The sequence below is a fragment of the Hyla sarda genome, chromosome 5 (assembly GCF_029499605.1).
Source record: "Hyla sarda isolate aHylSar1 chromosome 5, aHylSar1.hap1, whole genome shotgun sequence".
NCBI lineage: Eukaryota > Metazoa > Chordata > Amphibia > Anura > Hylidae > Hyla > Hyla sarda.
The window spans coordinates 109,262,711-109,334,799 of record NC_079193.1 but is presented as its reverse complement, the minus strand read 5'-3'; the positions used below and the strand labels follow the sequence as shown (position 1 = coordinate 109,334,799).

Here is a 72,089-nt window from a genome sequence, read left to right as displayed (position 1 = left end):
CAATAAGTTCAGCATGCTGTGTTATTGATTTAGCCTCCTCGTGTCTAATGTTTCCACTTACCAGGCTATGCAGGTCATTATACTATATACTCAATGAATAGTTCAAATACAATCTTTTTAGGTACATTTAGTTTTCTTAAAAAGAAAAGCTGTAATATAATCTCACCACATAAATGTAACAACTGACAGATTTAATTCTACTGGTTAAACTAAAGTGTAGTGGTGAAAGCTGCAATTTATGTCTATGTTGGTATTGGTAAATGCTTTTATGTACTAATGGAAATAACATCATGAATACATACAATGCATCCCACCTGTTCTTAAGCAATTTATTAAACAAATAACTGAAACATTTCAAGCAATAGACTACAGTAAAAATATATACTTGAATTACTGATAGCTGTGTACTGACCCCTTGCAGACTGACCACACTTGTCTCTATTCATATTGCTGATATCTGTTGTGACAGGTTCAGGGGAAAAGTGAAAGGAGTGTGTATTTTACCCTGGTTCCTGCCTTACATGTTTTACCCTGGTTCCTGCCAGACAGTTCAGATGGCTGTCTGTTCCTGTGAGTAACCAAGTGTACAATGTTTTGGTTGGGAGCTGTGCACTAGGCTCTGCTCAGTAAGCTGTAGATGTATAGTTAGTAGATAGCACAGGTTTTCTTTTATACTGTTTATGTGTTTTCTTGTATTTGGAGAAAACAAAACTGATTGCGGACAGTTGTAGCATACTTGGCTGGAATGAACTGTATTTGTGTGCCAATTTGCCAGTCTATCCGAGGAGACAGCAATCCTGTGAGCTAATCCCTTACATTGTGCCCTGACCACTGTCTGATTACTGACTATGGCCTATTTCCTGTATGCTGCCTATATCAGTGTTTGTTACTCATATTGGATTCTGATCTGATTTGTTTCATTTTAGTTAATTGAAAAAAAGGAGGGGAGAGTGAAACCTTATTCCATTTAAATGGAGAGTGCCTCCTTATGTTTTTAGATAACTCTGTTAGCAATAGTTGCTTCTTCTGTTAACACATTGAAATATTTTATCATATCTGGATATTTTCCTACCCTTGGTGATGGAAAATATAGATTTTTATTAAAGACAGGAGACGAGCATTATTCTAAATTCTTTCTTTACTGAATTGATAGCAGCAAACAAAGAGTTAACAAGAAAAAAGTTGAAGCAGTACATTAAGTCCAGTATTTAATCAGTAATGGTACAGTCCAGGTGAATATAAGGACCCCTCATGTGAAGCCCCTCCTCTTTCTTTGATGAAGTGGGAGATGAGAATAATATAAAGCTGAAGGTCTTGTGTTGAAAACAGAATAAATGGAACTGGAACCAATTGCAGGTCAACTTAAGGATGAGTGATCCATTATATAAGAAGGAATTACCGGAAACACAGAGTTGTAATTTGTTTAGGCTGAAAGAAACAAACAAAAATCGCAAATATATTGGGTTGGTACATGGGAGGGATAATGCTCTTTTCCTGTCTTTAATAAAATCTATATTTTCCATTACCAAGGGTAGGAAAATCTCCAATTTTATAACAAGACAGGAGACTCTTTTAAAGCTTTAAAACTTTAAATGCTTGTTTAAAGCTTATACATTAATGAAAATATATACAATCATAAATCTAAAGTGAAAATAAAGACATAGAGACGTGTGGGTCTAAAATAAGATGTTTTCAATGTGAATTCTGATAATCAATAAGCAGCTTTCAATGTATCTGCCAAACAGCCTCCTGCTTATCTAACTTTAGTGGACATGGCACTTCTAGTTAAATGGGCCCCACAAACGGAAGTCTTGATACCTACTAGAGACATGACTTATCTGATCCACCTAGCTAAAGTTGGAGAAGGTATCGGCAAATGAGGTCTGCGAAAGGAGATAAGTAATTGAGAAGTCGAGCGACTCCTAAGAGTTTCTGTTTTTATTTTGTAAGACTTCAAGCAAGGAACATATAAATTTTCTTGATGAGGAAAAGCTGGGTAAAAAAACATTCAAAGGTTTGTCTTAGTTTGTTTAAAAATATAACTCTTTGATGGTAAAATTGTCTGTGAGAAATATCTACAGCTCTAACGTTTGAGACTCTTAAAAGAAATGAGACATGATAACATTGTGAGTTTATAAGATAATTTTAATCGTATGGAATCATTATCTCCCCATTAATTGATCAAATTTAAGAGTACCGTGACATCCCAAGTAGATTAATATCTAGGAGCAGGGGGTCTTCTATATTTAATACCATTCAATAACTTGCACATTAAAAGGGTGTTTTCCTAACTGTAAAGTGTTCACTGGTGCATGGTAAAGATAGATGGATTAAAGATTAACATTAATAGTATGATAGCTTTACCAGCATCAAAAGAATCTGAAAGGAAATTGATGACTTGAGTTATAGATGCATGTATGGGATTCAAATCCCGTTGTATGCACCAATTAGACCAAATTTTCCAGGCTTATCCATAAGCTGACCTGTACTTGGAGCCCACGCTTCTGAGAGGATATATCTAGCTGATTGTGAAAGATCAAAATCAGATTCTGATGACCTGAGATGAACCAGGCTACTAGAGACAATTGTTCTGACAAAATCAGAGGATGTGGATTCCCTGACAGATCTATTAGGATGGATTTATGAATTGGCATGATGCAAGGAAAATCTATAGACATTCCCAGAATCTGAGGGAACCAAGATTGGGTCGCCATATAGGGTTATCAGGAAAATCATCGATTTCTGTAATTTGGTAATAGGAGAATTCTGGGAATTAATGCAAATTGTGGAAATGCATAAAGGGTCTCTGATTGCCAAAGTTGAAGTAATGCATCTGTGCCGAGAGATTCTGGGTCAGGACACCAACTATAGAATCGTGGAAGTTGGCGATTCAGACTGGATGTGCACAAGTCTAGATGAAGAGTACCCCAGAGAGAATTGAGTTGATTGAAAGCAAGAGGATATAGTCTCCAATTGCTGTTGTCAATTAGGAAACAAGAGTTCCAGTCCGTTATGGAGTTGGACAAACCTGGGAGGTATTCTGCTTTCAAAATAATGTTTTGATTCAGACAAAAGTGGCAACAATATTTTGTGATGTTGGCTAACATTTTCGATTTGGTACCTACTAGTCGATTGATGTACAGTACCATAGGAATGTTGTCCATCTGCAGTAGAATACAACAATGTGACATGTCTTTGGCGAAATTCTTGAGGGCAAAAGAACCCACTAAAAGTTCTAAACAGTTGATATGAAGAAGGGATTCTTCTTCGGATCATTTTCCTCTTGTGGAAAGTGTACTGCAGTGAGCACCCCAACCCAGATGACTGGCATTCGATTCTATGATTATATCTAGAACTGAACTGAAGTTGGCTTTGCCATTCCAAGCCTAAATATGATGAAGTCACCATAGAAGCTCTTCTTTGGTATCTAAAGTAAGGGACATCTCATCTGAATAACCCAAGCCATTTCTCAAATGTTGAGCCTTGAAGTGCCCTGTAGTGAAGAGGTGCTGGGATGATTGCTTGAATGGAAGTAGAAAGTAACCCTACAATACAATGGCTCATTTATTGTTTGTTCAAAAGGGATGGTATTGAACTCAAAATTATTTATAATTTCTTGTGGGAACACTTAGTATTGACCAGGAATCCTAACAATTCCACTTCTTTTGAGGGTTCGAGAACTATTAGAATTCCGAAACTGGCAAGTAAGGTTAGTGTCCAATGTAAGTGAAGATGAATGAGATTTAAAGAATTGTTCATGATGAGAATATCATCCAGATATATTATAAGATGAACTCCTCGAGCCCTCAAAATAGCTATTGCTGGTTTCAATAATTTTGTAAAGCACCAAGGGGCTGAGGATTGACTGAATGATAGGCTGGTGAATTGCCACTTTGACCTTCCCATAAAAACGGGAAGTACGGTAGAGACATATGGTGCATAAGCATCATGAGATAGGTAGCTTTGAGACCTATCTTGGCCAGCCAGTCGTTTTGTAATAATAGATCTCCTAAAATATGTATTCCCTCCATCTTAAAATGATTGTAAAGAACAAAATTGTTTAAAATGTTAAATTTATTTACTGGTCTATGACCTGTGTCTTTCTTTTTCACCAAGAATAGATTGCTCAGGAAAACTGGAATATTGAAGGATATTGGAATTAGGGCACCTTTGGAACATAGTTCCTTGATTTGTATTTGAATGAGGTTGTGATCTGATTTTGAAAATATCAATGGTTGAAGTACTTGAGTTTGAACAATGGGACAAATAAATTCTATTTGATATCCTTGAACCATGTTCAAAATCCAAGTGTCTGAAGATATCGTTGACCTGACATGGAAAAAATGTGCTATTATCCCTCCTACGGTGTCATACACTGTGCTCCGGCCGCTAGTACCGGCTGTGAGCGCATGGTCCCTGAATCCCCTGCCGGCGGGGCTTGGATTCGCATCGCGGGATGTGCCCGCTTGCGAGTCCCAGCCGTTCACTCACCATGCTCCGCTGCCGCCTCTTCCTCTGTGTCTCAGCTCCGGTGCACGTCCCCTTCTCCTAGAGCACTCGCGTGCCAGAGCGCTGAAATTTAAATGGCCACTACGCCCTTAATTAGTTGTTGCACCTGACACCACATTATAAGTCACTGCACCTCCCACACTTTCCAGCCAGATCTTCAGTGCCATTTGCCTGAAATGAAGCGTTCCATATTGTCTGTTTGCCTTGCCCGTATTCTGACCCTTCTGCTATGTTATTTGAATCCGCCTGCCTTGACCTTCTGCTAAGTCCGACTACGCCTCTGCTTAGACTCCGCTCCCCGATACGGCCCATGTCATCAGCCACACAGGTCAGTGGATCCACATCAAGCATCGTTACCATGGGTATTTGAGAAGAATATGGGAGGAACACTTACCTGTAGGGGGTCTCGATTGTTGGAAGCCTCTATGGCCCCTAGCCCTCCATGGACGCCCTATGCGTGAAAAGAAGGGGGGGTTGGTTGAATAGAAAGCTGTGATAAAGAGAAGTTATCTGGTCTAGGTGAGGGAAGACCTCTGTATGGATGTCTGACTTATTTTTTTTATCTCTTCAATGTATGAGTCCATAAACAGATCATTTTCAGCAGCGGGGTAGAGTCTGAAGATGCCAAATGGATTAATTGCGGATCCAGTTTCATTAGAGGGGATCACTTCTGCTCCATACATATAGAGGCATTGCATAAAGCACATTGTGCCCAACCCAATGCACTCAAATTTTAATTTGTTCCTGGCCCCTGACCGCAGGTGTTTAATCTCATCCATGTCAAAGTATGGATTCCTTGAACTACCCAGAATGACAGTAACAGAGAATTCGTCACCCAATATATCCTCTCCTTCCTCAGAAATGTCCTCATATTGTGATTCATCATTGTGAAATATCAGCCTCATTAGGGGAGGAATGAACAGGTGAAGTAGGGAAGGAGGTAGGCTTTTTCTTTGGAAGAGGCCTTAGATGCCCGCTTATGGTATACTTCCTCTGGGGCCGAGGGTCTATAAGGGCCTAGTACGGAAGGAGGTAGGCTTTCTCTGGGAAGAGGCCTTAGCTGCCTGCTTATGGTATACTTCCTCTGGGGCCAAGGGTCTATGAGGTAGGAGGATATTCGCATTTTCGTGAATATTTGCTCTCCAGTCTTATACAGTAAATAGTATAGGAGCCTTCTTTAGACCCCAAGCTGGAGGCAGGGAGGAATGAGATCACTGGGATGTGTTCTGTGTGAAAAAAATTAACGAATATTCGTAATTACAAATATATAGCTCTATATTCGCCATATTCGTGAATATGCGAAATTCACGATAAATATTCAAATTGCGAATATTCGCGCTCTAAACTAGTAACTTTATCTGCCAAGATAAACATGTATCTATTATATGCAAAAATTTTGCTTCAAAGATATAATGTGCTGTCGTACCAGCTATGTAGTTTATTCTGTATTGTGTACATGCAGGGGTTTCTACATTGATTGTACCATATGCGCAGTTAATGTGCAATTTAGGGAACATGTCCATTCGGTGAAGTCTGGTAAGGGCTGCCCAAGGCTCATTCCACATGTTAGAAATGAACATCATGGATATACTAGCTGCTGTTTTCTTTCTTGGCTTGGAAAGGGTTAATGCCAGAGAGGGTACAGACAGGCATAAAACACTCTTACAACATGAAGCTAAGATTATCCTAGAAACTAATGCTCAGGGTAACCTGGGCTTGAATGATTGGTTAGATCTCAGTATTTTCTTATAATACCTTCTGTACATAATTGAGTTATCTATCTTGTTTTCTATACACTGTGTTTGTTTTTAATGTGTTTTTAATTCACTTGTAGTTACGCCCTTCACACCACACGTCACAATGGGAGGTGTATTTACCTGCCGTGACTATGGAATGAAGGCTGTCTGAATAAACGCCCTGAAGGGCCATGAAACAATTGTCACTACACCTGTGTGTTACTGCGATGGCATCCCGCGATTGTACAGTCTGCATCCACCGAAAATAAAGAAGCTTGTTTCACCTAAAATGTTAGTGCCTCCTTACCTTTTCCTCTCTACTGTTTGATGCTGCTGTGTTCCTAAGGATTGAGCACCTCGGATAGTGGGAACGGGCACCTGCTAGCCCGCAGTATCTTGCAAGACTGCTCATTGTCTGAGACTGAGGAGTATTCACTGATACAATTAGACGTCTGTGCCAGTGCTATCTCTTAGACTGTACATTCAATAAAGCATGCCTAGCTGAGCCAAACAGCCTGCTGCCAGTATTTTGAATACCTACAATGGTTTGAAATAAGATCATGAATGAGTTGCACATGAAAAGGTAATAATACAATTTACAAAGTGTCGTGAGAGCGGAATTAATCACAAAGTGGTAACTTCAGCTCAGTAAACACTTGCATCTAGGCTAAAATTATATGGATATGACAAAATAACCTAGTGCCACTTCAATATTGTCTTTTACCTTAAAATAATAATTCATGTTGATAATCTATCATTTGTGATTTTCTGGCCTGTGGATGAAAATGATATGCCAGCTATAATCTGTTTGCAATTTCACACTTACGTGAGATCTTGTTAGTATGCTCTGTGCCTGCTTCTTCTGAGATTCCGAGAGTAACTCTTGTATTAATGCAAACTCTGAATGGAATCAAGCTATTTCATTTTACTTTCATATTAATAATTTCACTGGTTAATGTTGCAGAGGATTTTAAGCTGGTGCATTTGGCGATGAAGTTTGCATATCAACAAGAGCTTTTTGAGTTGTCTTGCTCAAACTGCCAGTACATCTAGCTTAAATGGCCTCCTCTTTTAGAAACTTTTCTATTATACTTGACAAAATACACTTTGCATTAAAAGCAAATGTACTTTGCTGACACAAGACATTTCAGGAAAAATAAATAAAAATTCCAATATTGAATGTTCATGGTAAGAGTATTTCAAGAGCATTGTTTAGAATGAAAATGTAATTTAAATATATTTTTGATCTTTTTCATTTTAATGGAGAATGATGCTGCAAGGCAAAATGCAAATGTATTGGTAGCAGACCAAGCGTATCAGTCTCAATATGTTAACAGCCTCCCGGGAGATGAAAAAAAACTTTTACAGCAGGCAACTTACCTCCCCAAAAATGAAATGTCTTATTTTAATGGACACAATAGTAAAGCATTTTGATACTTAAGCAAAACACATTTGTTTCTAGTTCAATAGGGATATGAAAGGGAAAGCTATTAAATACATTTGAGAATGGACAAAAAAGTATATATTCGTATTGCTATATACCAGCAAGGTACAGTAACCCCCCGACATGCGATGGCCCCGACATATGATCAAATCGACATACGATGGCCTCTCAGAGGCCATCACATGTCGATGTCAGCATCGACATACGATGCTTTTATATGTTGGGGCCATCGCATTAACTGCTATCCGACAGCGCAAAATGCTTAAGCTAATGTCGGATAGCAGTTTAAGCATCCCGGACAGGTTCACTTACCTATCCCCACTGCTCCGGGTCCACTTCGCGATCCTCCGGCGTCTTCTGCATCTTCTCCGGCGTCCCGGCCTCCCTTTCCGGCGTCGTTATTACGTCGCTGCGCACGCCGTCCTGGCGCAGCAACGTAATAACGTCACCAAAAAGCGAGGCCCGGACATCGGAGAAGATGCGGAAGAAGCTGGAGGATCCCGAAGAAGATGCCGGAGCAGCAGGATAGCATCGGGAGCCCCTGGGACAGCATCGGGAGCAGTGAGGACGCGGTCCGGAGCGGCGGGGACAAGTGAGTATTAAATGCACTTTTTACATTGCACAGATCCCTCAACATACGATTGATTTGACAAACGGTGGGTCGTTTGGGGCGAATTACCATCGCATGTTGATGGACCACTGTACAACGAGAATCTCCTTGGCAGCCAAAATCAATAAGCAAATATAGTTCGGAAAAGAACTGGGGTACCTTTTAAAATATAGCTTTTAATACGTGCTCATTAAAAGATCGCTAGATTAACTATAAGTACACACAAAAATTATAAGAAAATAGAGTAAAATTCACAATTACTCATAGGACCAAATATTTCAAGATATGCCTACTGATCATCATAATTGTACTGCTGCATCCAGCAGTATACAATAATGCTGCATCCAGCAGCAGACAATATTTTATTTCAACATCAGTATATAGGATAAAACTGTCCCTGTCCCAACGCGTTTCCGTGTGTGGGACAAATAAGTATGTGACCCTCACACTTCATCAGGGGACCATCAAGCAACAGAGGTGCATAATAATTTGCACCCTAAACCTTAGTTTTGAAACATCTGTATGTCACAATAAGCTGAAACAGGACTTATTAATATATAAAGTCCAAAAAACACTCTCATATATTCCCCCCTTCAGGGTTAATGACAAAAGCGATCATGGCAAGTAAAATATCATCTTCTCTGTACGCCCACAGTGTGCTGAGGGGATCGGATAGTAAGACTTGCAAAAAAGAAAGGAAAACACCACCACTGTAAAGAAAATCTTCTGTTTAGCAAAACTTATCACATTGCAGGGTTTCAGAAAAGCATAGTGTACAGCAGAGGTTAATACTCACGATCCCTTATGGCATGTGTGGCATAGGAGATGAGATCTAGGTAACAGATAAAGACACAACCCATTGAGTAACTATAGTTTCACCAAGCCAGGATTTAAATCATCCAATTCGACAATCTAGTTGTATAGGTATGAAGGTAAACGATTGCGCATACTTACAAATGTCCTAGTGTAGTATATTTTACTCTGCAGTGGCAGAGTGTGCCGGTCTGGTGTCCGGCAGGCACACTCAATGTGCGCGCCAGCATCTCTGTGCACTGCACTGCACAGCCTGTTGCCGTCATAAGGGTCCGGTCCCTATGACGCAATTACTAGCCTAACTACCCCTTTCTGTCGGGTTTAGAGTGTGGAATGACGCAGGAGTCAGCAGCGCTTTATTTTCTTAAAGTAACAATCACTCTGATTATGGTAATAGGAACGCAAAAATAAAAATAATAAAGAAAGGGGAAAGCCTCCACTCTCACATAGATTATCAAAAGTTAGTATGACAAAATTCCACATAACTAAACTGTTAATGAATGGTAGTAGTCATTAGCAAACGTCTTGAAGCAAGGTAATCTAGGTGAAATTATAGAACATATCACAGAACTGAAGCACTTATATCTGTATAGGGGCCAATAGATGATGGTAACGATTAGCAACCATGAGTTGTCCCAGTTCTAGGGCAGTGGCAACAATCAGCAGCCACGGGACTTGTGACCAAAGAAGTGTATTGATATACCTCAGACATAAAACATCAACTGCTAATGATTAATAATCATCCATAACAACCATCAAAGATATAGTATTAGTGGTTCATAGTTGTCCATAGCAACCATCATTGATGTAGTGTGTTAATACTAAATATATCATATATCCAAGCCCGTGACACATAGATAAAAATAAAGACTGCTATGCGGTGGTAACCCAAAGCAACCAAAATGTATCCCAAGCCTTGAACACACAATCACATGTGCCAGCTACTACATGGTTTTAAAACCAAGACAGCCACAAAAGGAAAAAGTATGGATAGGGGTAACCCATAGTAACCACCATATAAAGAGAGGGTAGTGGACACAGAGGCCGCGAATCTGGATTACCCTATGTTGGTCAGGGAGGGGAGTAATCAACAGGGGCCTAGGGAGATCTATCTTCCCCTAGATGATACCTACACTATGAACCCTGAACCTAGACGGCATGGACGTCCTTAAAAGGATGGTACAGTAGGGCGGGAACCTCCTAGTGCACCCTATTGAACCCTGCTATGGGTGGCTGTAGAATAAAAGATCCACTGGGATCTCCCCTGGCTACCTAGCCTACCACCCATAGGATGATTCATGGTCTCGATATCCACATAGATGCCTAAGCGTGGGGTGCTATGAAAAGGATGCAAAATTGAACTGTTCATTTAGACCCTGAGGCGCCATTGTTTGTAGCCAAAAAATCCATTTGCACTCCCGCTGCAAAAGCACCTTATCCCAATCTCCCCCTCTAGTAGGGGGTTTAATAAGATCTATGCCCACGAAACTGATCTGTTGAGTCTGGCCCTGATGGTACGTGTTCATGTGGATAGCAATCGGAGTGTCCCTATTGTTGCAGATATCACCGACATGCTCTAAGATCCTTCGGCGAAACTCGCGGTAGGTTTTCCCTACATATCTTTTGCCACATGGGCGGATGCTAAATAAATAACTCCACGTGAGCTACAGTTGATGAAATGTCTGATGGGTATGTGTCTATCAGAAATTTGGTAATCAATCACCTAGTTTTGGAAATATATTTACATGCCCTACAGTGGCCGCATTTAAAGCAGCCCTGTATAGAGTTGGCTCCAAGGCACCTATAGAGTGCCTCAGGGCCTAAATGAACAGCTCAATTTTGCGTCCTTTTTATAGCACCCCATGCTTAGGCATCTATGTGGATATCAAGACCGTGAATCATCCTACGGGTGGTAGGCTAGGTAGCCAGGGGAGATCCCAGTGGATCTTTTATTCTAGAGCCACCCACAGCAGGGTTCAATAGGGTGCACTAGGAGGTTCCCGCCCTACGGTACCATCCTTTGCCGTCATAATCCGATATACTGTATTTTTACAAATATCATACAACCTATTGGACATTAATGCCTCTATAAGTTGTTTACTATTAGAAGCCTTTTCTATATTGGTTCTAAACTTCTTGCCTTTTAAACTGCTAGTGAATATTGGGTTATATTATGTATTAGTTAAGTATTACTGAACTGCCATCTTTATCCCTTTACATGACTGACTAAATTCTGGCAACATGACAACATTTTTCTCTCCCCAGGCAGTACAGTCTTGGCAGCCTCAAGCTTGTCTCCTCAATTCCTACTGCCAAATTCTCTCTCTTGTCCTTAATGGCGGCTCCATGCTCCAATTACTACTGGTACTTCGACAACTATTCCTCTATCTCATCCACTAGACCTCAGTGCTTTTTGACTATGATTGATGGGGCACATTAGCTCAACTGTGAATCCAAGCTATAAAAGGCAGAAATAGGCCAATTGCTCTGCATTATGTGGAGGAAGCCTCTAGAGAAGCAGTTGGCAAATTGAGGTATTTTGAGTTCTTTATCAAAATCTCAAACTACACAGCAAACTGAAATTATTAGGCTTATTTGCTGAAATTGTCAAAACTCTTTGCCTTCTTATCTCTGCTTCTATAATAAAAAGGTTTATTCTGCACACTTGTGATCCTTGTGATTTTAACAGCTATTGCATAAGTAAATCCATGAAATCATCTAAAAAATCTAATTAATGTACAACATTTTGAGTATCCTCTAGTAAAACAGTCTGACAATATACGGTCACAGTTAAAAAGGAACAAAACAAGTTTTTAAGAGAACATCTGTTTTTTTTTATTTTTATAAAGTGATGCAATATTAAAAAAGTTATGCAAATTATATGACCCAAAGTAAAAGTAAATCCTAATGCAGAGAACACATCAAGTATTAATATAATTCTTAATTACTTTTTGTAAAAAGAATTTAAAATATTTTCTACAATATATTGTACTGAGCTTAACTGATGTTAATAGGGGTATTCCCATCTGGACATTATATATGCATGTATGTGCATAGAATTCACATGCCAGAGGTTAGTAAGCCAAAAACAGCCAAACAGCCTATTTCACTGAATGTTACTTAACCCCTAGCCTGCTGAGTAGGCATGGAGCAGCAGATCGCCGAACGGACAACGAAGAGGCAGGTGAGGACCCTCTCTTCATCCAGTAAGCTGATCGGGACATTGCTGATAGTTTGACTTTCATTTTAGACTCCGCAATCAACTTTGATCGCAGTTTCTAAAGGGCATCGGCCAGATTGGCATTAGCATTAGCCGTGGGTCCTGCCTTCCCATAGCAATTGGGACCCACCGGATTTAACCCATTCTCCGCTGGTGAGAATGGTTTAAAACCCATGAACAGGAGCAGGGCGTACATGTACACCCTTGGTCCTTAACCCCTTAAGGACCAAGCCCATTTTCACCTTAAGGACCATCTGGCCACTGTCACTTTAAGCATTAATAACTCTGGGATGCTTTTACTTTTCAGTCTGATTCCGAGATAGTTTTTTTGTGACATATTCAACTTTATGTTAGTGGAAATTTTTCGTTGATAGTTGCATCATTTCTTGGTGAAAATTCTAAAATTTTATGAAAAAATTTAAAATTTAGCATTTTTCAAAATTTGAACCTCTCTGCTTGTAAGGAAAATAGACATTCCAAATAAATTATATATTGATTCACATATACAATATGTCTACTTTATGTTTGCATCATAAAGTTGACATGTTTTTACTTTTGGAAGACATCAGTTCAGCATCAATGTTCAAATTTTAAAAAAATATTTCTAAATCCGAATTTTTCAGGGACCAGTTCAGTTTTGAGGTGGATTTGAAGGGCTTTCATATTAGAAATACCCCATTAATTACCCCATTATAAAAACTGACCCCCCCCCCAAAGTATTCAAAATGACATTCAGAAAGTTTGTTAACCCTTTAGGTGTTTCACAGGAATAGCAGCAAAGTGAAGGAGAAAATTCTAAATCTTCATTTTTTACACTTGCATGTTCTTGTAGACCCAGGTTTTGAATTTTTACAAGGGGTAACAGGAGAAAAAGCCCACCAAAATTTGTAACCCAATTTCTCTCGAGTAAGGAAATACCTCATATGTGTATGTCAAGTGTTCGGTGAGCGCAGTAGAAGGCTCACAAGGGAAGGAGCGACAATGGGATTTTGGAGAGTGAATTTTGCTGAAATGGTTTTTCGAGGGCATGTCACATTTAGGAAGCCCCTATTGTGCCAAAACAGCAAAAAAAAAAACAAAAAAAAAACATGGCATACTATTTTGTTAACTACACCCCTCAAGGCACATAACAAGGGGTCCAGTGAGCCTTAACACCCCACAGGTGTTTGGCAACTTTTCATTAAAGTCGGATGTGTAAATTAAAAAAATAAATCCCAAATTTTCCATTTTTACAAAGGGTAATGGGAGAAAATGCCCCCCAAAATCTGTAACCCCACCTCTTCTGAGTACGGAAATACCCCATGTTAGGACACAAAATGCTCTGCGGGCAAACTACAATGCTCAGAAGAGAACGAGTCACATTTGGCTTTTGAAAAGCAAACTTTGCTGAAATGGTTTTTGGGGGGCATGTCGCATTTAGAAAGCCCCTATGGTGCCAGAACAGCAGAAAAAAAAGCACATGGCCGACTATTTAAGGATAGGGGATAAGATGCCTGATCGCAGAGGTCCCGCCACTGGGGACCCCCGTGATCTTGCAAGCAGCACCCTGTTACAATCAGTCCCTGGAGCATGTTCGCTCCGGGTCTGATTACTTGCAATCACGGGGCCGAAGAATTGTGATTTCATGGCCCCGCCCCATGTTATGTCATGCCCCCTCCCATAGGCTTGCATTGAGGGGGTGGAGCATGACATCACACAGGGGCAGGGCCGTGATGTCACAATGCTCCGGCCCCGTGATCACAAGTAATCAGACCCGGAGCGAACATGCTCCAGGGACTGATTGTAACGGGGTGCTGCTTTCAAGATCACGGGAGTCCCCAGAGGCGGGACCCCCACGATCAGGGATAAGATGTCTTAGAGCCGAAGTACCCCTTTAACACCCCACAGGTGTTTGACGACTTTTTGTTAAAGTCGGATGTGTAAATGAAAACATTTTTTTTTCACTAAAATGCTTGTTTTTCCCCAAATTTTACATTTTTACAAGGGGTAATAGGAGAAAATGCCACCCAAAATGTGTAACCTGTTTCCCATGCCCCATCTGTGGACGTGTAGTGCTCTGCTGGTGCACTACAATGTTCAGAAGAGGAGGAGCGCCGTTGAGCTTTTGGAGAGAGAATTAGTTTGGAATGGAAGTCAGGGGCCATGTGCATTTAAAGCCCCCCGTGGTGCCAGAACAGTGGACCCCACCACATGTGACCCCATTTTGTAAACTACACCCATCACAGAATTGAATAAGGGGTGCAGTGAGCATTTCTACCCCACTGGCGTTTGACAGATCTTTGGAACAGTGGGCTGTGCAAGTGAAAAATAATATTTTTCATTTTCACGGACCACTGTTCCAAAAATCTGTCAGACACCTGTGGGGCATAAATGCTCACTGCACCCCTTATTACATTACATGAGGGGTGTAGTTTACAAAATGGGGTCACGTGGGGTTGTCCATTGTTCTGGCTCTATGGGGGCTTTGTAAATACACGTGGCCTTCAATTCTGAACAAATTTTCTCTCCAAAAGCCCAATAGCGCTCCTTCTCTTCTGAGCTTTGTAGTTCGCCAGCAGAGCACTTTACGTCCACATATGGGGTATTTCCCATATGGGGTTACAAATTTTGTGGGGATTTTTTCCTATTTTCCCTTGTGAAAATGAAAAATTTAGGGTAATACCTGCATTTTAGCGAAAAAAAATGTTTTCCTTCATTTTTCCATCCAACTTTAACGAAAATTCGTCAAACACCTGTGGGGTGTTAAGGCGCACTAAACCCCTTGTTACATTCTGTGAGGGGTGTAGTTTCCAAAATGGGGTCACACTTGGGTATTTATTTTTTTGCGTTTATGTCAGAACCGCTGTAAAATCAGCCAACCCTGTGCAAATCACCAATTTGGGCCTCAACTGTACATAGTGCGCTCTCATAAGCCTTGTTTTGCATCTGCAGAGCATTTTACGCCCACATATGGGGTATTTCAATACACAGGAGAAATTTTGAGGTCTTTTTTTCCTATTACCTCTAGTGAAAATATAAAGTATGGGGCAACATCCTTTATATGTAGTGTACATTTTTCACACTAACAGGCTGGTGTAGACCCCAACTTTTCCTTTTCATAAGGGGTAAAAGGAAAAAAGACCCCCAAAATTTGTAACCCAATCGCCCCCAAGTACGGAAATACCTCAAATGTGGCCCTAAACTGTTTCCTTGAAATACAACAGGGCTCTGAAGGGAGAGAGCGCCATGCGCATTTGAGGACTAAATTAGGGATTGCATATGGGTGGACATAGGGGTATTCTACGCCGGTGATTCCCAAACAAGGTGCCTCCAGCTGTTGCTAAATTTTCAGCATGCCTGGAAAGTCAGTGGCTGTCCATAAATGCTGGGAATTGTTTTTTGCAACAGCTGGAGGCTCCATTTTCATTTTTATTGGTGGGGGGGGCAGTGTAAGGGGGTGTATATGTAATGTTTTACCCTTCATTATGTGTCAGTGTAGTGTAGTGTTTTCAGGGTACATTCGCACTGGCGGGGGTTTACGGCGAGTTTCCAGCTAGGAGCTAGGATTTGACGCAGCTCAAACTTGAAGCAGGAAACTCACTGTAAACCCACCCGTGTCAATGTACCCTGTACGTTCACATGGGGGGGACAAACCTACAGCTGTTTCAAAATTACAACTCCCAGCATGTACTGACAGACCATGCATGCTGGGAGTTGTACTTTTGCAACAGCTGGAGGCACACTGGTTGGAAAACCTTCAGTTAGGTTCTGTTACCTAACTCAATATTTTCCAACCAGTGTGCCTCCAGCTGTTGCAAAACTACAACTCCCAGCATGTACTGATCGCTGAAGGGCATGCTGGAAAATGTAGTTTTGCAATAGCTGGAAGTACACAACTACAACTCCCAGCATGCCGAGACAGCTGTTTGGGCATGCTGGAATTTGCAGTTTTGCAACATCTGGAGGGCTACAGTTTTAGAGAACACTGCAAAGTGATCTCCAAACTATGGTCCTCCAGCTGTTGCAAAACTACAAATCTCAGCATGCCCAGACAGTAAATAATATTATAGCCATCTTTCGACCACAAGCTGCAAGCAGGGAGGGATGATCACTGTTTTTTTTACACAGTACACATCATTGTGATGTGTACTGTAAAAAAAATAAAAAAAGAATATTCGTCATTACAAATAAATATTGCTAGATTCTAAATATTCGCGAAATTGTGAAGTGCCGATATTCATAATAAAATTCGTAATTCGAATATTCACGCTCAACACTACTAAAGAGATGCCTTTTTTCCTTTTTTATTTTTTTTCCTTTTTGTATTAATGTAGATCCTATGATTTGAATATAGCCTGTGTTACACTGATCCTTGTTTCAATATGGCATCTTCTTGTGATATACTTTTCTACTGTTATTAACATAGATACCTAGGTTTAAGGAAAATTAGTCTTGATGAGTGCATATATGGAAGTCTATTCAGACTCATATGCACTATGCACTATGCAGTGCGTCTTTGGTCAGGTGCGCCTCGGGTATCGGCGGGCACATATGATATGCGCTGGCCGATTCACTGATGTGCGGTGACTCATGTAGACGCACTACGCATGCGCAGGCAGTTGGCACTTGCGCGGATCATACTGTTTTGATCCCGGGCATCTATGATGCTCCTGTATCAGCTGACCTATAGTGGTCAGCTGATCGGAACTACACGGTGTGGAGCCACGCAGCCGCAGTTTGGTTGTTTACAAGCGAAGCTGTCACATACGGACGCAAGATTCTTCATGCGATCTATGTGATGAAGATGCAATCGGTGACATGGATCAGTGTAAGTGAAGTCCCGGTGAACACATCTGAAGCGTATATATGTTTTAGATGGCTATTTTCTCATATTTCTTATATTTATATCTTTTGTGTATTTGTATCACTATGGCAACACAGTTTAGCCAATAGGATGTGGCCATTGATTGTAATGATATATGTATAACACCTGTTATGTAACCAATCACAGCATGTTGTGATTCCTATATATATGCACATTGTCACTTTGTTTGATATGTGTTACGCCGAGCGCTCCGGGTCCCCGCTCCTCCCCGGAGCGCTCGCTTCACTCTCCCCGCGGCAGCGCTCCGGTCACGTCCTCTGACCCGGGGCGCTGCGATTCCGCTGCCAGCCGGGATGCGATTCGCGATGCGGGTAGCGCCCGCTCGCGATGCGCACCCCGGCTCCCCTACCTGACTCGCTCTCCGTCTGTTCTGTCCCGGCGCGCGCGGCCCCGCTCCCTAGGGCGCGCGCGCGCCGGGTCTCTGCGATTTAAAGGGCCACTGCGCCGCTGATTGGCGCAGTGGTTCCAATTAGTGTGTTCACCTGTGCACTTCCCTATATCACCTCACTTCCCCTGCACTCCCTTGCCGGATCTTGTTGCCTTAGTGCCAGTGAAAGCGTTCCTTGTGTGTTCCTTGCCTGTGTTTCCAGACCTTCTGCCGTTGCCCCTGACTACGATCCTTGCTGCCTGCCCCGACCTTCTGCTACGTCCGACCTTGCTTTTGCCTACTCCCTTGTACCGCGCCTATCTTCAGCAGCCAGAGAGGTGAGCCGTTGCTAGTGGATACGACCTGGTCACTACCGCCGCAGCAAGACCATCCCGCTTTGCGGCGGGCTCTGGTGAAAACCAGTAGTGGCTTAGAACCGGTCCACTAGCACGGTCCACGCCAATCCCTCTCTGGCACAGAGGATCCACTACCTGCCAGCCGGCATCGTGACAGTAGATCCGGCCATGGATCCCGCTGAAGTTCCTCTGCCAGTTGTCGCTGACCTCACCACGGTGGTCGCCCAGCAGTCACAACAGATAGCGCAACAAGGCCAACAGCTGTCTCAACTGACCGTTATGCTACAACAGTTACTACCACAGCTTCAGCAGTCATCTCCTCCGCCAGCTCCTGCACCTCCTCCGCAGCGAGTGGCCGCTCCTGGGATACGCTTATCCTTGCCGGATAAATTTGATGGGGACTCTAAGTTTTGCCGTGGCTTTCTTTCCCAATGTTCCCTGCATCTGGAGATGATGTCGGACCTGTTTCCCACTGAAAGGTCTAAGGTGGCTTTCGTAGTCAGCCTTCTGTCCGGAAAAGCCCTGTCATGGGCCACACCGCTCTGGGACCGCAATGACCCCGTCACTGCCTCTGTACACTCCTTCTTCTCGGAAATCCGAAGTGTCTTTGAGGAACCTGCCCGAGCCTCTTCTGCTGAGACTGCCCTGTTGAACCTGGTCCAGGGTAATTCTTCCGTTGGCGAGTATGCCGTACAATTCCGTACTCTTGCTTCAGAATTGTCCTGGAATAATGAGGCCCTCTGCGCGACCTTCAAAAAAGGCCTATCCAGCAACATTAAAGATGTTCTGGCCGCACGAGAAATTCCTGCTAATCTACATGAACTTATTCACCTAGCCACTCGCATTGACATGCGTTTTTCCGAAAGGCGTCAGGAACTCCGCCAAGATATGGACTCTGTTCGCACGAGGCGTTTCTTCTCCTCGGCTCCTCTCTCCTCTGGTCCCCTGCAATCTGTTCCTGTGCCTCCCGCCGTGGAGGCTATGCAGGTCGACCGGTCTCGCCTGACACCTCAAGAGAGGACACGACGCCGTATGGAGAACCTCTGCCTGTACTGTGCTAGTACCGAACACTTCCTGAGAGATTGTCCTATCCGTCCTCCCCGCCTGGAAAGACGTACGCTGACTCCGCACAAAGGTGAGACAGTCCTTGATGTCTACTCTGCTTCTCCACGTCTTACTGTGCCTGTGCGGATGTCTGCCTCTGCCTTCTCCTTCTCTACAGTGGCCTTCTTGGACTCTGGATCTGCAGGAAATTTTATTTTGGCCTCTCTCGTCAACAGGTTCAACATCCCGGTGACCAGTCTCGCCAGACCCCTCTACATCAATTGTGTAAATAATGAAAGATTGGACTGTACCATACGTTTCCGCACGGAGCCCCTTCTTATGAGCATCGGATCTCATCATGAGAGGATTGAACTTTTGGTCCTCCCCAATTGCACCTCGGAAATTCTCCTTGGACTTCCCTGGCTTCAACTTCATTCCCCTACCCTGGATTGGTCCACTGGGGAGATCAAGAGTTGGGGGTCCTCTTGTTCCAAGAACTGTCTAAAACCGGTTCCCAGTAACCCTTGCCGTAACTCTGTGGTTCCTCCAGTAACCGGTCTCCCTAAGGCCTATAAGGACTTCGCGGATGTTTTCTGCAAAAAACAAGCTGAGACTCTACCTCCTCACAGGCCTTATGATTGCCCTATCGACCTCCTCCCGGGCACTACTCCACCCCGGGGCAGAATTTATCCTCTCTCTGCCCCAGAGACTCTTGCCATGTCCGAATACGTCCAGGAGAATCTAAAAAAGGGCTTTATCCGTAAATCCTCCTCTCCTGCCGGAGCCGGATTTTTCTTTGTGTCCAAAAAAGATGGCTCCCTACGTCCTTGCATTGACTACCGCGGTCTTAATAAAATCACGGTTAAGAACCGCTACCCCTTACCCCTCATCTCTGAACTCTTTGATCGCCTCCAAGGTGCCCACATCTTCACTAAATTGGACTTAAGAGGCGCCTATAACCTCATCCGCATCAGAGAGGGGGACGAGTGGAAAACGGCATTTAACACCAGCGATGGACACTTTGAGTATCTGGTCATGCCCTTTGGACTGTGCAACGCCCCTGCCGTCTTCCAAGACTTTGTCAATGAAATTTTTCGTGATCTGTTATACTCCTGTGTTGTTGTATATCTGGACGATATCCTAATTTTTTCTGCCAATCTAGAAGAACACCGCCAGCATGTCCGTATGGTTCTTCAGAGACTTCGTGACAACCAACTCTATGCCAAAATTGAGAAATGTCTGTTTGAATGCCAATCTCTTCCTTTTCTAGGATATTTGGTCTCTGGCCAGGGACTACAGATGGATCCAGACAAACTCTCTGCCGTCTTAGATTGGCCACGCCCCTCCGGACTCCGTGCTATCCAACGCTTTTTGGGGTTCGCCAATTATTACAGGCAATTTATTCCACATTTTTCTACCATTGTGGCTCCTATCGTGGCTTTAACCAAAAAAAATGCTGATCCCAAGTCCTGGCCTCCTCAAGCAGAAGACGCCTTTAAACGACTCAAGTCTGCCTTTTCTTCGGCTCCCGTCCTCTCCAGACCTGACCCTTCCAAACCCTTCCTATTGGAGGTTGATGCCTCCTCAGTGGGAGCTGGAGCTGTTCTTCTACAAAAAAATTCTTCCGGGCATGCTGTCACTTGTGGTTTTTTCTCTAGGACCTTCTCTCCAGCGGAGAGGAACTACTCCATCGGGGATCGAGAGCTTCTAGCCATTAAATTAGCACTTGAGGAATGGAGGCATCTGCTGGAGGGATCAAGTTCTCCTGTTATTATCTACACCGACCACAAGAACCTCTCCTACCTCCAGTCTGCCCAACGGCTGAATCCTCGCCAGGCCCGGTGGTCTCTGTTCTTTGCCCGATTTAATTTTGAGATTCACTTTCGTCCTGCCGATAAGAACATTAGGGCCGATGCTCTCTCTCGTTCCTCGGATGCCTCAGAAGTTGAACTCTCTCCGCAACACATCATTCCACCTGACTGCCTGATCTCCACTTCTCCTGCCTCCATCAGGCAGACTCCTCCAGGAAAGACCTTTGTTTCTCCTCGCCAACGCCTCGGAATCCTCAAATGGGGTCACTCCTCCCATCTCGCAGGTCATGCGGGTATCAAGAAATCTGTGCAACTCATCTCCCGCTTCTATTGGTGGCCGACTCTGGAGACGGATGTTGTGGACTTTGTGCGAGCCTGCACTATCTGTGCCCGGGATAAGACTCCTCGCCAGAAGCCCGCTGGTTTTCTTCATCCTCTGCCTGTCCCCGAACAGCCTTGGTCTCTGATTGGTATGGATTTTATTACTGATTTACCCCCTTCCCGTGGCAACACTGTTATTTGGGTGGTCGTTGATCGATTCTCCAAAATGGCACATTTCATCCCTCTTCCTGGTCTTCCTTCTGCGCCTCAGTTGGCTAAACAATTTTTTGTACACATTTTTCGTCTTCACGGGTTGCCTACGCAGATTGTCTCGGATAGAGGCGTCCAATTCGTGTCTAAATTCTGGAGGGCTCTCTGTAAACAACTCAAGATTAAATTAAATTTTTCTTCTGCATATCATCCCCAGTCCAATGGACAAGTAGAAAGGATTAACCAGATCTTGGGTGTTTATTTGCGACATTTTGTTTCCTCCCGCCAGGATGACTGGGCAGATCTCCTCCCATGGGCCGAATTCTCGTATAACTTCAGGGTCTCTGAGTCTTCCTCCAAATCCCCATTTTTCGTGGTGTACGGCCGTCACCCTCTTCCCCCCCTCCCTACTCCCTTGCCCTCTGGTCTGCCCGCTGTGGATGAAATTTCTCGTGACCTTTCCATCATATGGAGAGAGACCCAAAATTCTCTCTTACAGGCTTCATCACGCATGAAGAAGTTTGCGGATAAGAAAAGAAGAGCTCCCCCCGTTTTTTCCCCTGGAGACAAGGTATGGCTCTCCGCTAAATATGTCCGCTTCCGTGTCCCTAGCTACAAGTTGGGACCACGCTATCTTGGTCCTTTCAAAATTTTGTGTCAAATTAATCCTGTCTCTTATAAACTTCTTCTTCCTCCCTCTCTTCGTATCCCTAATGCCTTTCACGTCTCTCTTCTCAAACCACTCATCCTCAACCGTTTTTCTCCCAAATCTGTTCCTCCCACTCCTGTTTCCGGCTCCTCGGACATCTTCTCGGTCAAAGAAATTTTAGCTGCCAAAAAGGTCAGAGGGAAAAATTTTTTTTTAGTGGACTGGGAGGGTTGTGGTCCTGAAGAGAGATCCTGGGAACCTGAGGACAACATCCTAGACAAAAGTCTGCTCCTCAGGTTCTCAGGCTCTAAGAAGAGGGGGAGACCCAAGGGGGGGGTACTGTTACGCCGAGCGCTCCGGGTCCCCGCTCCTCCCCGGAGCGCTCGCTTCACTCTCCCCGCGGCAGCGCTCCGGTCACGTCCTCTGACCCGGGGCGCTGCGATTCCGCTGCCAGCCGGGATGCGATTCGCCATGCGGGTAGCGCCCGCTCGCGATGCGCACCCCGGCTCCCCTACCTGACTCGCTCTCCGTCTGTTCTGTCCCGGCGCGCGCGGCCCCGCTCCCTAGGGCGCGCGCGCGCCGGGTCTCTGCGATTTAAAGGGCCACTGCGCCGCTGATTGGCGCAGTGGTTCCAATTAGTGTGTTCACCTGTGCACTTCCCTATATCACCTCACTTCCCCTGCACTCCCTTGCCGGATCTTGTTGCCTTAGTGCCAGTGAAAGCGTTCCTTGTGTGTTCCTTGCCTGTGTTTCCAGACCTTCTGCCGTTGCCCCTGACTACGATCCTTGCTGCCTGCCCCGACCTTCTGCTACGTCCGACCTTGCTTTTGCCTACTCCCTTGTACCGCGCCTATCTTCAGCAGCCAGAGAGGTGAGCCGTTGCTAGTGGATACGACCTGGTCACTACCGCCGCAGCAAGACCATCCCGCTTTGCGGCGGGCTCTGGTGAAAACCAGTAGTGGCTTAGAACCGGTCCACTAGCACGGTCCACGCCAATCCCTCTCTGGCACAGAGGATCCACTACCTGCCAGCCGGCATCGTGACAATATGCTTGAAAAAGGCAGTTTATTGCCGAAACGTTGCACATGGATGGCAAATAAAGTCTTGTTCCATCTACCAGCCTGAGTCCTCAGCTATTTGGTGCTGTATCCACCCTGAACTTCTACTAAAGAGATGTACGCGTACGTCATGACACCCTGGTACTTAAGGACCCGTGACGTACGCGTACATCATGGAGAATTCCGGCCCCCTGCTGGGGATCGGACCGGGATGCCTGCTGAAATCATTCAGCAGGCATCCCGTGCAAATGCCCAGGGGTTCATCAGACCCCCCCATGTCGGTGATCGTGGCATATCGCAAGTGTCTAGTTTTTATCTGTCTGTGCTTTTTTTTTTTAGACCAGGGTGTAAATATCACATTAATAGGCAGGCATCATACTGTTTATCTTGGAGAAGCAAATATTAACAAGCTATTAAAATATACAAACATTTTGAAATTAGTCACAACATCTAAACTGGCAGTTGTATCTGTCCTGTTTAATTCAGATGGCACAAGTATTATTAATGGAGTATATATGAAATAATGATTTGTTTAGTTTGTGCTAAATGAAGATTTATTTGTGATTGAATTCAATATTTATGGAGAGCTTCCAAGCATATAATGAAAAAATATTTTCAGAGAGAGCTTGGATTATCTTTAATCCATATTTCACACATTATGCTGCTAATTTAAAGGGGAAACCCAGTTACACTGATGATCTACTATATTATACATGCAAGTTAAATTAAAGATGTCCAGTGAAAGACAACTTTTCTCCTATTTGCAGGAATGGGGGGAAAGTGTCTGATTGCAGGGCGTCTGACCACTGGGATTCCCTGTGATCTCCTGAATGAGAGATGAATGTGTACTGTAGATTGCACACACTCCATTCATATTTATAGAAGCACCTAAGAGACAGGAGGGGATATGTTGTCATTCACTGGACAACTTGGGTGTTTTCTTAGAATATTGCTTTGGATTTTTAGTGAGGCTTCAGGCATACCACATACCATACTTGGTGCAGTGCTGTTTGGCATTCCTTGCTGCTCCGGCGCCGTGTTCATGAGGAGGCACGGCCCAGGGACTGGTTTGAGAGGCATTGGGGCAGCTCTTCCAGTGGGTCATTCCACCTTTCGGCACTGGTGTGGGGGCGGTGGTGGTCGCCACTAAGTGCTGCACCATTTTATGGTAGGGATGCTTGGGACCCGCTACTTACAGGTGGCCGTGACATCGCTAGTGGGCTTGCACTTCATGATCATAAATAGTGTTGAGCAGCATAGGCCATATTCGAATTCGCGAATATTCGCGAATATATGGACGAATATTCGTCATATATTCGCGAATATTCGCATATTCGTTATGGTCTCGTTTTATTTTCGCATGTGCGTAAATTCGCGTATGCGAAAATTAACATATGTGAAAATTAGCATATAGAAAATTAGCATGCTCGGAAATTCGCATATGCGAAAATTGCATATGCGAATTTTCGCATATGCGAATTTTCGCACGCCAGTCTCACACAGTAGTATTAGAGCCTTCTTTACACCACACAAGCTGGAAGCAGAGAGGGATGATCACTGTGATGTGTAATGTGAAGAAAAAAAATAAAAAAAACGAATATTCGTAATTACGAATATATAGCGCTATATTCGCGAAATTCGCGAATTCGCGAATATGCGATATTCGCGAATAATATTCGAATTGCGAATATTCGCGAGCAACACTAATCATAAAGTCCACTAACGACCTGTTAGTTTAATAAATGTTGCTGAGAAGCATTAGATCTAGTTGCATGTTATGGATGTGCAACCAAGTCTGTTTTTTCTCCAGTTGAATTCCCATTTGTGCTTAAAGGGGTACTCCGGTGAAAACCTTTTTCTTTTAAATCAACTGGTGGCAGAAAGTTAAACATATTTGTAAATCACTTCTATTAAAAAATCTTAATCCTTCCAGTACTTATTAGCTGCTGAATGCTACTGAGGAAATTCCTTTCTTTTTGGAACACTGATGACATCACGAGCACAGTGCTCTCTGCTGACATCTCTGTCCATTTTAGCAACCATGCATAGAAGATGCATAGAAAATGCATAGAAGATATGTATATGTATATTATTATTATTATTATTATAATAACATCAGCAGAGAGAACTGTGCTCGTGATGTCATCAGAGAGCATTCCAAAAGAAAAGAATTTCCTCTGTCGTATTCAACAGCTAATAAGTACAGGAAGGATTAAGATTTTTTAATAGAAATAATTTACAAATATGTTTAACTTTCTGCCACCAGTTGATTTAAAAGAAAAAAGGTTTTCACCGGAGTACCCCTTTAACCTGCATGGAGACAAATAGAGTTTCTGAGGCTTTCCATGTGCTGCTGTATTGTGTTACCATATGGCAGCATATTATTAAGTAATTTGTTCTTAAAATTATGTTTCTAGGGGACCATATTAGATTTACAAATCTATTCACATGCCTTTATAATTAAAGACATTTTCATTGGATTTCCTTTTCTTTGTGTATACAGAAATAACCGTCAGCTATCAGATTTTATCATTTGTACTTTACTTATACACCATTCAGAAAGAAAGCAAGTAAATATGTGCCAGAAATACATATTTTGATTCTATTATTACTTAAAATCCACCAGAAGAATATAGTGACAGTTGACAAAGTTGAAATGTACGGTAATTAAACTTTAAATAATCTTGTTGACACTTAGTGTGCCACTACTCCAGCAGATTCTGCGTATCACGTATGTGTTCAATGTCAGCTTACAAAAATGTATGTGTTACAAGAAGTCGACTTAGTACATTTAGACATGTATCAGAAAATACAGTAATCTACACATAGAACAATCTTTATCTACTCCCAATGAGGGAGATTTATCAAAACCTGTGTAGAGGAAAAGTTGCCCTGTTGCCCATAGCAACCAATCAAATTGCTTCTTTCATTTTGCACAGGCCTTGTCAAAAATGAAAGAAGCAATCTGATTGGTTGCTATGGGCAACTGCACTGCTTTTCATCTACACAGGTTTTGATAAATTTCCCCCAATGTGTTTATACTGCCTACATTGTCCTACACTGTTACTTAGACTAGTATACAAACAAATGCCACCAATGTCCATAGGTGATGTTATTCAGCTGAAGACATGGTGGCACAAACAAAGGAGAATAGAAAGAGGTCAAGCTGGGGGCCAGGTGAGAACTTTTATTCCCTGTAGGTAGGTATACCAATACACAGTCAGATCTTATATTTCCATTATAACTTAGTATGTTGTTAAAGAAAGTACAGCAAGTCTCCAAGTACCCAGTGAACAATACATCGTTCACTGTCAGACAATAATTTTAAATACCACATACTTTATTCTATGTATAAAAGACTTATTCTTTTTTTCTTTTGTCATCCAGCAACACAGGAGGCCCTCCTGCACTTTGTTCTTGTTGATCCCTGATGCTCTGATAAGATAAGCCCACCTGGCCTGCATCTTATTGGTCCAAGTGGACCACATGACCATGTACCTAGCGACGCATGGGGGCACCAAGCTCCGCTGTATGTTATGGCTGCACTGATCTCTGCCGGATCACTCGGGCTGCTTTGGTGAGCTGCTAGTATGAATGGGGGTTGGGCAGGGAAAAGTGATCCATAAGCTGTCCCTAGAAACACTCTCCCTGCCTACTTGCCCATCCGCCCTAAAGGATGGATTGACAATGGGCGCTGGTCTTTTCCTGCGCTAAAGTGCAATGGCGTCAAGGTCAACAAAACAAATGGAACTGTACATGTAAGAGACAAGTCAGGAACACCGGGAATACAATAACCAGAACAGATATCTAAATACAAACTAGGCAGGATAAAGCATATAAACAAAAAACGGGTCAGGAATATAGAACACTGTTCACATTGGTCACAGAACAAAAAACACTCTACACAAACAGATTCAAGTGCAGAGGATACAGATCAGTGTTAAAGTACATAGAACACAATAGATCAATGGTAATGTAGAGAGGACACTCAAGATCAGTAATAATCTACACTGTGATCAGTGCATGTACTAAAAACTCTATGGATTAGTAATGATGAAAACTGTTACGCCTAGCGCTCCGGGTCCCCGCTCCTCCCCGGAGCGCGTACGGCGTCTCTCTCTCCGCAGCGCCCCGGTCGGTCCCGCTGACCGGGAGCGCTGCACTGTCATGGCCGTCGGGGATGCGATTCGCACAGCGGGACGCGCCCGCTCGCGAATCGCATCCCAGGTCACTTACCCGTTCCCGTCCCCTGCTGTCATGTGCTGGCGCGCGCGGCTCCGCTCTCTAGGGCGCGCGCGCGCCAGCTCCCTGAGACTTAAAGGGCCAGTGCACCAATGATTGGTGCCTGGCCCAATTAGCTTAATTGGCTTCCACCTGCTCCCTGGCTATATCTGATCTCCTCCCTTGCACTCCCTTGCCGGATCTTGTTGCCCTTGTGCCTAGTGAAAGCGTTTTGTGTGTCCAAAGCCTGTGTACCAGAACTTCTGCTATCCACCCTGACTACGAACCTTGCCGCCTGCCCCCGACCTTCTGCTACGTCCGACCTTGCTTCTGTCTACTCCCTTGTACCGCGCCTATCTTCAGCAGTCAGAGAGGTTGAGCCGTTGCTAGTGGATACGACCTGGTCACTACCGCCGCAGCAAGACCATCCCGCTTTGCGGCGGGCTCTGGTGAAAACCAGTAGTGACTTAGAACCGGTCCACTAGCACGGTCCACGCCAATCCCTCTCTGGCACAGAGGATCCACCTCCTGCCAGCCGGCATCGTGACAAAAACATTAGACTTCCTCCTCCAAACATGGAGGGACATCAATACCAAAGCCACACAGACTCCTAGCCAGCAGGCAAACTCCACTGAGTGATCAGGGTACTGGCCTAGAAGGAAACAGAAATGCTAAATACAAGTAAAGACTGGTACAGAACAAGACTAACTCCTAGATAGACGGATAACACTAGGCTCAGGAATTCTATTCTACGTGTCGCAGGAACTAACAATCTCAAAACTGAACTGGCAAAATGCACAGTCTGAACACAAATAAAGGTATATATATATATAACGGTAAAGAACAAACATACACAATACTAAAACCCCACAAATGCACAAAATTTAAGCAGGCCAAAATCTATATAATAAACAGGACAGGTACCCATGGTTAAAACTCAGATAAATACTAATACAGACAAAAGTAAGGTGCATAATAAAACAGTCATGGTCAGAGTAAAGCTCTAAATCACCAGCACCAGTTCCAGCAGAGCTTGGGTTTACATAACCCCACCAGAGCTGCCATAAACAGAAACAGAAAACAGAAAATGACTAAAACACAGAAAAAGGACATTACAGCCGCATGAGAACAGGATGTTTACAACCTGCATTACATTCTACTATGTGTTTTGGTGACCTATTAGTCTGCCTCACTTGGAGTTTTCACTACCAGTTTATGTTGCACCCGGCAGTGTCCCCACCAGAGAATTTAACTGAATGTAACTGTTATCATTGTTTCTGTTATTTAAAATGTTGGGTGTATATTTGACTTTGTACTACCATTCAATAATGTATTTATTGTTCCTTTTTGCATTTCAAGTTATGGTAGCATTTTACTGTAATGTAACTCCTTCCGTCAATTAATGGGCATCCATGTTAGTATGTATTTAAGGTTTGCTGTGACATATTGTAACGCCGAGCACTCCGGGTCCCGCATCCATCCCGGAGCGCTCACGGCGTATCTCCTCCTGCAGCCCTCGGTCTGTCCCTCTGACCCGGAGCGCTGTCACAGTGTCGCCGGCGGGGATGCGATCCGCGTGGCGGCACAAGCCCGCCCGCGGGTCGCATCCCATTCCTCTTACCTCCCTCTGCCCTCTGTGTCCTCCCGGCGTGCGCGGCCCCGCTCTCTAGGGTGCGCGCGCTCCGGCTCTCTTAAATTTAAAGGGCCAGTGCACCATTAATTGGTGCCTGGCCCAATTACCGTGTTTCCTATAAAACATCTTGTTGCCTTAGTGCCCTGTGAAAGCGTTTAGTTTGTTCCCAAACCTGTGTACCCAGACCTTCTGCTGTTGCCCCTGACTACGACTCTTGCTGCCTGCCCTGACCTTCTGCTACGTCCGACCTTGCTCTTGCCTTGTCCCTGTGTACCGCGCCTGTCTCAGCTGTCAGTTGGGGTTGAGTCACTATCTGGTGGAACGACCTGGGGGTTACCTGCCTCTGCAAGTCCATCCCGCTTTGCGGCGGGCTCTGGTGAAAACCAGTAACCCCTTAGACTCCGTTCCCCTGGTACGGCCCACGCCATCACCCCACTGACACAGAGGATCCACCCCCAGTGACCTCGCTGCATACCAGTCCGGATCCTGACAGTAGATCCGGCCATGGATCCCTCTGAGGTCCCGCTGCCTAGTGTCGCTGACCTAACCACGGTGGTCGCCCAGCAATCACAACAAATCGCGCAACAAGGACAGCAGCTGACTCAACTGACCGTTATGCTGCAACAGCTTCTGCCGCAACTACAGCAATCATCTCCTCCGCCAGCTGCTGCATCTCCTCCGCAGCGAGTGGCTGCTCCCTGCTTCCGCCTGTCTCTACCGGACAAGTTTGATGGGGACTCTAAACAGTGCTGAGGATTCCTGTCCCAGTGTTCCCTACACCTGGAGATGATGTCGGACCAATTCCCTACTGAACGGTCTAAGGTGGCTTTCGTGGTCAGTCTCCTGTCTGGAAAGGCCTTGTCATGGGCCACACCGCCCTGGGACCGCAACGATCCTGCCACCGCTACTATCCAGTCCTTCTTCTCAGAAGTACGTAGTGTTTTTGAGGAGCCAGCCCGGGCCCCCTCAGCCAAGACTGCTTTGCTGAACCTCGTCCAAGGGAGTTCTTTTGTGGGCGAATACGCCATCCAGTTCCGTACCCTCGCCCGTACCCTGAGCTATCCTGGAACAATAGCTGGAACAACAGATGTCCTGGCCGCACGAGAAATTCCTGCAAATCTGTCTGAACTTATCCATTTGGCCACCCGCATCGACATGCGTTTCTCAGAAAGACGCCCGGAACTTCGACAGGAAAAGGATCTTGTTCATAACAGGCGATTTCTCTCCCTGGCTCCTCAAAGTCCTTTGCAATCTGTTCCTGTGCCTCGTGCCGAGGAGGCTATGCAAGTGGATCGGTCCCGCCTGACCCTACAAGAGAGGACTTGCCACCGTAACGAGAATCTGTTCCTGTACTGTGCTAGTACCGAACACGTCCTAAAAGACTGTCCTATCCGCCCTCCGCGTCAGGAGAAACGCACTCAATTACTTCACAAGGGTGAGACGACTCTTGGTGTGAATTCTGCCTCTCCACGCCTGACTGTACCTGTGCGGATTTCTCCTTCCACCAACTCCTCCTTCTCAGCAGTGGCCTTTTGGACTCAGGTTCTGCAGGAAACTTTATTTTGGCCTCTTTCGTTAAAAGGTTCAGCATCCCAGTAACCCGTCTCGTCAAACCGCTCTATATCTCTTCTGTTAATGAAGAAAAATTAGACTGCACTGTGCGCTACCGCACAGAACCCCTGCCCATGAGCATTGGACTGCACAATGAAAAAATTGAATTTTTCGTTCTGCCCAACTGCACCTCTGAAGTTCTTCTCGGCCTGCCGTGGCTCCAACGTCATGCTCCTATCCTTGACTAGACCACCCTTCTTTTCACAAACAATGCCTCACATCTGCTCCCACTTGTCAAACCCCTGAGGCTATACCTTTACCGGGCCTTCCCAAGGCTTCCCAGGACTTTTCTGATGTTTTCTGCAAAAAGCAAGCGGAGATCTTACCACCTCATAGGCCTTATGATTGTGCCATTGACCTCCTTCCTGGTACCACTCCGCCCTGTGGCAGGATTTACCCTCTGTCAGCCCCAGAGACTCAAGCCATGTCTGAGTATATCCAAGAGAACCTAAAGAGAGGTTTTATTCGGAAGTCCTCATCCCCTGCTGGAGCGGGGTTCTTCTTTGTTTCAAAAAAGGATGGATCCTTACGACCATGTATTGACTACCGCGGTTTAAATAAAATTACCATCAAAAACCGCTATCCCCTGCCTTTGATCTCTGAACTCTTTGACCGTGTTCGCGGAGCAAATATATTCACTAAATTGGACTTAAGGGGCCCGTATAATCTTATTCACATCCGGAAAGGTGATTTGTGGAAGACCACTTTCAATACCAGAGATGGACATTTTGAATATCTAGTTATGCCCTTTGGGCTCTGCAACGCCCCCGCAGTCTTCCAGGACTTCGTTAATAAGATCTTTCGGGACTTATTCGGGACTTATTGACATCTTGATTTTTTTCCTCTAACTTAGAGGAACACCGTCGTCATGTCCGTCAAGTGCTCCAAAGACTTCGTGAAAACCACCTGTATGCTAAATTTGAAAAATGTCTCTTTGAATGCAACAGTCTTCCCTTCCTGAGTTACCTAGTCTCTGGCCAAGGGCTTCAAATGGATCCAGACAAACTGTTAGCGGTTTTGGATTGGCCATGCCCTTCTGGACTCCGCGCTATCCAACACTTCCTGGGATTTGCCAACTATTACCCACAGTTTATTTCCCACTTCTCCACCATAGTGGCCCCTATTGTGGCCCTGACCAGGAAGAATGCTAATCCTAAGTCATGGCCTCCTCAAGCAGATGAGGCCTTCAATCGTCTCAAAACTGCCTTCGCCTCTGCACCAGTGCTGTCCAGACCTGATCCATTGAAGCAGTTCTTCCTGGAAGTTGACGCTTCCTCAGTCGGAGCCGGAGCCATACTTCTTAAAAAAACGCTACCGGATGTAACATTACTTGCGTTTTTTTCTCAAAAATGTTCTCTCCGGCATCTATTGGAGGGTTCCAAACACCCCATTGTCATTTACACTGACCACAAGAATATCTCGTACCTTCAGTCCGCTCAGCGTCTGAATCCTCGCCAGGCTAGATGGTCGTTGTTTTTTGCCCGCTTTAACTTCGAGATACATTTCCGTCCCGCTGACAAGAATGTCAGAGCTGACGCCCTTTCTCGTTCCTCTGATGCCTCCTAATCTAAAACCCCTCTGCAGCATATCGTACCGCCTGAGTGCCTGGTCTCCTCTGCTCCAGCCTCACTGGGACAAACCCCCCCTGGAAAGACTTTTGTTCCTCCACGCCTTTGCCTCAAGATCCTCAAACGGGGGCATTCCTCTCACCTGGCTGGTCATGCTGGCATTAAAAAGTCCATCCAGCTCATTTCCTGTCTGTATTGGTGGCCTACACTAGAGGGTGACTTTACTGATTTCGTTCGGGCCTGTAATATTTGTGCCCGGGATAAAACCCCTCTCCAGAAGCCTGCTGCACTCCTCCTTCCTTTGCCCGTCCCTGAGCAACCATGGTCCCAAATTGCCATGGATTTCATTACTGGTCTTCCCGTCTCCCATGGCAATACCGTCATCTGGGTGGTCGTTGATCGTTTTTCCAAAATGGCTCACTTCTTTACGCTTCCAGGTCTTCCTTCTGCGCCACAGTTGGCGAAGCAATTTTTTCTGCACATTTTTCGCCTTCACGGGCTTCCCTCGCATATCGTCTCGGATAGAGGCGTTCAAGTTGTGTCAAAATTTTGGAGAGCTCTCTGTAACCAATTAAAGATCAAATTACATTTCTCGTCCTCCTATCACCCCCAATCCAATGGACAAGTAGAGAGAGTAAACCAGATTCTTGGTGACTACTTGCGACATTTTGTCTCCTCCCGCCAAGACGATTGGGTCGACCTTCTGCCCTGGGCTGAATTCTGGTACAATTTAAAAAATTCGGAATCCTCCGCCAAATCCCCATTTTTTGTGGTGTACGGCCGTCACCCTCTGCCCCACCTCCCCATTCCCACTTCTTCTGGAGTTCCTGCCGTAGATGAAGTAACCCGGGACTTCTCTGTTATCTGGAAGGAGACTCAAAAGTCGCTCCTACTGGCCTCGTCTCGTATGAAGAGAAGAACTTCTCCTGTCTTCGCTCCTGGGGACAAAGTATGGCTCTCTGCCAAATATATCCGGTTTCGTGTTCCTAGCTACAAGCTGGGTCCACGTTACCTTGGACCATTTAAAGTCAAAAGTCAAATCAATTCTGTCTCCTACAAGCTTCATCTTTCTCCTTCTCTTCGTATTCCTAAATCCTTTTATGTTTCCCTCCTCAAACCTCTCGTTCTTAACCGCTTTTCCCCCAAGGTCACCGTTCCTGCTCCTGTCTCTGGCTCCTCTGAGGTCTTCACGGTAAAAGAAATCCAAGGTGGTCAGAGGTAAAAAAAAAAATTCTCGTTGACTGGGAGAATTGTGGCCCCGAAGAGAGGTCTTGGGAGCCCGAGGACAATATCCTCGACAAGGAGCTCATCCATAAGTTCCTAGGATCCAAAAAGAGGGGGAGACCAAAGGGGGGGGGGGTACTGTAACGCCGAGCGCTCCGGGTCCCGCATCCATCCCGGAGCGCTCACGGCGTATCTCCTCCTGCAGCCCCCCGGTCTGTCCCTGTGACCGGGAGCGCTGTCACAGTGCCGCCCGCGGGGATGCGATCCGTGTGGCGGCACAAGTCTGCCCGTGGGTCGCATCCCATTCCTCTTACCTCCCTCTGCCCTCTGTGTCCTCCCTGCGCGCGTGGCCCCGCTCTCTAGGGCACGAGCATGCCGGCTCTCTTAAATTTAAAGGGCCAGTGCACCATTAATTGGTGCCTGGCCCAATTACCGTGTTTCTTATAAAACATCACTTCCCCTTCCTGTCCTTGCCGGATCTTGTTGCATTAGTGCCCTGTGAAAGCGTTTAGTGTGTTCCTAAGCCTGTGTACCCAGACCTTCTGCTGTTGCCCCTGACTACGACTCTTGCTGCCTGCCCTGACCTTCTGCTACGTCTGACCTTGCTCTTGCCTTGTCCCTGTGTACCGCGCCTGTCTCAGCTGTCAGTTGGGGTTGAGTCGCTATCGGGTGGAACGACCTGGGGGTTACCTGCTGCTGCATGCCCATCCCGCTTTGTAGCGGGCTCTGGTGAAAACCAGTAACCCCTTAGACTCCGTTCCCCTGGTACGGCCCACGTCATCACCCCACTGACACAGAGGATCCACCTCCAGTGTCCTCGCTGCATACCATTCTGGATCCTGACACTTATGCAATCTGAAATGCATCATTGCACTTTTATTATTTAATAAAGAAGCTTTTCTGGAGTTCTGAACAAAGCTTAAGGATTTGGAATTTCTTTCCAGGGTAAGCAGCATCAGTTCAAGTTAGAGGTTGTTTTCTCTTATATATGATTATCGATTTGCAGGCTGCCTCATTATTTTTGGAGTATCGACCACACCTGGGTACCAGCTCTATGATAAGTACCAATAATATGTGCTGTGTTGGCCATATTCTCTCTAGGCTTAGGTGTCAACAATTGTTTCCTGGGGGGCGCTTACTGCTGTTCTGTGTGCATTAGCCGTTATGTAATTAGGATACCCTCTATGTTGTAATCTGTTCCTAAGCAACCCTGACTGCAGTTTATACGCCAAAACATCAGAACAGTTCTTCCTGAGGTGGAAATATACGGGAACATTTATTATTGTTGCTTTGGTAAGCGGGTTCTGTAGGCCTTTTTTTTCTTGCTTTTGGTTTTGCTTATGTGTGACATATTTATCATACATTGCACAAAAAAATTAAGGGAACACTAAGATAACACATCCTAGATCTGAATGAATGAACTAATAATATTAAACACTTTTGTCTTTACATAGTTGAATGTGCTGACAACAAAATCACACAAAAATTATCTATGGAAATCAAATTTATCAACCCATGGAGGTCTGGATATGGAGTCACACTCAAAATCAAAGTGGAAAAGGCTTTGATGTAATGTCCTTAATACAAGTCAAAATGAGGCTCAGTAGTGCGTTGGTTTCCACGTGCCAGTATGACCTCCCTACAATGCCTGGGCATGCTCCTGATGAGGTGGCAGATGGTCTCCTGAGCGATGTCCTCCCAGACCTGGACTAAAGCATCCGCCAACTCCTGGACAGTCTGTGGTGTTGGTGGATGGAGAGAGACATGATGTCCCACATGTGCTCAATCGGATTCAGGTCGTTGACTGGGAGAATTGTGGCCCCGAAGAGAGGTCTTGGGAGCCCGAGGACAATATCCTCGACAAGGAGCTCATCCATAAGTTCCTAGGATCCAAAAAGAGGGGGAGACCAAAGGGGGGGGGGGTACTGTAACGCCGAGCGCTCCGGGTCCCGCATCCATCCCGGAGCGCTCACGGCGTATCTCCTCCTGCAGCCCCCCGGTCTGTCCCTGTGACCGGGAGCGCTGTCACAGTGCCGCCCGCGGGGATGCGATCCGTGTGGCGGCACAAGTCTGCCCGTGGGTCGCATCCCATTCCTCTTACCTCCCTCTGCCCTCTGTGTCCTCCCTGCGCGCGTGGCCCCGCTCTCTAGGGCACGAGCATGCCGGCTCTCTTAAATTTAAAGGGCCAGTGCACCATTAATTGGTGCCTGGCCCAATTACCGTGTTTCTTATAAAACATCACTTCCCCTTCCTGTCCTTGCCGGATCTTGTTGCATTAGTGCCCTGTGAAAGCGTTTAGTGTGTTCCTAAGCCTGTGTACCCAGACCTTCTGCTGTTGCCCCTGACTACGACTCTTGCTGCCTGCCCTGACCTTCTGCTACGTCTGACCTTGCTCTTGCCTTGTCCCTGTGTACCGCGCCTGTCTCAGCTGTCAGTTGGGGTTGAGTCGCTATCGGGTGGAACGACCTGGGGGTTACCTGCTGCTGCATGCCCATCCCGCTTTGTAGCGGGCTCTGGTGAAAACCAGTAACCCCTTAGACTCCGTTCCCCTGGTACGGCCCACGTCATCACCCCACTGACACAGAGGATCCACCTCCAGTGTCCTCGCTGCATACCATTCTGGATCCTGACACTTATGCAATCTGAAATGCATCATTGCACTTTTATTATTTAATAAAGAAGCTTTTCTGGAGTTCTGAACAAAGCTTAAGGATTTGGAATTTCTTTCCAGGGTAAGCAGCATCAGTTCAAGTTAGAGGTTGTTTTCTCTTATATATGATTATCGATTTGCAGGCTGCCTCATTATTTTTGGAGTATCGACCACACCTGGGTACCAGCTCTATGATAAGTACCAATAATATGTGCTGTGTTGGCCATATTCTCTCTAGGCTTAGGTGTCAACAATTGTTTCCTGGGGGGCGCTTACTGCTGTTCTGTGTGCATTAGCCGTTATGTAATTAGGATACCCTCTATGTTGTAATCTGTTCCTAAGCAACCCTGACTGCAGTTTATACGCCAAAACATCAGAACAGTTCTTCCTGAGGTGGAAATATACGGGAACATTTATTATTGTTGCTTTGGTAAGCGGGTTCTGTAGGCCTTTTTTTTCTTGCTTTTGGTTTTGCTTATGTGTGACATATTTATCATACATTGCACAAAAAAATTAAGGGAACACTAAGATAACACATCCTAGATCTGAATGAATGAACTAATAATATTAAACACTTTTGTCTTTACATAGTTGAATGTGCTGACAACAAAATCACACAAAAATTATCTATGGAAATCAAATTTATCAACCCATGGAGGTCTGGATATGGAGTCACACTCAAAATCAAAGTGGAAAAGGCTTTGATGTAATGTCCTTAATACAAGTCAAAATGAGGCTCAGTAGTGCGTTGGTTTCCACGTGCCAGTATGACCTCCCTACAATGCCTGGGCATGCTCCTGATGAGGTGGCAGATGGTCTCCTGAGCGATGTCCTCCCAGACCTGGACTAAAGCATCCGCCAACTCCTGGACAGTCTGTGGTGTTGGTGGATGGAGAGAGACATGATGTCCCACATGTGCTCAATCGGATTCAGGTCTGGGGTACGGGTGGGCCAATCCATAGAATCAATGCCTTCCTCTTTCAGGAACTGCTGACACACTCCAGCTACATGAGGTCTAGCATTTTTTTGCATTAGAAGGAACTCAGGGCCAAAAGCACTGGCATTTAGTCTCACAAGGGGTCTGGGGATATCATATCAGCTCCTAATGGCAGTCAGGCTACCTCTGGCAAGCACATGGAGGGCTGTGCGGCCCCCAAAGAAATGCCACCCCACACCATTACTGACCCACCACCAAACTGGTCATGCTGGAGGATGTTACAGGCAGAAGGTTCTCCACAGCATCTCCAGACTCTGTCATGTCTGTCGCATGTGCTCAGTGGGAATCTGCTTTCATCGGTGAAGAGCACAAGGAGCCAGTGGTGAATTTGCCAATCTTGGTGTTTTCTGGCAAATGCCAAACGTCCTGCATGGTGTTGGGCTGTAAGCACAACCCCCATTTGTGGATTTTGGGCCCTCATACCACCCTCATGGAGTCTGTTTCTGACCGTTTGAGTGGACACATGCACATTTGTGGCCTGCTGGAGGTCATTTTGCAGGGCTCTGGCAGTGCTCCTCCTGCTCCTCCTTGCATAAAGACGGAGGTAGCTGTCCTTCTGCTGGGTTGATGCCCTCTTACGGCCTCCTCCACATCTCATGATGTACTGGCTTGTCTCCTGGTAGCGTCTCCATGCTCTGGACACTACGCTGATGTCACGTCTGGGCAGGGAAGGAGTGCACACTATTCTCGCCCACTCCCCTGTCCCTGCTTACTTACGTACCTACCCTAGACGACAGGTCCGTAACCACGGTGACAGTCCCTTCCTAAATAAGTGAGGGACAGTCAAAAAGCCGCGCGTCTCCGGTATCAGAAGAAAGAAGAGGAGGACGGGCAGTGTGCATCATAAAGATTTATAACATATAAAGGTCAGTGGGGCAGGACACTTGCGCTGGGGACCTGTGTGTCAATCACACAGCGGTCCCAGCGCTCACTTTACAGGGGGTCACTATTAGTCTGTGGTGGGGAAATACACATAACAATTATATACTACAGAAGCAACTCCACTCGCTCCCCTGTATAGACCTGTCACAATTCATAATCCCCGCCAGAAGACAGGAGCTCTGATTGGTGTATAGTGGTGAATAGCTTTCCACCAATCAGAGCTCCGGTCTCCCGGCGGCGGGGATTATGAATCGTGACATCTGTATACAGGAGGCGGCGGGGAGTGCAGTGTTGCCGCCGGCTTTTTAAGTTAATAAATGCAGATCGCAGCGGGTCTCTGGAGAATGACCTGCTGCGATCTGTCCTTCAGCCCAAGGACTACAACTCCCATCATGGACAGAGTCTGTCCATGATGGGAGTAGTATTCCTAACAGTCACAATACAGTTTCACAGCTGGGGGATGTGCAAGGGTCAATCCCTCAGCACTGCGGTACTACAACTACTCCCATCATGGGACACAAAATTTCCCATGATGGGATTAGTAGTCCAAGGGCAGACTGACGGATCTCAGGGGTCTCACTCTTGAGACCCCTTGCAACTTCTCTGCCCCTGCCCCGGCCCCCTAGTGATGACATCATTAGGGGGCGGAGCTTCACAGTCCAGGCCTGAAGCCAGGGTGGTAAGTATGGCTCTGTTCTCATTATGCGTTTTGCATAATGGGAACAGAGCCTTTTTGGCAGTGTGTTCCCAAACAGGGAGACTCCAGCTGTTGTTTACCTACAGCCCCCATGATGGGAGTTGTAGTTTAGCAACAATTGGTGGCTCCCTCTTTAGGAACACACTGCATTATGTGCGCTCTCCCCAGGGGAGAGCGCCAAAAATGTACTGACCCATTTTTCGTGTTTTTATTTTCTTGTCATTTCAGATAAGTGAATGCAGAGGACTACCTGAGATTCGGTGGACTGTGACGATGACCAGCATTTTTTAATGTCAATAAAAGGGTTAACGAGGGCTGTGGGGGAGTGTTTTTTTAAATACATTTTTTATTTCATGTGTTGTGTTTTTTATAATTGAAATTTCAGGCTTAGTAGTGGAAGCCGTCTTGTAGACGGAATCTATTACTAAGCTGGGCTTAGCGTTAGCCCCAAAAACAGCTAGCACTAACCTCCAATTATCACCCTGGTACTCACCGCCACAGGGGTGCCGGGAAGAGCCGGTACCAACAGGTCCGGAGCATCAAAAATAGCACTCCTTGGCCTAGGCAGTAACAGGCTGGGGTTATTTAGGCTGCGGAGGGCCAGTAACAATGGTCCTCGCCCATCCTGGTAATGTCAGGCTGTTGCTGATTGGTTGGTGTCCTATGTGTTGTTGTTTTTTTTGTAATAAAAAAAAGTGTGTGGTTCCCCATATTTTCAGTGTCAGTCAGATACCAACCAATCAGCAACAGCCTGACGTTACCAGGGTGGGCGAGGATCATTGTTACTGGCTCTCCCCAACCTAAATAACCCCAGCCAGGAGCGCTATTTTTGACACTTCAGGCCTATTGGTTCTGGCTCTTCCCGGCAACCCTGTGGCGGTGGGTAACGGGGTAATAATTGGCGGTTAGTGCTTGCTGTTTTTGTGGCTAACGCTAAGCCCGGCTTAGTAATAGATTTCGTCTACAAGACAGCTTCCACTACTAAGCCTGAAAAATTCAATTAAAAAAAAAACACGACACATTGAAAAAAAATGTATTAAAAAAAAAACACTCCCCACACAGCCCTCATTAAACCTTTTATTGACATTAAAAAAGCTAGTCATCATCGCAATACACTGAATCTGACGTAGTCCTCCCCATTCACGTATCTGAAATGAGAAAAAAAAAAGGTTAGGACGTCATTTGCGATCTCACCTGGTGAGTGCGGCCATACTGCAGTGTGTAACAGGGAGCCTCCAATTGTTCTTGTATGCCTACTGTATCCTGTAAATACAGTCATCTATAGATGGCTGTATATACAGGAGAGCGCACAAAAATTTTACTCAGAACTGCAGTGTGGGTTAACTCTTTCCTTGCTGGGCTCCTGTATAGTATACATGGATACACTATGCCCCCTGTATACTATACAGCGGGCGGAGGTAAGTAGTGATGCTCTGCACCCTGTATATGTATATGCTATACAACACTCCTTACCTCCTTACACTCCGTGGGGCGGGCGCTCTGCATCCGACCCATGGAGTAGTACCTGCAGTGAAAAAAATGCACACAGGGTACAAAAATGTTTGTTTCTGCACACCAGCAAAAATGCAAGAAAAAACACAAGGGGGGAGATTAATCAAAACCTATGTAGAGGAAGAGCGGTGCAGTTGCCCATAGCAACCTATCAGATTGCTCCTTTCATTTTTTTAAAGAAGCAATCTGATTGGTTGCCATGGGCAACTGCACTACTCTTCCTCTGTACAGTTTTTGATAAATCTCCCCCAAGAAAAATTACCAAAATGCAGGAAAAGCTGTGACCGTTTTTCAGGCGTTTTTGCTGGCGGACAAAAAAAAACCTCAGTGGAATCCTGAAAAACAATAGACCAAAAGCCCAGCGTCCAGGATACACCACTTTTCCTGTGAGGTGTAGAACAGGTCTACAAATAGAACTTTGTGGAGATTTAGACCATTGCACAAAATTTATCATGGGGCTTGCACAAGTTTGATAAATTTGGAGAAATTGCTCCAAATTTAGACCAACCAAAATGATCTACAAAAAACGTCTACCAACTACAACATTGACACATCTCCCCCATAGTGCCTTTGGCACTTTTCTCTGACACATTTGTGTTTAATGGTCTGGATTGCGATCAGCTCCTTCAAAATGTTCAGTTTTTCCCTCCTGCTCCTTCTGTAAATAGAATGAGCACCGAGATAGCCAGGTAAGTTACTAAGAACTATCACAAGCAGAGAATAACTGAAAAGGGCCTCCTAATATATGCCTGAGCTGCAACCAGGAGGACTCTAATTGTCTCAGCAAGCTTAAAGGGGTACTCCGGTGAAAACCTTTTTTCTTTTAAATCAACTGGTGGCAGAAAGTTAAACATATTTGTAAATTACTTCTATTAAACAATCTTAATCCTTCCAGTACTTATTATCTGCTGAATGCTACAGAGGAAATTCCTTTCTTTTTGGAACACTGATGACATCACGAGCACAGTACTCTCTGCTGACATCTCTGTCTATTTTAGCAATCATGCATAGCAGATGCATAGCAGATGTATGCTAAGGGCAGCATGGTGGCTCAGTGGTTAGCACTGCTGCCTTGCAGTGCTGGGGGCTTGGGCTCAAATCCCACTAAGGACAACAAGAAATAAAGCGTTATTATTTTTATAATAACGTCAGCAGAGAGAACTGTGGTCGTGATGTCATCAGAGAGCATTCCAAAAAGAAAAGAATTTCCTCTGTAGTATTCAGCAGCTAATAAGTACAGGAAGGATTAAGATTTTTTAATAGAAGTAACTTACAAATATGTTTAACTTTCTGCCACCAGTTGATTTAAAAGAAAAAAGGTTTTCACCGGAGTACCCCTTTAACCATACCCAAGAGCACAGAGGCATCATCCCAGCAAGAAAAACAAACAACAGGGCTAGAAATCATTAACCCTTATGGGTTCTGGCAGAACTAGTCATCACAGCTGACAGACACAGCAAACCTTTTTGCCACAGCTCGCATTGTTGTGCCATCCTGGATGAGCTGCACTACCTGAGCAACTTGTGTAGGTTGTAGATTACATCTCATGCTACCACTAGGGTGAAAGCATTCAAAAGTGACCAAAACATCAGCCAGGAAGCATAGGAACTGAGAAGTGGTCTGTGGTCACCATCTGCAGAAACGCTCCTTTATTGGGGGTGTTTTGCTAATTGCCTATAATTTCCACATGTTGTCTGTTTTATTTGCACAACAGCATGTGAAATTGATTGTCGAACAGTGTTGCTCCCCGAGTGGACAGTGTGATTTCACAGAAGTGTGGTTGACTTGGAGTTACATTGTGTTGTTTAAGAGTTCCCTTAATTTTTTTGAGCAGTGTATTATCACAGGGCGTTGATAAATTTGGCTCACATAAGCAAAAAAAAAAAAAAAAAAAAAAAACAACAACAAATCGCTTTTGAATACCATTTATTTAGCACACATAAGAAAAAAAACATAAAATTACTTCAGAACAACACCACCTCCTCTCCTCTGTGACTTTTCTGCTCTAAAATCGCAGCTGTGAAAAAAAATTAGCAAAATATAAATATTTTTAAAACCACTTTTGGACACAAGGTTTTTTTTTAATCTTTGCACTTTTGTTTTTTTTTCTCTCCTCACCTTCTAAAAATCATAACGCTTTCAATTTTCCACCTTTACATGTAAAGCCTTGTTTTTTGCACCACCAATTTTACTTTGTAATGACATTAATAATTTTACCACAAGATCTACAGCAAAACAAAAAAAATATATATATTTGTGGGACAAAATTGGGGAAAAAAAGCAATTTTGTAACTTTAGGACCTTCTGTTTCTGCCCAGTGCACTTTTCTGTAAAAATGTCACATTCTATGTATTTTGTAGGTCCATACAATTGAAATGATATCCAAGTAGATTTCTTTCACATTGCCTTTGTGTCACGGCAGTGTGACATCTGTCGGGGGACCCCGGGGAGAATAACGGGAGGAAAAATACATCATGCAATGTTTTTTCCTCCCGCTACCCCTGTCAAAAAATAACATTACCCGACAGACCCCATAATAGTGAATGGCATCTGTCAGGACCCATTGTTTCCTGTTGAGAACGGTCAAAAACAAGTTAAGGCACAAAAAAAAAGTGCTTGACGGATGTTTGTGGCAGTGTGAATAGGGCCTTATATAGGTTTGATTTTGTTTTGCTTTTTTAACAAAATTATAACTATTTATATGAAAATTAGCATGTTTAAAATTGTCCTCTTCTGACTCCTCTAACTTTTTTATTTTTCCGTATATGGGGATGTGTGATGGCTCATTTTTTAAAACAGCGAGACTCCAGCTGTTGCTAAATTACAACTTATATCTTTCCCAGACAGCCAAGGGCTGGGTCTGGAAATGATGGGGTTGTAGCTTAGCAACAGCTGGAGCCTCCCTGTTAGGAAAAGCTGGTTTATGGGCTTTTTCCCTAAGGGAGGGCACTATAAATGTACCAACCAATTTTCTGTGTATTTTTCTTATTATTTCAGTTCCTTTTATGCAGAGGACTTCTTCGGATTCAGAAGACTACGTCATTGCCCAGTGTTTGTTTTGTTTGCTTTTGTCTACTATTAATAAAATGGTTAATGAGAGCTTGTGGGGGAGTGTATTTTGAATTTACTTTACAGGCTTAGTAGTGGAAGCCGTCTTGGAGACGGAATCCATTACTAAACCATGACTTAGCGCTAGCCACAAAAACAGCTAGCACTAAGCCTCAATTATTACCCCTGTAATCACCGCCACAGAGATGCCGGGAAGAGCTGGAACCAACAGACCCGAAGGGTAAAAAAAAAAGGCACTCCTGGGCCTAGGCAGTAACAGGCTGGTGTTATTTAGGCTGGGGAGGGCCAGTAGCAATGGTCCTCATCCACCCTGGTAACGTCAGGATGTTGCTGTTTGGTTGGTGTCTGGCTGAGAATTAAAATACGAATAATGCCCCTGGTTTTTCCCCGGGTGGCCAGGGAGCGGAGCTGACCAGCTTCAAAGAATATGAAACTACACTGTTACTTCATATTTCCCGGCCTGAGCTGTAATTGGCTGAGACCGACCAGCCAATTACAGCTCAGGCTGGGAAATATGAAGTTACAGTGTAGTTTCATATTCCTTGCAGCTGGCCAGCTCTGCTCCCCGGCCACCTGCCTGCAACTACCAGCTGTTGCAACTACAACTCCCAGCATGTCCTCAGAGCATGCTGGGAGTTGTACTCCTGTAACAGCTAGTCGGCAGGTGGGAGATCTGGAGCGGGGGCTGCTGCGAGCGGCAGCAGCAAGGCAAAGATAGGCGGCGGTGAGGGGGACATTACACACACGACAAGAGAGCGGCTGGGGTGGGGGTGTTGGCAATTGACAGGAGGAGGGGTGTTGGCAATTGACAGAGGGGTGTTGGCAATAAGCTGGGGGCAGGGGGGGTGTGTTGGCAATACGCAGGGGGGGGGGGTTCACTCCCCGGCCACTGGTCCGCAACTACCAGCCATTGCAACTACATCTCCCAGCACGTCCTTACTGTTAGGTCATGCTGGGTTTTCTAGTCCTGTAACGGCTAACCAGCGGGTGAGAGATGTGGAGAGAGGGCTGCTGTGAGCCGCGGTGACGAAGCAAAGATAGTGGGCATGGGGGGGGGGGACGTGGCACACAGGAGGAGAGTGGGGGACATGATTTCATACTTCCCGCAGGAGCTGTGGTCTCTGTTCCCGGTGGGAAATTCTGCTCTCCAAAGCAAGTTTTGTAAGCCAGGTTAGGGCTTTTGTGTGACTGTCGCACTTGATAAATCCCTGACCACTGCAAAGTGAAAACTGAAATTTACTTAAGCTCTTTTGTAGATTTTTGCTTACAGCCAAAAGTCGAACAAAAAATTGCTTAGGTGCAGATGCGACATTTTGTGCGACTTTTGTAAGCAAAAAAAGAGCTCTAAATCCCTTGATAAATCTCCCCCATCGTCCCTTAGTTATCCCCCTTTATAAGGGGGTGAGTGACAACTCAGGAGACTGTTGGTGGCTGTCTTTCTTACACCGTAGTGTGCAGGATGCCCGCCTTGTCTTTGGAGATGAGTACATCCAAGAATGGCAATGATGATTCTATATGTAAACTGTGGCCTAATGGTGTTTGTATTCATGGCGCTTACAAACATGTTAAATTCAGTTATCGATATTGACCATATTACCAGCATATCAACTATAAATCATAACCACAAAAGGGTGTTCTCACCAAACCTTTCATGATCATCCACTAATACCTGCAAAGCCTCCTATTGGCCCAGGAGCAGAATTACATACGCAGGGGCGCAGGAGCTCCTCATCCCGGTGCCCTTGAGCTGGCGGAAGTAGCGTTTTTAAAGAGGAAGTAATTTCACATTAAGATAAAATCTAAAAGATGCATCACAAAATGATTGTATTCCTCTCAAGGTCAAATAAAATTTCACTGCAAGCAGTTCTTGTGCATGAGGTATCTAAGAGTACAATGCCTCTTTTCTGATTTTTATCAACAAAGTACCAGACTCCAGAGATAATCCCTCTAGTTTTTGCATGAGGTCTATAGTATCTCTGATATATGATGGATGAGTTCTCGATCAAAATATGTTCCTATATTGTGTAAGAGACTCCCTATGCCGGAGACAATTCTATTCTTTTTGCAAAGTCCGCAAGGAAATGCATTACCATCTATGACACAGCACATTTCCGAGCGGGCCTAGCGCCCACCTGATAGTCCCTGCCCATTTTTAGCCCATGTAAACCTGGCCTAAGGGTTCATTCCACTCAGGAGCCTTCATCTCATGGGCGGTAATGCTCAAGGGTCTTTGTAAGACTTCTGTAGTGCAGTATCATTTTTAACACCTTCTATATAATCAATCCCAATAAATTAATAATAATTTTGAGCAATTTGTCTCTATTGATTAAACATGTTGGTAAAGTATAGATTTTGCAATGCTAACAATAATGGGGGAGATTTATCAAAACTGTCCAGAGGAAAAGTTGCCCAGTTGCCCGTAGCAACCAATCAGATCGCTTCATTCATTTTTAACAAGTCGTCTGCAAAATGAAAGAAGTGATCTGATTGGTTGCTATGGGCAACTTGACAAATTTTCCTCTGCACAGGTTTTGATAAATCTCCCCCATTGTGTTTATTATTGTAGGTGGCCTTGTTCTAATGTGAAGACTAGGGACTAGATATTTGCTTCTGTGCTGCCTATGGCCTTTACAGGTATGGAAATTATAACTATTCTTGTGTAATAGTGACATTCACAAAATGCCTTTATGTTATCTATTTCAGCAATCTTAAAGTATTCATCTGTGCGAACTTCCATCTGTTTCATTCCAGACACAATTTATGGAGATATCAGAAAAATTGGAATAAAACCTTTGCGTCTCACACAGCAGAATATTTGCTTGCCAAGAAAACACAGAACTATTTATCACCAATTTAATGCAGGTTGTTGTGGGTTTTTTTTTTCCAAAGTTTCTAAATGCCAATTACAAAAAGTAGAGAATTCAGCTTCTCTGTGTTGAGGATAATTAGGATTGATGAATATTACCTGAAAATATCTTTCTAGGTCTCCAAGTCTTGCCGGGGAAAAAGGCAAACTTTTGGATAGCTATTTTACAATTTTATGTTTTCTAATAATACAGTTGAGAAAGCTTAATGTCACACAATAATCATTTGAATTTAAAATCATGTATTTTTTTCCTTTGACAAGCTTATCTAGATGTTGTGAAACGAAGTATATAAAAACATGTTACCTTTTCTAATGTGTGGGGCAAGAAATAAAAGCAGTTTGCTAGAATATATCAATATTTTGACACAGAAAACAAGGGAAATTAGTAAATTGCATTTGCCATAAAATATGTAAATATTTCTGTTTATGCAAGTATGTTCTGTGAGCTGCGACTAAAAGATAAAACAAAAAACAATAAAGTTAAAGGGGTATTCCATAAAAAAATTTGCTGGTATGAAAAAAAAAAAAATTCTAACCTACCCTGATCTAACTCCCATTTAGGGTCTATTCACACGTGCAGTATTCTGAGCAGATTTGATGCGCAGGATTTCAAGATGTGTTCAGTTTACAATAAAATCAGCAGCAGAAAATCCTGCGCATCAAATTTGCGCGTCAAATCTGCACAGAATACTATATGTGTGAATAGACCATTAAGCTCTTTCTTGTTTCCCGCTGCTCATCTTTTCTCCTTAATTCTAAGACTAGCTAAGTACCGGGCGTTGCCCGGTTTTTCCTTCCTAATCCTTGTTGGGGAGGAAAATCAACAAAGGAGGAAGCTTTTGACTTCACATCCCATCCTCATATATTGTTGTCACATCCCGTCCTCATATCTCAACCTCATATCCTATCCTCATATCTCATCATCATATCTCGACCTCATATCATGTCCTCATATCCCGACCTCCAATCTTGACCTCATATCCCAACCTCCTATCCCATCCTCTTATCTCGACCTCATATCCTGTCCTCATATTCGGACCTCATATCCCATTCTCATATCTCAACCTCCTATCTCGACCACATATCCTGTCCTCATACCCTGTCCTCATATCCCAACCTCCTATCCCATCCTCCTATCTCAACCTCATATCCCATCCTCATAGCTCGACCCCCTATCCCAACCTCCTATCCCGTCCTCATATTCCGTCCTCATATATCGACCTCATATCCCATCCTCATATCCCATCCTCATATCCCGACCTCCTATCCTGTCCTCCTATCTCGACCTCATATCCCGACCTTATATCCCCTCCTCATAGCCCGGCCCCATATCCCTACTCATTATCCCCTCACGTCTTTGTGAGATGGGGTGTGGCTTGCAAGCCGGACCGACACATTCACCAGGAGATGCAGAGCGGAGCTTGTGGAGTAGGGTACTGAAAGTCCCATACACTTGCATGGGACTTAAAGCAAAAACCCATCTTTTAAATAAGGGTGTAGGTAAGGGTTATTTTAACTATTATATATTTTTATTTGACATATAAATAATATGTGTACCAGGTATTCATGAAATATATGTTGCAATTATATTAAAGGGGTACTCCCGTGGAAAACTTTTTTTTTTTTAATCAACTGGAGCCAGAAAGATAAAGAGATTTGTAAATTAAAACTGAAAGCAAGGTGCAGCTCACAACACAAGGACCGAGGTAGTTAAAGCTATAGCCGGACCCCACCGGCAGTAAAGTGTAAATATAGACAAGATAATAGCTTATACCTCTAGGGCCTCATCACCCTTGGTGCATAATGATAGAAGTGGAAAATAAAAGTAGATATAACAGCGTTACTAATATATAACATTTTAATAGTTAATAAAATATGAACAAAATTTACACATTTGACTGGCACTGTTGAATGTTAATCCCACTGGGCCCTAGTGGGAAAAAACAGGTAATTAAAATAGATTCAGTAAATTGTCCAATAGTCCGGTACTCCGGTGTAAAAAATCCGGAAACAAAAAATGCAAGTCCCGTTTTGTAAAAATTAAGTACACTTGAAATGATAAAAAGTAAATCTCCTGATTTAAGATATAAATGGTGTTAAGATGTTAATTCTCACCATTAGTGGCTCAATGGTCCTCTGTTGATATGAAAGTCCCACTCTGTTCTTGTGTCCCGGTGGCAAGGGGGCACGGCGGTCTCGCTTTCCTCTCGCAGCCCCGATATCAGGGGGGCGCGATGTGATGCTCCGCACCGCAAGCTCCGATGGCAGGGGAGCGCGGTAGATTGTTCAGTGCTCCAGGCTGTGCTCGTTCACCGGCTGCCTCTAGATGGTGTGGTACTGACGCTCCGGCACGGTGTCAGTGGGCACGGGAGCGATGGTGAGTCTAGCAGCGATGGTGCATCCAGGAGCGGGAGTGAGTCTGGGGATGGTGTCCCACGTGGAGGCTTGAGCTACTGGAGGTAGTTGGAGGAGAAGTGCCGCCGGGCAGGGCGGAATAAAACTAGATTTAACTCCTCTGTTGCCGGGACTTGCAAGTTTGCAAGCGGACACTGATAGCAGTAATGTGAACAGTGTCAGACACCTAGACGCGTTTTGGGGTGCTGGGAATTATAGTCCTCCGACCCCTTCCTCTGTAGAAATGTGTATATAGTAAAACTTAGTAGTAACGCTGTTTTTATAATAGAGTCCCACCTTGTTGGTGATTACTAAAGCTATAGAAAAAACCCTGTTTTTGGATCATGATGGATGTCTCCTAGATCTGACAAATATATGGAGCGGAGCAACTCTTCCAAATCATTCAGGGAAATCGAATGGAACCCTGTTCACACCCCGTTTCCCTGAATGACCGGGTCAACCATACCGTTCGCAATGCAACAAAATGGCAACAATGTCTGGGAATATTGATTGCAGGTAACGTGTCCATAATGTTACATTCATGCATTAGGTAACTTATTGGGTACATTCAGAAACTTCTAATTATTACAACCTAATAGATGGAATATGATAATAAATAGAAATATGAATTGAATATAAAACAGAAATATGTATATATACATGTGTATATATAAATACACATATATTAATGTCAATGAATGCATAAAAGAATGATAAACAGCTAATGGAAAAATAAAAGAATGAAAATAATGATACTAAAATTATACAAATAAAAATAAATGTAAAAATTGTGTATGTGCAAGAGACAGTAACAGTAGATTAAATACAATAAATTACAAAAAAACGGAACATCTGGAGCAGATGTTCCATTTTTTGTAATTTATTGTATTTAATCTACTGTTACTGTCTCTTGCACATACACAATTTATTTTATTTTTATATTTTTACATTTATTTTTATTTGTATAATTTTAGTATCATTATTATTTTCATTCTTTTATTTTTCCAGTTTTACATTAGCTGTTTATCATTATTTTATGCATTCATTGACATTAATATATATGTGTATTTATATATACACATGTATATATACATATTTCTATTTTCTATTCAATTAATATTTCTATTTATTATCCTATTCCATCTATTAGGTTGTAATAAGTTTCTGAATGTACCCAATAAGTTACCTAATGCACGTTACCTGCAATCAATATTCTCAGACGTTGTTGCCAATTTGTTGCATTGCGAACGGTATGTTGACCCGGTCATTCAGGGAAACCGGGTGTGAACAGGGTTCCATTCGATTTCCCTGAATGATTTGGAAGAGTTGCTCCGCTCCATATATTTGTCAGATCTAGGAGACATCCATCATGATCCAAAAAACTGTTTTTTTCTATAGTTTTAGTAATCACCAACAAGGTGTGACTCTATTATAAAAACAGTGTTACTACTAAGTTTTACTATATACACATTTCTACTGAGGAAGGGGTCGGAGGACTATAATTCCCAGCACCCCGAAACGCGTCTAGGTGTCTGACACTGTTCACATTACTGCTATCAGTGTCCGCTTGCAAACTTGCAAGTCCCGGCAACAGAGGAGTTAAATCTAGTTTTATTCCGCCCTGCCCGGCGGCACTTCTCCTCCAACTACCTCCCATAGCTCAAGCCTCCACGTGGGACACCATCCCCAGACTCACTCCCGCTCCTGGATGCACCATCCCTGCTAGGCTCACCATCGCTCCCGTGCCCACTGACACCGTGCCGGAGCGTCAGTACCACACCATCTAGAGGCAGCCGGTGAACGAGCACAGCCTGCAGCACTGAACAATCTACCGCGCTCCCCTGCCATCGAAGCTTGCGGTACGGAGCATCACATTGCACCCCCCTGCTATCGGGGCTGCGAGAGGAAAGCAAGACCGCCGTGCCCCCTTGCCACCGGGGCACAAGAACAGAGTGGGACTTTCGTATAAACAGAGGATCATTGAGCCACTAATGGTGAGAATTAACATCTTAACACCATTTATATCTTAAATCGGGAGATTGACTTTTTAGCATTTCAAGTGCACTTCATTTTTACAAAATGGGACTTGCATTTTTTGTTTCCGGATTTTTTATACCGGAGTACCGGACTATTGGACAATTTACTGAATCTATTTTAATTACCTGTTTTTTCCCCACTAGGGCCCAGTGGGATTAACATTCAACAGTGCCAGTCAAATGTGCAAATTTTGTTCATATTTTATTTACTATTAAAATGTTATATATTAGTAACGCTGTTATATCTACTTTTATTTTCCACTTCTAACATTATGCACCAAGGGTGGTGAGGTCCTAGAGGTATAAGCTATTTTCTTGTGTAGATTTGTAAATTACTTCTATTAAAAAATCTTAATCCTTCCAATACATTTTATGGACTGTATACTACAGAGGAAATACTTTTCTTTTTGGATTTCTCTGTCATGACCACAGTGCTCTCTGCTGACCTCTGCTGTTCATTTTAGGAACTGTCCAGAGCAGCATATGTTTGCTAAGGGGATTTTCTCCTGCTCTGGACAGTTCCAAAAATGGACAGCAGAGGTCAGCAGAGAGCACTGTGGTCATTTCTGGCACCAGTTGATTTAAAAAAAAAAAAAAAGTTTTCCACGGGAGTACCCCTTTAATGGTAGTGTCAGAAGTGTCCTATTTTGCTGCATATTTTCTGCTGCGTATTTTCTTATCCATTGAAGTCAATGGGTATCAAAAACAGCTGCATATTTTGCTACCCATATACTTCAATGTGTATGGAAATATGCAGCAACAAATATGCAGCAAATTATGGCATGTATGACCCTACCCTAAGTGTGACACATTGTTGATGTCTCAGCCCGTCCTACTGAGGTGCTGAAGAAAGAGGGATGAATTGGGCTAGAGCGGGCAGAATGATCATTTCACAAAGAGTCTGGAGAAAGTCCTCATTGCTTTAAGAAGATAAATAGCATATTTCGTTTCTTAAATGGGCAATGTCAGATCCAAAAACTTTTTATATAATAAAGACCTTTTGTAATATGGTTGTAAATTTTTCTTTAAATATTTAATAAAGAAAATGGCTTCTAAAAATCCCACCACTAGGGGGTCCCCATAACTACCGAGACACTAACCAGTCCTGCAGCAGCATCCGGCTTGTCCATGAGTCATGGACAAGAGATGAATCATGGACATGGTTGCATGAGTAGACACACCAATCACCTCCCACCACCACAAGTAAGGGACACACTCCCTTCTTCTGAGAGGATTTCTAACACTGTGAGCGAATGAAAAAAGGGATGATAGAAGCATAAAAAAATAAATGTAAATGGTCAGGATTACGTACTGAGTAACATTTTTTTTTTTTTGGTGGGGTCTGACAGGTATGCTTTAAAGTCGTCTTGATAACGGCACAAACATTTTTTAATCAGCATCACTTGTACTATTAACTTGTTGGGGACAGAGGGCGTATGGGTACGCCCTCGCGTTCCGCCACTTAAGGACGGATGGCGTACCTGTACACCCTCCGCATTTCCCAACTTGCTGGGTGGTGATCGAAACGGGATGCCTGCTGAAATCATTCAACAGGCATCCCGTGCCAATGCTCAGGGGGGTCCTGAGACCCCCCCATGTCGGCGATCACACCGGCGATTTGCGGCGATTCCGGGTCATACGGGTCTCTGGTGACCTGGAAGATAAGGGGATCGGGGTTGTCCAAGACACCCACAATCCCCCTGAAAGTAAAATTCAAAATGTGTGACCCATAATCCGGGACACAGAAAATGGGGATTTGTTTCCAAAGCGCTTCTCCTCCGGTTAGTAAGTGGTAAGTCCAGGCAGAAAGATTCTTAAGTATATAAGAAATGTATATTATATTTATTTTTCATACACAATCCCCCTGAAGGGATAGGTGCCACCCCTCCTATCCCTGCTATTGGTCGTTCAGAAGCAGGGGTGCAGGGGGGTTAACGTTCGGCATACTCTTCGGCGATCAGTACATGCTGGGAGTTGTAGTTTTGCAACAGTACAATTGCACTACAAATTTTGGGGGGCTTTTTCTCCCTTTACCCTTATGAAAAGGAAAAGATTGGGTCTACGCCAGCCTGTTTTACACTAACATGCTGGTGTTGCCCCAAAATTTGTAACCCCACATGTAAGAACATACCCTACATGAGGTGGACCTACATTCCTTCACAATGTCATTCATCATCACATTCATCATAACCAGTCGTTCCGTTAGCGTGTATTTATGTTTACCTGCTGGCTCACAGGTAAACATAAATACATGGTACCGGAACGACTGGTTATGATGAATGTGATGATAAATTGTGACATTGTGAAGGAATGTAGGTCCACCTCATGTTTTCTGTATCTGCTGGCACCGAGGTAATTAGGAATAATGAAGGTATATAAGAGGCATTGGATTATTCATAAGCCATGTGCCCCTGAGGAAGTCACCCTTGGTGACGGAACAAGTGGGGACCGTTTTTTTGGGGGGGACACCCGCTCCTGTACCGACCATGTGATGTATATTTATATTTTTTCTCCCTTGTGATTAGATAGATCAGTGTTATCACCAATTTGTGATTAAAGGTATTGTGACTTCACATCTCTTATTATTGCTGCTTCTATTTGCTCTATTGCACAGATGTGACTACAGTATATGACTTGAAAATTAGGTGTTATTGCTCTGTGTGAGTTCAATACTGCTGCTAGGATTGCAATTTATGCTTACTTGTTTACTTGTATTGGGGTACCAGGTAACTGGGGAGTTTTTGTACTATTTGCACATAGTGATTGCGGGTGTTTCTTGAGGAGACTCTCCAGTTTTTCTGGGGGTTCACCTCCGTGGCGTTGGGAGGCCATGTACTTACTGGCTCCTGAATTTAATTGTTTTTAATCTTGTTAGATACACATTCCTTGCTTTTTCATGTGATCCAATAAAAGTACATTTTGCATAATTCTTGGTGCGCGCCTCTATGTGCTCTTGCTCTTTCTTGCTTGGCGATTGTTCTGTCCAGGATCCATTGATAGCACCCAGGTTGTGGTTCATTTAGGTTGAGCCCACACCTTTTACTATACAGTCCTAGGGTCATAATGGGCTATGTACCCAAGGGGTTAAAGGGGTTATCCACCATAAGGGGATTTTAGAACATACCTGGCAGACATTAATGGACATGCTTAGGAAGGACCTGCGCTTGCCTTAGGGCTAAGTGGCTAGGTTTTGAGGTTACCATAACACTGTGGCTAGCTTTTTGTGAACTGGTATTTCCTGTTTGACTTTTCTTTTTTTGACTACAAATCCCACAATTCCATTTTCCTCCCTTTTACACATTAGCCACCCCACCCATTGAAACATAAATGAGCTGCATCCATGCAAATGACATGTGGTTTTCAATCAGGGTGCCGACAGCTGTTGCATTAATTGCAGTTTGATGTCTCTAAATCTTAAAGCCCCGGTGCGTGCGCACTAGGGGACATGGGCGCCAGGGCAGAGAGGCAGAGGCAGGAGAAACACCCAGAGAGTGACGGACTGAGTCCCAGCCCCGTCGGCAGCAGAAGGTAAGGGGACCATGCGCTCATGGCCAGCATGTATGGCCAGAGCCCATGACGTAACAGTACCCCCCCCCCTTTGGTCTCCCCCTCCTTTACAAGAGAGAAAACTCCTGAGAAGGTCACGGTCCAGGATATTCTCCTCAGGCTCCCAATATCTCCCCTCAGGACCGTAACCCTCGACCCCAAAAAATTGTTTACCTCTCAAATTTTTTTCAGCAAAAATCTGTTTAACTTTGTAGACATCAGATGAGCCAGAGACAGGTGTGGGGGCAAGATTCTTCTGAGAGAACCGGTTTATGACAAGAAGCTTGAAGAGAGAGACATGGAAGGAATTGGGAATGTGTAACGTAACAGGTAGACTGAGTTTGAAGAAGACAGGATTGATTTTTTGTAGAATCTGGAAGGGACCAAGGTAGCGGGGACCGAGCTTGTAACAGGGGATCTAGAAGCGGATGTACTTGGATGACAGCCACACCATGTCACCAGGAGAGAAGGACAGAGGAGGTCTTCTACCTTTATCCGCTTGCGCCTTCATTCATGAAGAAAGCCTGGGGCAATGACTGTTGGGTCTGTTGCCAGATGCTGTAGAAGTCATGAGAAGTCACAAGTTGAAACAAAATGCCGAAGATAAGTCTCAAGGATTTGATTAACACTCTCCACCTGACCATTGGACTGAGGGTGGTAGGCCGAGCAGAAGTCCAGATTGATGTCCAGATGGTTACAAAGGGCTCGCCAGAACTTAGAGACAAACTGAACACCTCGATCTGAAACGATATGCTGAGGAAGACCATGTAAACGAAAGACATGCAACAAGAAGTACTTCGCCAGCTGCAGGGCAGAAGGAAGACCTGGTATAGGAATGAAATGAGCCATCTTGAAAAAACGATCTACAATGACCCAGATAACAGTGTTATTATGAGCAGGTGGCAAATCGGTGATGAAATCCATGGCGATATGGGACCAGGGAGTCTCTGGAATGGGTAAAGGCTGTAAGAGTCCCGCAGGTCTTTGTCGAGGAGTTTTGTCACGGGCACATGTTACACAGGACTGAACAAAATCAGAAACCTCACATTCAAGATGGGGCCACCAGTAGTGTCGGGAAATAAGAAGTAGAGTCTTGCGTATTCCAGGATGTCCTGCTGTCAAGAAAGAATGACCCCATTTCAGGACCTTGCGTCTCAATCTGGCGGGCACGAAGGATTTTACCGGAGGAACTTGCTGAATCTTGGAAGGAGCGGCAGGAATCAAACGGTCAGGAGGAATAATATGCCCAGGCGTAGAGTCCAAACCAATGACGTCAGAGGACCTGGAGAGAGCATCAGCCCTGATGTTCTTGTCTGCTGGACGGAAGTGAATAAAGAAGTTGAACCTGGAAAATAACAGTGACCATCTTGCCTGGCGGGGGTTCAAACGCTGAGCAGACTGAAGGTATAGAAGATTCTTATGATCGGAGTAGATGCTGACCAGATGAGAAGAACTCTCCAATAAATGTCACCATTCCTCCAAAGCTAGCTTGATAGCGAGGAGTTCACGATCTCCAATGGAGTAATTCCTCTCAGCAGGAGAGAATGTCTCCGAGAAGAACCCACAAGTTACACTCTTGCCCTTTGTGTTTTTCTGAGTGAAAATGGCACCCGCTCCAATAGATGAGGCATCAACCTCCAAAGCAAAGGGCCTCTCCGGATCAGGTCTTGTAAGCACGGGAGCAGAGGCAAATGCAGACTTTAAACGGGAGAAGGCCTCTTAAGCCTCTTGAGGCCAAGATTTAGGATTAGTTGCCTTTTTAGTGAGAGCCACAATAGGAGCAACCAAGGATGAAAAATGTGGGATAAACTGACGATGATAGTTAGCGAATCCCAGAAAGCTTTGAATAGTACGTAGGCCAGACGGACGAGGCCAATCCAATACTGCAGACAACTTATCTGGATCCATCTGCAGGCCCTGATGAGAGACAATGTAGCCAAGATATGGAAGACTAGATTTCTAGATTTCTCCAGTTTGGCGTAGAGATGATTCTTCCGAAGTTGCTGAAGAACCAGACGAACATGAGTACAATGCTCCTCTAAGTTGGAAGAGAAGATCATGATGTCATTTAGGTATAAGAAAACACAGGTGTAGTCCTTGAGAAAGTGCTCCGGGCTAGCACAATGCAAACACAAATTCTCATTGCGTCGTCGTGACCTCACCTGTTGCGTAAGAAGAGAACGATCTCCTTGTATAACCTCTTCGGCAAGAGGCTCAAGAAACTAAACAGGTGGACGTTGAAACACGGGTGTCAGGGGGGCAGGTTCCCTCTCTAAGCGCAATTCCTCCTGTCTCTCGGCAAAATGCACATCAATGCGTGTGGCCAAGTGGATAAGTTCTGTCAAAGAAGATGGAGGATCACGTGCTGCAAGGACATCTTTAATCCTGCTTGACAGTCCTTTTTTGAATGTGGCACACAAGGCCTCATCATTCCAGGCAAGTTCAGAGGCTAGAATGCGGAATTGAACCGCGTAATCACCAACGGTAGAATTCCCTTGACAGAGGTTCAGAAACGCCGTCTCAGCTGAAGAGGCACATGCGGGTTCCTCAAAGACGCTGCAAAATTCAGCCAAGAATGATGACAAATTGGAGGATACAGGATCACCACGGTCCCAAAGGGGTGTAGCCCAAGCCAGGGCTTTTCCGGACAGTAGACTAATGACAAAGGCCACCTTACTACATTACGTCGGAAACAGTTCAGACATGAGCTCCAAGTGCATGGAGCATGGTGTAACAAAGCCTCTGCGTGACTTGGAATCCCCATCATACTTGGAAGGCAAAGGCAGGCGCAACTGCGAGCCAGAAGACACTGCAGGAGCTGGAGGTGGGAGTGGGCCAGATTGTGGTAGCTGCTGCTGTTGCAAAGCCAAAGCCTGTTGCATCATGGCTGAAAGTTGAGAAAATTGCGCCTGTCAGGCCAACTGCTATGAGTGACGTAACAGAACGTAGAGAAGATACGCGACTTCAAGCAGGGGTACCTCAGCGGGATCCATGGCTGGATCTTACGGTAACACTCACGTTTCTGAAGACTGGAACCCTGGTGGATGTGGATCCGCTGGACCTGTGTGGCAGATGACTCGGACGGTACCAGGGAGCAGAGTCTAAGGTGCTGCAGGTGGCACCCAGGTCTCTACCCCTGGCACAGCTCAACCACACAGGTGGCTGAGGAGATGTGAGGCATAGGAGGGATAAGGAAACTTGTTGTCTGGATAGCAGAAGGTCAGGGCAGGTGGCACAGTAGCGTAGTCAAAGCAAGGCAGGAGTTCAGTAGGCAGGCGGCAGAGGAGCAAGGTCAAGTCACAAGAGCAAGAGATCTGATACACGGCAAGGCAATACAGAGGAACACTTTCTCAAAGGCACAAGGCAACAAAGATCCGGCAGGGAACTGAGGAGGGTGGAGGAATTTATAAATGAGCCACAGGTGGATTACACTAATGAGCGTACTGGCCCTTTAAATCTTAAAGTTCCGGTGCACGTGCACCCTAGGGGACGGGGACACGCGCGCCGGAGCATAGAGGCAGATGCAGGAGAAACACCCGGAAAGTGACGGACTAGGGGCTCGCATGCGGGCATGTCCCGCGATGCGAGTGCCAGCCCTGTTGGCAGCAGAAGGTAAGGGGACCATGCGCTCACGGCCAGCGTGTGTTGCTGGAGCGCATGACGTAACAATAACCTCTTAAAGATGCAAAGTGTATGGGTGCGCTCTTGCGCCCGAATTTTAAGGACTCAGTACCTTTACTCCCTGGTCCTGTTACAGGCTTTTAAAACACGTTCACGGGCTGAGCGTGCTTTAAACCCAGTGGGTCCCAACTGTTATCAACAGCCAGGACCAGGGGATAATGTCGGTCATCACCGATCGGGCCAATGCCCAGCATTAACCCTTTAGACACCACGATCAAAGTTGATTGTGGTGTCTAAAATGAAAGTGATGTCCCGATCAGCTGAGAGGACGGCAAAAAGGCCCTTACCTGCCTCCTCGCCATCCGATCGGTGCTCTGCTGATCCAGGAAGCTTCAGCAGGCTGGAGAAGCAGAGCACCGATAACACTGATCAATGATATGCTATGGCATAGCATTGAACAGTATATGCAATCAAAAGACTGCATGGTATAGCCCCCTATGGAGGCTAAAAAAAAAAGTTAAAAGTGAAAAAAAATTATGTTTGAGAAAAAGAAACGTGACTAAGCCCCTCCACTAAGAAGTTTGAACCCCCCCTCCCTTTTCCTATTTTTTTAATAAAATATAATAAAAAATTAAAATAATCATATGTGGTACCACCGTGTGTGTAAATGTCAACTAAACCACACGGTCGATGGCGTACACATAAAAAAGTACAAAAGTACAAAATTGTGCATTTTTGATCACTTCATATACCATAAAGAAATTAATAAAAAGCGATCAAAAAGTCCCATCAAAACAAAAATGGCACCAATAAAAACTTCAGACTATGGCGCAAAAAATTTGCGCTCATATAGCCCCATAGATGACAATTTTAAAGATTCTAATTTTGGTGTATGTAGTAATAATTTCTTAAAGTAGTAATATAAAATAAAACCTACATAAATTGGGTATCCCTGTAACCGTATGGACCTACAGAATAGATATGGAAGCTCCACAAATAAGTTTTTTTCCTCCGCAGATTATGTTCTAAAATAAGTGCTGTCATTACAAAGTACAATTGGTGATGCAAAAATCAAGCCCTTATATGGGTCTGTAGGTGCAAAATTGAAAGCCTTATGATTTTTAGGAGAAGAGAAAAAAACAAAAGTGCAAAAATTGTTTAAAAATTGTTAAAGGGGTATTCTGCCCCTAAACATCTTATCCCCTATCCACGCCCCCTCCCATAGACTTGCATTGAGGGGGTGGGGTGTGACATCATGAGGGGGCGGGTACGTGATGTCATGATCCTCCGGCCCCTGCATCCCCAGTCATCAGGCACGGAGCGAAGCTCACTCCGTGCACCAGATGACAGGGGTGATGCAGAAGAGATCGCGGGGGTTCCGCGCAGCGAGACCCCTGCGATCAGACATCTTAGTCCCTATCCTTTGGATAGGGGATAAGATATCTAAGGGATTATCATTAAGGGATTACTACTATAGTACTTTATCTTTTATAATTTCTCTTTAATACTATAATTTAATACTATAATCCTCATTAAAATTCGAAATAGCTTGAAAACACCACTTACTGTAAAGTAGAAAATGGTATTCCACTACCTGTTTGGTTTATTATTATTTATTAAACCCAATACACAGGGTTATAGTGTGGGTAAACAGAATTAAAATGATGTTTCACTTTACCTGGATTAGTACAGCCATTCCAGAGATACTCCCAGTATTAGCCTCCATTGTAAATAGCCTGCTTTGTGCAATTGAGGCTAGGCCCAGCATATCCAGCATCCCTGTCTCCTTCCCTTCTGCTTTAATATGACTGCCACCTCAAGAATATTAATGAGCTCCTCCCCCCTTGCCCATGAAAGTGCAAGGTGGGCCAGCATATCAGAGCAGAGGGGAAGGCGGCAGGGATGCCGGGTATGCCGGATTCTGCCTCTATTGCTCAAAGCTTGGTATTTACATATTAGCAATGGAGGCTAATACCAGGTGCATCTCAGGAATGGTGGCATCAATCTGGTGAAACAACGTTTTAATCCAATTCACCCTCATTGTAACCCTGTGTATTGGTTTAAGTGCAGGTGAACCAGCTGTCAGTTTAATTATATGCATATAAAGAAAACTATGCTAAAAACAATTATGCAAAAAACAACATTGTAAAATTACATTAATTTTATTACTTTTGCTTGTATAGCCTCTGCGGCTTGGTGTAAGCTTTATTTTCTTTCTATACATGTACACAGCTTTGATTATCTACTTTCTTTTTTCTATACACTATATATATTTATCTATGCCTATCTATATGATTCTCCCTGCAAATTACACTATGTGTACACCAATGTTTCTCTCCTTTTTAGAACATACTTTAATACTAGTGTTGCTCACGAATATTCGTGATTCGAGTTTTATTCGCGAATATTGCATATTCGCGAATTCGTGAATATTCGCGAATATAGCACTATATATTCGAAATTACGAATATTCGTTTTTTTCTTCTTCACAGTACACATCACAGTGATCATCCCTCTCTACTTCCAGCTTGTGTGGTCTAAAGAAGGCTCTAGTACTACTGTGTGAGACCTCTGGGCGAATATTCGCATATGTGAATATTCGCATATGCAAATATTCGCAAATATTGATCCCTCCCTTCTTTTAGCTTGTGGGCCAATGAGAATGATGCAAATACAGTTGTCGGAGATTAGCAAATTACATATAAAGTTCATTGATTTTCACATATGCGAATTTTTGCATATGCAAATTTTTGCCAATGCGAAAAAAAACCGCAAATATTATGAATATGCGAATTTAGCAAATATATGCCGAATATTCGTCCATATATTCGCGAAATATCGCGAATGCGAATATGGCCCATGCCGTTCAACACTATTTAATACCTCCCCTAAAATTTAAACCTATCCTGCCACTGGACCATCATGATAGATACTCTTTAACCCCTTAAGGACCCAGCCAATTTTCACTGTAGGACCCGGCCATTTTTTGCACATCTGAAAACTGTCACTTTAAGCATTAATAAAGCGATGCTTTTATTTCTGATTCCGAGTTTGTTTTTTCTTGACATATTCTATGTTATGATATTGGTAACATTTTCTGAATACTTGCACCATTTCTTAGTGAAAATTTTTAGGGGGGCATGTCACATTTAAGAAGCCCCTATGGTGCCAGAACAGCAAAACACCCCCCACATGGCATACTATTTTGGAAACTACATCCCTCAAGGAACGTAACAAGGGGTACAGTGAGCCTTAACACCCCACAGGTGTTTGACGAATTTGTTAAAGTTTTTTTCACTAAAATGCTGGTTTTGCCCCAAATTTTACATTTTTACAAGGGGTAATAGGAGAAAATGCCCCCCAAAATGTATAACCCCATCTCATCTGAGAATGATAATACCCCATATGTGGAGGTCAAGTGCTCAGAAGAGAAAGCTTTTGGAAAGCTGAAATGGTTTGGGGGGGGGGGGGGGGGGGGGGCATGTCACATTTAGGAAGCCCCTATGGTGCCAGAACAGAAAAAAAACACATGGCATACCATTTTGGAAACTGCACCCCTCAAGGAACGTAATAAGGGGTACAGTGAGCCTTAATACCCCACAGGTGTTTGAGGACTTTGGATGTGTAAATGATTTATTTTTTCACTAAAATGCAGTTTTTTCCCCAAATTTTACATTTTTACAATGGGTAAGAGGAGAAATGCCCCCCAAAATGTGTAACCCCATCTTTTCTGAGTATGGAAATACCCCATGTGTGTATGTCAAGTGCACTGCAAGCACACTACAGTGCTCAGAAGAGAAGGAGTAACATTTGGCTTTTGGAAAGCAAATTTAGCTGAAATGGTTTTTGGGGGGCATGTCCCATTTAGTAAGCCCCTATGATGCCAGGACAGCAAAAAAAAAAAAAAAAACAACCCACATGGCATACTATTTTGGAATCTACCACCCTCAAGGAACATAACAAGGGGTACAGTGAGCCTTAACACTCCACAGGCGTTTGATAAATGTTCATTAAGTAGGATGTGAAAAGGAAAAATTTTATTTTTTTACACTAAAATGCTGGTGTTACCCCAAATTTTTCCTTTTCACAAGGGGTAACAGGAGAAAATGTTTGTAAATTTGTATTTCTTTGGTGTAAGGACATACCTCATATCTTGGCATTAACAGCTCTGAGGGTGCACACTGGTCAAGGAAGAGCAGGAGCGCAGTCAGGGGTCTTGAGCTTCTACATAACAGCCTATGGAGCCAGAACAGTGGGACCTCCCCTCAAGGAGCATTACTTGGGGTAAATTACTAAAATGGGGTACACTAAGTTACTAAGGTGAGGTACAGTGGGACGTAAAATCATAAAAAAGGTTATGTTCCCAGAATGATGACCCAGAGCATAGCCAAAACAAAAAAACATGCCCACCCCAAACCCTATGCTCTGAATCATCATTCTGGGAATGTGATGTGTGTGGCCATCCCTAACCTGTTGCCTCAAATGCGCACACTGCTCAGGTTGCCTCATTTGAGGCAACATAAAAAGTCCCCAATGATAGTGACTCAGTGACCCATGGTCCATTTTAATGCAGAGGCCCGGATGATTGGGGCAAGTGTCACACTGAGTGGTGGTGTCCTTCCGTATCACCCTCTTGTGACACTCTCTGCATCTTTTCTGGAATCGTCCCTTATTTCCAGTGTGGAGGACTTTACCTGGAAAGTGTTGGCCTGGGACGATCCTGGCACCTATAACTACAGTTCCTTGGGAACTCCGGCCTGCTCTTTCCCAGTTGCCAAAGATCAGGACCTTTAGCACTTCTTCTTGGAACTGGAGGAATGTCCCTGTGTTGCCAGCGTGCTGGGACAGTACAAAAGAGTTGTACATGGCAATCTGTACCATGTAGACCACAACTTTTTTGTACCATACCCGTGTTTTGCGCATGGCCATGTATGGCTTGAGGACTTGATCAGAGCGATCAACTCCCCCCATATACCGATTGTAGTCCAGAATACAATCGGGCTTGAGGACCAGCGAAAGGTGAGCTTCCATTACCATGAATTGTGGTCAACATAAGGGCATCCCTCTTATCCTTATAACTGACCAGCAACAGGTTTTCAAGAGTAAGGACACGGGACTCATAGGGCATAGGTGTCTGAACAAAATTTAGAGGGAGGCCTCTCTGGTTCTTCCGCACGGTTTCACAAGCGGATGTGGATCTGGTGGCAAGGGATGTGAACAGAGGGATGCTGGTATAAAAGTAGTCCACGTACACATGGTAACCCTTATCCAGCAATGGGTGCACAAGGTCCCAAGTGATTTTCCCGCTAACACCCAGAGTGGGGGAACATTCTGGGGGTTCAATGCGGGAATCTCATCCCTCATATACTCTAAACTTGTAAGGGCACCCGGAGGTACTCCCACAGTTTGTAGAGCTTCTTGCCATACCACGCCCGCTTCGAGGGAAAGATGAATCTCCCCTTAAAATTGATAAGAGACTCATCTACCGAGAGCTCCCTGAGCGGTACGTAGGCCTGCAAAAAATTGGCCCCAAAGTGATCTATAACCAGCCTCACTTCTGTGTCATGACCATACTGTAAAGCGGGATCTGGTATAGGATGTCCCCACTCCAGTACTGTCTGACACTGGGCTTTTTGACCAGGCCCATATGCAACACGAGGCCCCAAAATGTCCTCATTTCTGCTGCATCAATGGCATACCATTCATTGAACCTGGCCAAAAAATAATCTGGGTGGTGGGTGATGAATTGCTGGGTGTACAGATTCTTCTGCTCCACCATTAGATTGACAAAGCTGTCACTGAAAAAATAACTAACATAGTCAATTTCAGTGTATCCAGTTGTGTCAATCCGGATTCCTGAGTTGCCAACAAACTCAGGAATCTGTGGCTGATAACCCTCTGGGGGTCTCCAGACAGGTTCAGTGGAAGGGGGCTCCGGTACACTTGTCTGGGGGGTCGGACTCCTAGTATGAGCGGCATGGACGCTCATACTAGTGCCAGCCACTGGGTCACTTTCACGGGGTGTCGTCTCTGCCGCCTTCTGGGGGGCTCATCATCAGTGCTAGATGATGAGGAGGAAGAACACAGGAATGTAGGATCTTCCTCGTCCTCACTGGTAGATTCGGAGTCGGAGGCAAGTGAAGCGTATGCCTGCTGAAAATGCCCAGCGAGTGGTGGTGGGGGGGGTTTCGTAGCGCGAGTGTGTGTGTGTGTGGGGGGGTATGTAGTGTGTGGGCTTGGTGTAACTTTTCATATAACGGTGTTATATATAAAGTTACAGTGTCACACACCGTTATATGGGAAAAAAGACCGCTGCAGCCCCCCCCAAAAAAAGGGTGGCAAATCCCAGCTCCCTGAACCCCTAATAGGGCCCAGGTCACACTGAAAATACTGCGGCGGACCCTTGAGAACCTATTAGGAGGTCAGGGGGGGGGACATTTTTTTTTTTTACTTTTTTAAACTTTTTTTTTACAGTCCTATTTGTCCCTTTACTGTATTCTTTCCCTGCTCTAAGGAGGTGTATTCTGCCCAGAGGGTCTCCGATCTCGGCTGAGGGGGGTCCCTGGCTCCTTCTTGCAGCACTTCCCGCTGACTGAACTCAGTAAGCTGGCAGAGCGACGAGAAGAGATCATTAATCCCTCCCCTGATGGCTGCTATTGGACGGTCCGGCCAATAGCAGCGCTCCTTGGGGGTGACGAAATAGGAGGTGATTGGGGGTGTATCCATGTATCTCCGGGTCAGCGGGTCACATGTGACCCGTCTCACCAGAATCACAGCAAATTGCCAGTGGGAATTCACCGGCGATTTGCGGTGATCGCCGACATGGGTGTCATCTGATGACACCCCCCCCCCCCGGGCATTTGCGCGGGGTGCCTGGGGACCGAATTCCCACGGGCGTACAGGTACGTCCTGGGTCCTTAAGAGGTTAAAGGGGTACTCTGGTGAAAAACTTTTTTTTTTTTTTAAATCAATTGGTGCCAGAAAGTTAAACAGATTTGAAAATTATTTCTATTAAAAATTCTTAATCATTCCAGTACTTATTAGCTTCTGAATACTACAGTGGAAATTATTTTCTTTTTGGAACACAGAGCTCTCTGCTGACATCATGAGCACAGTGCTCTCTGCTGACATCTCTGTCCAATTTAAGAGTAGGAACAAATACCCATAGCAAACATATGCTGCTCTGGACAGTTCCTAAAATAGACAGAGATGTCAGCAGAGCATTGTGTTCCAAAAAGAAAATAATTTCCACTGTAGTATTCAGCAGCTAGTAAGTACTGGAAGGATTAAGATGTCTTAATAGAAGTAATTAACAAATCTGTTTAACTTTCTATATAAAAATAAAGTGATAAACCTTAATTCTGACACTGGGGTCACTTGTGTGAGTAAACGAAGGCTCCACTCCGTCTCAAATAATATTCAGCATAAGATGCAATTCACACTAGACAACTGAATGTGTTTTACGAAAATGCTTTAGTAATTTCCACTTCTTAATACAAAATTTGAGAAATCTCCACTTTTTGAAAGTACAAAAGTTAAACCGGAAGTGTCTGGCAAACACTCACCTGTCTACCTCTTCATGAGAGGAAGGAGGATCAGCTCCACTATGCCCGTGAAAGGGTGAAATTGCACCGGTTGCTGGATCAGGAGTGTCGGACATTATTAGTGAGCACTGTGGGTGAAGTAACTTTTGTACTTTCAAAAAGTGGAGATTTCTCCAATTTTGAATTAAGAAATGGAAATGACTAAAGCATTTTCGTAAAATGCATTCAGTTGTCTAGTGTGAATTGCTTCTTATGCTGTTTAACTTTCTGGCACCAGTTGATTTAAAAAAAAAAAAAAGTTTTCCACCGGAGTACCCCTTTAAACTGTTGTGTAACTCCCTCTCCATCCCTGCTTCTATTTCTACACTGAGAATTGAAGTCCATTCAACAAATTTACCTTTCTCTAATTTTTAGACAAAACTATTTAGAAAGTTGCTTTCCTTTGCATTGAGAAAACGCATTATTTGCACCATCATCTACATTCTTATCGGTACCAATTTGGTGCAGATCAGAATTATTTTAAGGTAGACACATAATAATTTTAATCCTGATCTTCTTGGTCTAGTAGTGTCGAGAGAGAGAGAGAGAGAGAGAGAGAGAGAGAGAGGGGGGGGGAGGGGGAGAGAGGGAGAGAGGGAGAGAGGGGGAGAGGGAGAGAGGGAGAGAGGGGGAGAGGGAGAGAGGGGGAGAGGGAGAGAGGGAGAGAGGGAGAGAGGGAGAGAGGGGGAGAGGGAGAGAGAAAGACCTTTCAGTCAAATCATTTTTTTATGTATAAAGGGAAAATTCCCTTTTCAAAATGTTTTTCCCACATAGAAGAGTAAACATACTGGCAAACTAGTTTTCATAACATGTTATGCCGAGGGCTTGCCAACAAAAACAGAACATTGGTTGAAAATAAGGAAAACTGATGCTTTTGACTTGTAGAACTTCATTTCCCCCTTTTTTGAATCTTACACAGTAATTTGGATCTGGGTCACAGTAATTTGGATCTCTATAAGAGCTATTGTTTTCTTCAGGATTTCCTAGTATAAGGAAGAATCACAGTATTACAAATTACATATCACATTTGCAGCACAGGACAGATTTAATCTTAAAACAGAATCTTCTGCAATGGAATTGGCATAGATCATTTACACATTTCAGCATTTTCTACTTAGCTATTCTTGTGTCCATATCTTGTGAATAAAATCCTTCATTACAGGCCCCAATTTATCTCCAACTGGGCAAATTGTGTAATTTGCAAAATGTGTATGCCAATGTGGTGATTGCATAAATTACACACGCGGATACTATTCACTTTCCTCTAGAATGATACACATTTGCTGCCTGGGGTGAATACAAATAAGATATTTTTATATGATTCTCAGCTTTTTTGAGTCATTACAGTTCATAAGAAAAGTCTTTTTAATCAAATTCCCATCAGCTATATCAGTAATTCTAAACCATGGTGACTTCTCATTCAATCCTGAATTATTATGGGTATTGACTTTCTACAAAGAGAAAAAGCCAACATAAAATGCCTCTTTTTCCTTACCATGACGACATGCAAGATGTTATTGGTATTTTTCCACAGTCAGTGATTTCTGAGTATATGCAGGCATACACACATATACACACTCTCTACATAGACTTACACTGCTACACACCTGTAGTAGAAGTAGATCACAGCCTAGACCAGACGAGGAATCCCCTGTAAATCCTTTCATAAAATTATGGACAAAATTGTCAAAAGTGAGTTCGAAGATAAAATCATAGTCAACTTTCAGGGGTCAGCAGCAAACGTCATAGTGAAGTGAGTGTGAACAAAGACCTGTTAACAATTGCCACCTATAAATGATTATATGATAGTAAGATTAGTCCAACACTATTCAAAAATGATCACTTAAAAGAATAAAAGCATATGTCACCATAGAAAGATAAACAATAACAAGCCAGTTCTCAGAGGTTGAATGGCTGAAACTGTGGCATACATAGACAAGTAAGTAGAGGAAAAATAACTCACTCCACAGTGGGAGGACAGTACCTTGCATCCAGTCTCCCCCCCCCCCCCCTCCGTGCAGGTCAAACACACGTGGAGTTCCTCTGGTCCATATATGGGTCACAGTCCCGATATATGATGATATCATATATTTATTGATTTATGATATTATCATGTGTTCGACCTGCATGCCTAACTGGAGTGGGGAACTGGATGCAAGATATAGTCCCCCCAAAGTGACGTGAGTTATATTTCCTCTACCTATTTGTCTATGTATGCTACAGTTTAAGCCATTAACCCCTTAAGGACCAACACAAGTAAACCTGTATGCCCCTGAAAGACCAGGCCTGTTTTTTCAAATCGGGGATGTCTGTCTTTATTAGGGAATAACTCTGGTAATGTTTTTCCAATCACGATAATTCTGACATAGTTTTTTTGTCATAAGTTGTCCTTCATGTACATAGTAAAAGTAAGCCGATGTCATTTGTAGTTTTTTTTTACAATGCAAAAAATCATGAAATTTCAAAAAAATTTCGATTTTTTTGCTATTTTAACACTAATAGGTTGCATATATTTATACTTACTGACCAAATAGTTTATGAAACTTATACTTTCAGATGTCTACTTTATTTTGACAGCGTTTTTTTTATTCACATTTTAAATTAAATAGAAGCCTAACAATTTAACTTGAAATTTTGAAAATTTTGAAAATTTGTAAAGTACATCTTTTTTTATGGGCTATGCAAGGTTTGCAGAAATTTGAAGGTGGTAAAACATAGGAACACTCCCCAAATGACCCATTTTACTAGACCCTTCAAGGTATTCGCTAGGGGGTATAGTGAGTATTTTAACACCATAGTTTTTTGGCAGGAATTATTACAAAGTCAGTGTTAAAAATTCGAAATTTGCATTTTTTCACAAATGCATCATTTGTGGGGCATATTTTTTGTACATCACTTCTGATATTGCAAGAAATGCACCCTATATTTTATTACGCTGCTCGACCCGTGTTTGGAAGTATCCCCACTTAGGCCATATTTGGTTCCTTGGCTGTGTGGTAGGACCCAGAAGAAGAGGAGCGCCATTTGGCTTTCAGGGCATAATTTTAGGCCGAATGGATTGTGGGCAGCACTTCATGCCTGCAAAGGGTTTTAGCTGCCAGAACCATATAAAACCCCCTCAAGTGACCCCATTTTGGAAACTACACCCCCTAAAGTATTCATTTAGACCAAAAGGGAGTACTTAGAGTCCTTTTTGTGTGGCTGGAATGGATACAAAATCAGTGGAAATTTTTTTTTTCCACAATTGCATCATTTGTGGGACATATTTTTTGTACATTGTATCTGAAAAGTAGAAAATGCACCCCATATTTTATTACGCTGTTCGTCCCGTGTTAGGTAATACCCCCGCTTAGACCATGTTTGGTTGCATGGCCACATGGTGGGACCCAAAAGGAGAGGAGCCCCATTTGGCTTTCAGGATATCAGTATGCAGGACATATACAGAAATGGAGGCGGGAGGAGGGAAAGGAGCACCGAAACAAGTTGTTTCACGCCTTTTAGGCGCTTCCTCAAGCCGGTGAATGCATTCACCGGCTTGAGGAAGCGCCTAACAGGCGTGAAACAACACCCCAATAGTTGCGGGGTGCTAGAGGAGAGAGACAGAGGGAGCCCCCTCCCTCTGTCAAAACTCCTTACAGCTCGCGGTCGCTTCCGACCGCGGCTGTAAGGGTTAAACTGCCAGAACCGAAGTTTTCTTCTGTCCCGGCAGTAACGCAGGTCCCCGCCCACCGGGGATTACACACAGCACCCCGCGATCGCGCTGCGGGGTGCTGCAAAGAAGACAGAGGGAGCTCCCTCCCTCTGTCATAACACTTACAGCCCACGGTCACTTCCGACCACGGCTGTAAGGGTTAAAATGCCGGGACTGAAGTTTACTTCAGTCCCGGCATTGCGGCAGGGTCCCGGCTGTGTGTAACAGCCGAGTCCCTGCTGCGATCTCGTGTGTGCACTGGGCAGCACCCACGAGAGCCATGGATGAGTATACACGTCCTAATGGCTGAACGTGCATTCAGCCTGGACATGTACACAGGTCCATGGTCCTTAAGGTGTTAAACCTCTGAGCGATGGCTTGTTATTGTTTTTCTTTTTATGGTGATTTTATGCCTGGATATATTGGTTTGAAGTCCGGGGGACTTCTCCTAGTGTTGCTTGCGAATATTCGCAATTCAAATTTTATTTGCGAATATTGCATATTCGCAAATTTGCGAATATTCGCGAATATAGCACTATATATTCGAAATTACGAATATTCGATTTTTTTTTTAACATCACAGTAATCATCCCTCTCTGTTTCCAGCTTGTGTGGTTTAAAGAAGGCTCTAATACTACTGTGTGAGACCGCCTATGTGAATATTCGCAAATATTGATCCCTCCTTTCTGCTGCTTCTATCAAGTTACACTGGTATACTTGCTATAAAGTTCATACATTTTTGCATATGTGAATATTCGCATATGTGAATTTACGCATATGCGAAAAAACGCGAATATTATGAATATGCGAATTTAGCGAATATATGACGAATATTCGTCCATATATTCGCGAAATATCGCGAATTCGAATATGGCCTATGCCGCTCAACACTACTCTCTACTCCTTTGGGAGTGGATGTCAGGTGATTTACTTTTGGCAGATTTCCCCCTTCCCCCCCTAAATACCATCTCTTGGATGAGCGCTGCCTGCTGTGTGTAGTGATTTTGGTTCTTTTCCTTTAAAAGCATACGTAGTAACAATAAAAACAATTTTTTTTGGAAGAATGTAATTAAAAATCCATGGTTATAAAATTACAAAGAAATATCACAAGCATAAATAATGTGAGGCAAGGTTCACATCTGTATTGGAGTTTCTGGTTTGGGATAGAGATGTCGCGAATTGTTCGCCGGCGAACAGTTCACGGCGAATTTAGCATGCTCGCGTTCGCATTGCCGGGCGAACATATGTGAAGTTCGATCCGCCCCCTATACTTTAACATTGCAGTAAACTTTGACCCTGTGAGTCAGAGTCAGCAGACACATTACAGCCAATCAGCAGCATTCCCTCCCTTCCAGACCCTCCTACCACTTGCACGGATGCCATTTTACCCTCATTCAGCATGCTGCAGGCTTAGGAAGTGGAGGGTCAGAGAAGCTGCTCCTGCTGTATAGGGAAAGCGATAGCTAGGTTGCTGCTAGGTGGTGTATTAAGGGTCCAGTTTACTTCTAAAGCACTAGTGTAACATCTGCTTTGAGGAAAGCACCCAAAAAAGCCCTTTTTAGGGCTGAAAGATATCAGTCCATGTGTCTTGCAACAGCTGGAGGCACCCTGGTTTGGAGGGAACCGATGGTTAAAAGGGGTACTCCAGAATCAAACTTAAGTTCCTTCAAGCAACTAAATACTACAGTATTCAAAGGGCTGAAAGATATCAGTCCGTTTGTCTTGCCACAGCTGGAGGCACCCTGGTTGGGAGGGAACCGCTGGTTAAAAGGGGTACTCCAGTATAAAACTTAAGTTCCTTCAAGCAACTAACTACTACAGTATTCAAAGGGCTGAAAGATATCAGTCTGTGTGTTTTGTAAAAGCTGGAGGCACCTGGTTGGGGACCACTGCTTAAAAGGGGAACTCCGCTGGCAAGCTTTTTTTCTTTAACCCCTGAAGGACGCAGGACGTAAATGTATGTCCTGGTGCGGTGGTACTTAACGCACCAGGATGTACATTTGCGTCCTGTGCATAACCGCGGGCATCGGAGCGATGCCCGTGTCATGCGCGGCTGATCCCGGCTGCTGATCGCAGCCAGGGACCCGCCGGCAATGGCCGACGCCCGCGATCTCGCGGGCGTCCGCCATTAACCCCACAGGTGCCGGGATCAATACAGATCCCGGCATCTGCGGCAGTGCGCGATTTGAATGAATGATCGGATCGCCCGCAGCGCTGCTGCGGGGATCCGATCATTCAGAACGCCGCACGGAGGTCCCCTCTCCTTCCTCCCTCCGACTCCCGGCGTCTCCTGCTCTGGTCTATGATCGAGCATACCAGAGCAGAAGATAGCCGATAACACTGATCTGTTCTATGTCCTATACATAGAACAGATCAGTATTAGCAATCATGGTATTGCTATGAATAGTCCCCTATGGGGACTATTCAAGTGTAAAAAAAAATGAAAAAAAATGTAAAAGTAAAAGTAAAAAAAAAGTGAAAAATCCCCTCCCCCAATAAAAAGTAAAACGTCCGTTTTTTCCTATTTTACCCCGAAAAAGCGTAAATTTTTTTTTATAGACATATTTTGTATCGCCGCGTGCGTAAATGTCCGAACTATTAAAATAAAATGTTAATGATCCCATACAGTGAACGGCGTGAACGAAAAAAAAAAAGTCCAAAATTCCTACTTTTTTTAATACATTTTATTTAAAAAAAATTATAAAAAATGTATTAAAAGTTTTTTATATGCAAATGTGGTATCAAAAAAAAGTACAGATCATGGCGCAAAAAATGAGCCCCCATACCGCTGCTTATACGGAAAAATAAAAAAGTTAGAGGTCATCAAAATAAAGGGATTATAAATGTACTAATTTGGCCAAAAAGTTTGTGATTTTTTTTAAGCACAACAATAATATAAAAGTATGTAATAGGTATCATTTTAATCGTATTGACCCTCAGAATAAAGAACACATGTCATTTTTACCATAAATTGTACGGCGTGAAAACGAAACCTTCCAAAATTAGCAAAATTGCGTTTTTCGTTTTAATTTCCCCACAAAAATAGTGTCTTTTGGTTGCGCCATACATTTTATGATATAATGAGTTATGTCATTACAAAGGACAACTGGTCGCGCAAAAAACAGGCCCTCATACTAGTCTGTGGATGAAAATATAAAAGAGTTATGATTTTTAGAAGGCGAGGAGGAAAAAATGAAATCGTAAAAATGTAATTGTCTGAGTCCTTAAGGCCAAAATGGGCTGAGTCCTTAAGGGGTTAAAGCAACTAACTACTAC

General features: G+C 44.1%; 1 long non-coding RNA gene across 1 annotated transcript; it reads left to right on the top strand.

Moving 5' to 3' along the window:
- Positions 1-26,068: 26,068 nt before the first annotated feature.
- On the top strand, positions 26,069-43,105 carry LOC130273383 (uncharacterized). The gene is made up of 3 exons (XR_008843977.1): positions 26,069-26,189; positions 26,400-26,589; positions 43,005-43,105. It is a non-coding gene; the product is annotated as an uncharacterized LOC130273383 (long non-coding RNA).
- The last annotated feature ends 28,984 nt before the right edge of the window (positions 43,106-72,089 follow it).